At 45.4% G+C, this 71,827-nt stretch overlaps 3 protein-coding genes across 3 annotated transcripts in view; 1 reads left to right on the top strand and 2 right to left on the bottom strand.

The window, feature by feature from the left end:
* The window catches only part of tnikb (TRAF2 and NCK interacting kinase b), a 96,652-nt gene extending 88,818 nt beyond the window's left edge, over window positions 1–7,834 (bottom strand). Inside the window, exon 1 of the mRNA XM_042308563.1 lies at window positions 7,776–7,834. Coding sequence (XP_042164497.1) covers window positions 7,776–7,793 — 18 coding nt within the window. The 5' untranslated portion in view covers window positions 7,794–7,834. The remainder of the gene's footprint in view (window positions 1–7,775) is intronic.
* Window positions 7,835–27,338: 19,504 nt separating this feature from the next.
* tnfsf10 (TNF superfamily member 10) lies at window positions 27,339–38,184 on the top strand. The gene is made up of 6 exons (XM_042308552.1): window positions 27,339–27,904; window positions 29,354–29,494; window positions 31,787–31,832; window positions 32,168–32,284; window positions 34,934–35,178; window positions 36,937–38,184. The coding sequence occupies exons 1-6, from the start codon at window positions 27,788–27,790 to the stop codon at window positions 37,144–37,146; spliced, it is 876 nt and encodes a 291-aa protein (XP_042164486.1). The 5' UTR covers window positions 27,339–27,787; the 3' UTR covers window positions 37,147–38,184.
* Window positions 38,185–38,517: 333 nt separating this feature from the next.
* Window positions 38,518–44,806, bottom strand: msl2b (MSL complex subunit 2b). The gene is given in 4 exon segments (XM_024392480.2): window positions 38,518–39,579; window positions 39,674–40,291; window positions 40,293–41,014; window positions 43,332–44,806. Coding segments are annotated over 4 exon segments (1,785 nt in total). The 5' UTR covers window positions 43,474–44,806; the 3' UTR covers window positions 38,518–39,276.
* Between the last annotated feature and the right edge of the window lie 27,021 nt (window positions 44,807–71,827).

The raw sequence follows: 71,827 nt of genomic DNA, 5'->3' as shown, positions 1-71,827 counted from the left end.
ACAACAACACTACCACATCAACACTACCACAACAACACTACCACAACAACACTACCACATCAACACTACACATCAACACTACCACATCAACACTACCACAACAACACTACCACAACAACACTACCACAACAACACTACCACAACAACACTACCACATCAACACTACCACAACAACACTACCACAACAACACTACCACATCAACACTACACATCAACACTACCACAACAACACTATCACAACAACACTACCACAACAACACTATCACAACAACAATAACACATCAACACTACCACAACACCACTACCACATCAACACTACCACAACAACACTACCACATCAACACTACCACAACAACACTACCACATCAACACTACCACAACAACACTACCACATCAACAGTACCACAACAACACTACCACAACAACACTACCACATCAACACTACCACATCAACAGTACCACATCAACACTATCACAACAACACTATCACAACAACACTACCACATCAACATTACCACAACAGATCCGTTCCAGCCATTATTATGAGCCCTCCTCCCCTCAGCAGCCTCCACTGCAACACACCATTGGTAGAGCTTTCTTTGCTGGGGGAAAGTGGAAAGAACAGGAGACTCTGACCTTTAACCCTTGAATCTGGTGGTGTTTAGTAACACCAATGATGGTGGACAAAAGATGACGTCATACTCAGGCTGTTTAGTATTGAAAACAATGTGTCTTGGGGGGTGGGTTTGCTTGGGGGGTGGGTCTCCCATAGACACCCATTTGATAGCAGCTGGGTCTGGTCTGCTTAGTTCATCAACTGTATATGAACCAGAAAAAATGAGGGAGTGGGATGTCTCGCTTCCTCTTCCATCTCTGGTAATACTGTGGTCAGGAGTCACTGAGCTAGCGAGGGGGAGTGTAAAGATTTACACAAAATACCTAAGGGTTAAGGGCTTGAGGCCAGGCCGGGGCTAGGGAGGGGGTTAAGGGCTTGAGGCCAGGCCGGGGCTAGGGAGGGGGTTAAGGGCTTGAGGCCAGGCCGGGGCTAAAAGGCCACCTAAGGGTTAAGGGCTTGAGGCCAGGCCGGGGCTAGGGAGGGGGTTAAGGGCTTGAGGCCAGGCCGGGGCTAGGGAGGGGGTTAAGGGCTTGAGGCCAGGCCGGGGCTAGGGAGGGGGTTAAGGGCTTGAGGCCAGGCCGGGGCTAGGGCGGGGGTACGGGCTCAGGGTCTACTGTATGTGGTCTGAGGGAATTTGGAATTAAGAAGCAGCACCCCCTCTTATGGGGAACCAAGGCACCACCACAGAGACACTATTCAATTATTAAATATGTAATTCTGTGGACACCACAATTTCCCCACTGCTGTGAGATCACTTCCTGCTCCAGTGTTTCTGCAGGTTTATACAGGAAGCAAAACCTCAGCTTGACCGTGGAGTTTGATCTCAATTCCTCTCTCCAAGAACACTCACCTTCCAACAGTGTGTGTGTGTGTATGTGTGTGTGTGTTCTGTTATGTTTTTACAGGTATGTTTGCATGTAGATATGGCATATGTGGTATGCATGTCTATCAGTGGAGGCTCCTCAGGGGAGGAAGGGGAGCACCATCCTCGTCAGTGAAATGCCCCAAAAAATAAGTGAAACGTTAAGAAAGTTATCCTTTTTAGAAGTTATCCTTTTTTTAAAACTATACTAAATATATTCATATGTCACCAAATAATTTATTAAAATACACTGTTTTGCAATGAAGGTCTACAGTAACTTCAACAGCACTGTCTGGGCTAGCACCATGGTGTTGCCGGAGGACAGCTAGCTTCCGTCCTCCTCTGGCTACATTGACTTCAATACAAAACCTACGAAACTCGTAGGCCTCAACCCCTTTGTTACGGATACAAGTATCCTGTGTGTGTATCCTGTGTGTTTCTTTTCTCTCCTTCTCCCCTCACAGGTGAAAATCATCACTCCCCAATCAGACAACAATCAATCATCAATCAGAAGACACACCTCCTCCTGTTTCCTACCCTATCACAGTTCCTTCCCCTTGGTTTAAAAACCCCATCAGTTGTTTGCTCTAGAGCTCAATCTCTCTGTAAATGCCATGTATGTAGGTCTCTGTGTTTCACTTTCTCTTTTGTGTCTTAACCTCTCTTTTGTTTGAGCACCTCCAAATCACTTTGTCATCTCCTGTGAGTATTGTTTTTGGTTATGGTGTTTGTGTTTGATTGCTGGTGGGAAAAGGGGAAACCAAGACAAGTCGCCCATGGGCATACACTACCCGTAGGTAGACTTTGTTAAAAACACTAGTTAGAACTGGGCGGACCACCCACTGTATTTTTGGTTAGTTAGTTAGCTGTTGTTAAAATAGGCTAGTCTAGCTTAGGGGTGTTTTGAATGCTTATTGTTTCTTTCCTTGGGTCCAGCTCAGCCCCTTTTCCTGCTCCCCCCATTACCGTGTGTTTTACAATAAACCCTGAGTTTGACGGTATAATTTCAGTTGTTGTGGTTATTTCGTTCACACTTTTACTTTGTCACAATTATAATTTGCATGAGTTATGTTACGGGTCTCATTACCATCCCCCCTAGACTGTCGGGCCAAAAGGGATTCGTAACACCCTTCCACAGACATACATGGTAATTATGAACACTTACGGAGGACGTCCTCCAACCAATCAAAGCTTCTGCAGAATGAACTGACATGTTATCCATCCAATCATAGAATTAGGATCAGAGAATGAACCTAGTGAGTTGTATTGGGATTGTGACACAAAGCATTATGGGGGTTCTATGTGTTGAGAACCTTGGTGACATTGTTGGATAGAGATTAAGAGTGAAGAGTGATAGTTGAGCATTTTTTATATATTATTCAATTCAAATTATTTTTTTTTAAATTACAGGAGACGGAGGAGGTATGTTATAAATTGTTTTCTTGGTTTTATAACTTTATTTTGTGTCCAGTTAGTGTAATTTATTTAAATTTGCCTTGCTAACTTCAGTAGCTAGCTAGTTACCAGTGCAATTGTGCAGTTTTCTCTGACAAAATGGCCAACGCTGCAAAAATTGTGACATTTTTGTTGAAGAACCCCTTTCATTCTCTGGGGTACACGGAAAATGTGTGAATTAAAAGCGAGTGTTGACCTCTGCCTGAGATCAGATTCAATGAAAAAGAATGAAAAGGTGAGGGCGTTCAATACCACCTGGTATCAAAAGTATATCTGTTTAACAGGGAGCCTTTCATCAAGCCACCTGTATTGCTGGCCTTGCCTGCTTTTTGGAAAGTCTGAGCCTTGGTCAAAAGGTGGGTACTGTGACCTGAAGAACATCGATCATTCAGCTAAACAGAATAACAAAACCAGGGAGCGTATAAATGCCCACATCAGATTCAAGCTTCTGGGAAAAAGCATATCAACACCAAAGCTTATCAACGCCACCACATTTTTGGGCATGCAAGAATGAGCTTTGTAGAGGACACGACGAGAGGGAACGTTCCGCCAACAAGGGCAACTACAAGGAGCTTGCAGAGGTCACTACACGCTACAATGCGTTACTTGCTGAACATATGGAACTTTCGACTGTCTTTTCTGGGATGTCGAAAACAATTCTGAGTGATTTGATATCTTCCATCTTTCATCCATTAAAAGATAGATTAAAGAGAGAAGTTGACGAAGGCGCATATTTTAACGTGCGCTCAACTAGGCTTTCCAATTCCCCCCGGTAGTTATTTAATAAAGATGATAACACAATCACTCCGGACAGACACAAGCAAAAACTCATGACATAAATGTTGCAGGCTACACCTAAACATTAGACATCTGACATGCTGTATGGGATGAAAACAATACTATTTTTTCTGTCCGATCAACTGTAGGCTACTAATAAGAGCAGCTGTATAACGTTACATCCTATGGGCTAGTTACATCCTAAGGGCTAGTTGCATCCTAAGGGCTAGTTGCATCCTATGGGCTAGTTGCATCCTAAGGGCTAGTTACATCCTAAGGGCTAGTTACATCCTAAGGGCTAGTTACATCCTAAGGGCTAGTTACATCCTAAGGGCTAGTTACATCCTAAGGGCTAGTTACATCCTAAGGGCTAGTTACATCCTAAGGGCTAGTTACATCCTAAGGGCTAGTTACATCCTAAGGGCTAGTTACATCCTAAGGGCTAGTTACATCCTATGGGCTAGTTACATCCTATGGGCTAGTCCATCTGTCAGGGTAACTCATTGGTAACGTTCTGTATTTATGGTCCATTTATTTGTCAGGATAAAATGTGACTGATCAAATGTAGTTTATATTCAGCATTGGGCTGGCTAGGCTGCCTATATGTTTTTAATCCAAAATGATTCACTGGAATTAATAAATCAACATAACAGTGATGACAGATGTGAGTAAATGTTTTATAAGGCCTACAGTTGCATTGGCCTGCATGATGTAAACATGCATAAAGCCAGCTCAGCCCTGTGAGTTCTATTGTCTATCTGTTGTTGTAGAGGAAAAACCCCTCCTAATCTAGTCTAAATATATATATGAATAAATACATGGTAGCTGCAGTTTGACAGGATTTTCATCCCCCTGGGGCCAAGAGTTTTTTTCAGGAGTTTTTTTTAAAACCATGTGACCTGATTAGGAAAAACTGGTCCCATCAGAGCCCATATAAAACCTTTTTACAACTGATTAATCACTGTCATACCTTATTGGGTCCAGAGTTCTCCTAGTTAGGTTAACATATAAGGAAAAACTCCAGGCCCCAAGGGTTAAAAATTGCCCCACTGCTCTGGGACCTATGGTACCACCAGTCTGACTGCTCTGGGACCTATGGTGCCACCAGTCTGACTGCTCTGGGACCTATGGTGCCACCAGTCTGACTGCTCTGGGACCTATGGTGCCACCAGTCTGACCACTCTGGGACCTGCCACCAGTCTCACCACTCTGGGACCTGCCACCAGTCTGACCACTCTGGGACCTGTGGTGCCACCAGTCTGACCACTCTGGGACCTGTGGTGCCACCAGTCTGACCGCTCTGGGACCTACGGTGCCACCAGTCTGACCACTCTGGGACCTATGGTGCCACCAGCCTGACCACTCTGGGACCTATGGTGCCACCAGTCTGACCACTCTGGGACCTACGGTGCCACCAGTCTGACCGCTCTGGGACCTATGGTGCCACCAGTCTGACCGCTCTGGGACCTGCCACCAGTCTGACAACTCTGGGACCTATGGTGCCACCAGTCTGACCACTCTGGGACCCTATGGTGCCACCAGTCTGACTGCTCTGGGACCTGCCACCAGTCTGACCGCTCTGGGACCTATGGTGCCACCAGTCTGACCGCTCTGGGACCTGCCACCAGTCTGACAACTCTGGGACCTATGGTGCCACCAGTCTGACCACTCTGGGACCCATGGTGCCACCAGTCTGACTGCTCGGGGACCTGCCACCAGTCTGACCGCTCTGGGACCTATGGTGCCACCAGTCTGACCGCTCTGGGACCTATGGTGCCACCAGTCTGACCCATGGTGCCACCTCTGAGGCCCTGCCACCAGTCTGACCGCTCTGGGACCTATGGTGCCACCAGTCTGACCGCTCTGGGACCTGCCACCAGTCTGACCGCTCTGGGACCTGCCACCAGTCTGACCGCTCTGGGACCTGCCACCAGTCTGACCACTCTGGGACCTCTGGGACCACCAGTCTGACCACTCTGGGACCTATGGTGCCACCAGTCTGACCACTCTGGGACCTATGGTGCCACCAGTCTGACCACTCTGGGACCTATAGTGCCACCAGTCTGACAACTCTGGGACCTATGGTGCCACCAGTCTGACCGCTCTGGGACCTATGGTGCCACCAGTCTGACCGCTCTGGGACCTATGGTACCACCAGTCTGACCGCTCTGGGACCTATGGTGCCACCAGTCTGACTGCTCTGGGACCTATGGTGCCACCAGTCTGACTGCTCTGGGCCCTATGGTGCCACCAGTCTGACCGCTCTGGGACCTATGGTGCCACCAGTCTGACTGCTCTGGGACCTATGGTGCCACCAGTCTGACCACTCTGGGCCCTATGGTGCCACCAGTCTGACCACTCTGGGACCTGCCACCAGTCTGACCGCTCTGGGACCTGCCACCAGTCTGACCATTCTGGGACCTATGGTGCCACCAGTCTGACTGCTCTGGGACCTATGGTACCACCAGTCTGACCGCTCTGGGACCTAACACCAGTCTGACCGCTCTGGGACCTATGGTGCCACTAGTCTGACCGCTCTGGGACCTATGGTGCCACCAGTCTTACCGCTCTGGGACCTGCCACCAGTCTGACCGCTCTGGGACCTATGGTGCCACCAGTCTTACCGCTCTGGGACCTATGGTGCCACCAGTCTTACCGCTCTGGGACCTGCCACCAGTCTGACCGCTCTGGGACCTATGGTGCCACCAGTCTGACTGCTCTGGGACCTATGGTGCCACCAGTCTGACCGCCCTGGGACCTATGGTGCCACCAGTCTGACCGCTCTGGGACCTATGGTGCCACCAGTCTTACCGCTCTGGGACCTGCCACCAGTCTGACCGCTCTGGGACCTATGGTTTGACCCAACCAAATCATGAGAAAACCAAAAGAGAATTACTTGACACATTGGAAAGAATTAAGCAAACTAGAATGTTATTTGACCCTAAACAGAGAGTACACAGTGGCAGAATACCTGACCACTGTGACTGACCCAAAATTAAGGAAAGCTTTGACTATGTACAGACTCAGTGAGCATAGCCTTGCTATTGAAAAAGGCTGCCGTAGGCAGACCTGGCTCTCAAGAGAAGACAGGCTATGTGCTCACTGCCCACAAAATGAGGTGGAAACTGAGATGCACTTCCTAACCTCCTGCCCAATGTATGGACATATTAGAGACACATATTTCCCTCAGATTACACAGACCCACAAATTATTAAAAAACAAATCTAATTTTGATAAACTCCCATATCTACTGGGTGAAATTCCACAGTGTGCCATCACAGCAGCAAGATTTGTGACCTGTTGGTACAAGAAAAGGTCAACCAGTGAAGAACAAACACCATTGTAAATACAACCTGTATTTATGTATATTTATTTACCTTTTTGTGCTTCAGCTATTTGCACATCGTTACAACACTGTACATCGCCATAAAATGACATTTGTAATGTCTCTATTCCCTCGTAACATTTTGACTGTAATATTTACTGTTAATTTTGTATTGTTTATTTCACTTTTGTTTATGATTTATTTCACTTGCTTTGGAAACGTTAACACATGTTTCCCAGGCCAATAAAGCCCTTTGAATTGAGAGAGAGGACCGCTGCTGCAAGGAGTAGCCCCTGATGAGGAGAGAAGGAGGCTGGCAAATAAAAAATAGGAGTAGACTGATACAGTTCCTTATGAAATAGTGATGCCTGCTTTAGTCTAAGTGACAACACCAGATGTACATTCTGCTCTGGAGGTCAGGTCCCCAGGGGGGCTCTGTGCCAACCCAGCCCAGCCAGCACTCACCTTAATTGGGGAGGCCAGGGACAATGACCACCCACCAACCACCACTCTGGATCTCTTACTAGCCAGGTGGCAGCGTGTGGAGTTGTGTCTCACACACACACAAATACACACACACAGACAAACTCATGCAAGAAGACACACACACAGACACGCACCATCTGCAATTATAAAATAATGGCAACAGCAACAAGACACACCCTTTCCTGAGCTAAAAGACAAACAAACAGTGACAGGGAGAGAAAGAGTGAGAGACACGGTGACAGTGTTTCACTGACCTGTGAGAACCCCATCATGTCGGAGCATCTCTCTCTCTCTCTGTCAGAAGACGGCAGATCTAACTGTACTCCAGTTGTGAGTTGGAGTGAGTGTGAGAGAATGACAAAGGGAGGGAGAGACGAAGAGTGGGAAGGAGAGACTAGGGTAGGACCATTGGATAAAGACATGTCAATCACTGGCAGACAGCCAATGGGGAGCTGGGGGTGAGATTCATGGCCAGAATCTCCCGTCACTGGCACCTGCCTGTCTCAATCAAACTCATACACTCCACCCATGCTGTGTAAGTGTGTGTGCATGTGTCCTTGCCTGTGTGGTTGTGACAATAGAATCCATCTTAGCCTTAGCTTACAAGGTCATGTGACACATTGATGACATTCCAGTGACGTCTGGACCTGACATTCTGCCTCACGCACCCATGGGTCGTTCCACCTCAAAAAGCACCATCTCAGCTTGTTCTGAAATCATTTATGTTGTTAGAAACAGATAAGATGAGCATTTCTGCAACAATATTTTGTTGAAAAATGTTTTGATCTGAGACAATTAACTAATTGATTGCACCCAAATTGGCCATTTTAATTCATAGGATTTGTATAATAGTCAATAAATATAGTACCTAATATCCGATTTGGACCAATGAGGAATCCAAAGAAACTGTCAAAAGCAACCCATGAACCCTCCAGTCCCCAAGCCAATCCCACCCCGACAACATGTATATAGCATCAGTCCTGTCTGACCAGTAGTATGGAGCTGTGTCTCAGAGCATATTGTTTCTTCATCCTATATAATGTATTCCCAGTGAATTTGGGGATGTTTTTCCCCTGTTCAGACAATATAGTCATTGAAGTTGTTAGGTTTATGTCCCTTCCTGTTGTTACCAGGTTCTGACCACTAGATGGTGCTATTCCAAGTGATTTATTTGAAAATAATTTGTTATCCACCGTTTCAAACTCTTAGCATTTATGGAACAAATCCAATGCAAGTCAATGGCATCTATATTAGCATTGTCACGCTCCATCCTGAAGTACTTCTAAACATATATTGTGTATTTCAATGATGTTACTTATAGATGATTTGAATATGAAGCCAGAAAGTGTTAATATAGGTATTATTAACTTGTATTGGATTTATGCCACAAATGCTAAAAAAAAAAAATTGAAACATTGGACAGGTAAACAAAGCCCAAACATAGGTTGCTATCATAACTTGTCCATAGACTGGTGGGTGAAAGGTCATATAGTGGATGGTGCCTAATGGAAATCTGTTATCTCCTATAGAGTCCTTTCATATCAGGTCAGTTTAAGGGGAGGAGGAGGAGAGGAAGCCACTTCAAACGGTAGAGATTAGCCAACACCTTATAACGGACATCAGTGGCTTGGTAATAATCTGTACAGCAGGCTGGTTTCTTATCGGTCTCTACAGCACACATGGTCATATGTATACATACACTGCTCAAAAAAATAAAGGGAACACTTAAACAACACAATGTAACTCCAAGTCAATCACACTTCTGTGAAATCAGACTGTCCACTTAGGAAGCAACACTGATTGACAATAAATTTCACATGCTGTTGTGCAAATGGCATAGACAACAGGTGGAAATTATAGGCAATTAGCAAGACACCCCCAATAAAGGAGTGATTCTGCAGGTGGTGACCACAGACCACTTCTCAGTTCCTATGCTTCCTGGCTGACATTTTGTTCACTTTTGAATGCTGGCAGTGCTATCACTCTAGTGGTAGCATGAGACGGAGTCTACAACCCACACAAGTGGCTCAGGTAGTGCAGCTCATCCAGGATGGCACATCAATGCGAGCTGTGGCAAGAAGGTTTTCTGTGTCTGTCAGCGTAGTGTCCAGAGCAAGGAGGCGCTACCAGGAGACAGGCCAGTACATCAGGAGACGTGGAGGAGGCCGTAGGAGGGCAACAACCCAGCAGCAGGACCGCTACCTCCGCCTTTGTGCAAGGAGGAGCAGGAGGAGCACTGCCAGAGCCCTACAAAATGACCTCCAGCAGGCCACAAATGTGCATGTGTCTGCTCAAACGGTCAGAAACAGACTCCATGAGGGTGGTATGAGGGCCAAATGTCCACAGGTGGGGGTTGTGCTTACAGCCCAACACCGTGCAGGACGTTTGGCATTTGCCAGAAAACACCAAGATTGGCAAATTCGCCACTGGCGCCTTGTGCTCTTCACAGGTGAAAGCAGGTTCACACTGAGCACATGTGACAGACGTGACAGAGTCTGGAGACGCCGTGGAGAACGTTCTGCTGCCTGCAACATCCTCCAGCATGACCGGTTTAGAGGTGGGTCAGTCATGGTGTGGGGTGGCATTTCTTTGGGGGGCCGCACAGCCCTCCATGTGCTCGCCAGAGGTAGCCTGACTGCCATTAGGTACCGAGATGAGATCCTCAGACCCCTTGTGAGACCATATGCTGGTGCGGTTGGCCCTGGGTTCCTCCTAATGCAAGACAATGCTAGACCTCATGTGGCTGGAGTGTGTCAGCAGTTCCTGCAAGAGGAAGGCATTGATGCTATCGACTGGCCCGCCCGTTCCCCAGACCTGAATCCAATTGAGCACATCTGGGACATCATGTCTCGCTCCATCCACCAACAGACTGTCCAGGAGTTGGCGGATGCTTTAGTCCAGGTCTGGGAGGAGATCCCTCAGGAGACCATCCGCCACCTCATCAGGAGCATGCCCAGGCGTTGTAGGGAGGTCATACAGGCACGTGGAGGCCACACACACTACTGAGCCTCATTTTGACTTGTTTTAAGGACATTACATCAATGTTGGATCAGCCTGTAGTGTGGTTTTCCACTTTAATTTTGAGTGTGACTCCAAATCCAGACCTCCATGGGTTGATAAATTTGATTTCCATTGATCATTTTTGTGTGATTTTGTTGTCAGCACATTCAACTATGTAGAGAAAAAAGTATTTAATAAGAATATTTCATTCATTCAGATCTAGGATGTGTTATTTTAGTGTTCCCTTTATTTTTTTGAGCAGTGTATACACACACACACACACACACACACACACACACACACACACACTCTCGTTCTTCCCATCTCTTCCTCTCGTTCTTCCCATCTCTTCCTCTCTTTCTCCCCATCTCGCCCTCCCTCTTTCTCCATCTGTCCCTTCCTCTCTTAACATCTCTCCCTCCCTTTCTCCACATCTATCCCCCTCTCTTCTCTTCCCATCTCTCCCTCCATCTCTCTCTCTCTTTCTCCCCATCTCTCCCTCCCTCTCTCCCCATCTCTCCCTCTCTCCCCATCTCTCCCTCCCTCTCTCCTCTCTTTCTCCCCATCAATCCCTCCCTCTCTTTCCATCTCTCCCTCCCTTTCTCCTCATCTATCCCTCCCTCTCTCTCCTTCTCTCTCCTCCCTTTCTCCCCATCTCTCCCTCCCTCTCTCCCCATCTCTCCCTCCCTCTCTCCTCTCTTTCTCCCCATCTCTCCCTCCCTCTCTCCCCATCTATCCCTCCCTCTCTCCCCATCTATCCCTCCCTCTCTCTCCTTCTCCCCCTCCCTTTCTTCCCATCTCTCCCTCCCTTTCTCCTCATCTCTCTCTCCCTCCCTTTCTTCCCTTCTCTCCCTCCCTCTCTCCTCATCTCTCCCTCCCTTTCTCCCCTTCTCTCCCTCCCTTTCTTCTCTTCTCTCCCTCCCTCTCTCCTCATCTCTCCCTCCCTTTCCCCCTTCTCTCCCTCCCTTTCTCCCCTTCTCTCCCTCCCTTTCTCCCCATCTCTCCCTCCCTCTCTCCCCATCTCTCTCCCCCTTTCTTCCCTTCATCTCTCCCTCCCTTTCTTCGCATCTCTCCCTCCATCTCGCCCTCCCTCTCTCCCCATCTCTCCCTCCCTTTCTTCCCTTCTCTCCCTCCCTCTCTCCCCATCTCTCCCCCCTTTCTTCCCTTCTCTCCCTCCCTCTCTCCCCATCTCTCCCTCCCTTTCTTCCCTTCTCTCCCTCCCTCTCCCTCCATCTCTCCCTCCCTTTCTTCCCTTCTCTCCCTCCCTCTCTCCCCATCTCTCCCTCCCTCTCTCCCATCTTTCTCTCCTACTCTCCCCATCTCTCTCTCTGTCTCTCTAACTCTGTCTCTCTCACTCCCTCCCTCTCTCTCTCCCCCTGGTAATCAGAAAGCAGTTGTGTTGAAGCATCACTGATATATGACAATCATTAACCTCCCACACAGAGGTGGCTTTAGTCTCCCCCCGACTGCATCTCTCTCTCTCTCTCTCTCTCTCTCTGTCTGTCTGTCTCTCTCTCTCTCTGTCTTTCTCTCTGTCTCTCTCTCTCTCTCTCTCCCCCTCTCTCTCTCTCTGTCTTTCTCTCTGTCTCTCTCTCTCTCTCTCTCCCCCTCTCTCTCTCTCTGTCTCTCTCTCTGTCTCTCTCTCTAACTCTGTCTCTAACTCTGTCTCTGTTTCCCTGTCTCTCACTGTCTCTCTCTCTAACTCTGTCTCTCTCTCTCTCGCTCGCTCTCTCTCTCTGTCTCTCTCTCTGTCTCTCACTCTGTCTCTCTCTCTAACTCTGTCTCTCTCTCGCTCGCTCTCTCTGTCTCTCTCAATTCAAAGGGTTTTATTGGCATGGGTGCCGGAAAGGGTGTAGCAAGCGGGCTTGCCTCCTCCAGCGCCACAGAAGGGCACTGATTGGTAGATGTGTAAAAATAAAAAAGCAAACATTGAATATCCCTTTGAGCATGGTGAAGTTATTAATTACACTTTGGATGGTGTATCAATGCCCCCAGTCACTACAAAGATACAGGCGTCCTTCCTAACTCAGTTGCCGGAGAGGAAGGAAGCTGTTCATGGATTTCACCATGAGGCCGATGTCAAAAACAGTTACAGAGTTGTATGGCTGTGATAGGAGAAAACTGAGGATGGATCAACAGCATTGTAGTTACTCCAGACTACTAACCTAACTGACAGAGTTGTATGGCTGTGATAGGAGAAAACTGAGGATGGATCAACAGCATTGTAGTTACTCCAGACTACTAACCTAACTGACAGAGTTGTATGGCTGTGATAGGAGAAAACTGAGGATGGATCAACAGCATTGTAGTTACTCCACAATACTAACCTAAATGACAGAGTTGTATGGCTGTGATAGGAGAAAACTGAGGATGGATCAACAGCATTGTAGTTACTCCACAATACTAACCTAACTGACAGAGTTGTATGGCTGTGATAGGAGAAAACTGAGGATGGATCAACAGCATTGTAGTTACTCCACAATACTAACCTAACTGACAGAGTGAAAAGAAGGAAGCTTCTGCAGAATAAAAACATTCCAAAACATGCATCCTGTTTGCAATAAGGCACTTAAGTAATACTGCAAAAAATGTGGCAAAGAAATGAACCTGTCACACCCTGACCTGAGAGCTTTTTATGTCTCTATTTTGGTTTGGTCAGGGTGTGATTCTCAATCAGGGACAGCTGCCTATCGTTGTCTCTGATTGGGAACCATACTAAGGTAGCCTTTTCCCACCTGCGCTTGGTGGGTAGTTGTTTTCTGTTTAGTTGTTCTGCACCTGACAGGACAGTTTCGGTTTTGTTTCTCACTTTGTTATTTTGTTCTAGTGTTCAGTGTTAATAAATATCATGAACACTTACCACGCTGCGCTTTGGTCCAATCCTTCTTCATTAGACGAGCGTTACAGTACCACTCACTGAGTACTACTCTTCATATTTTCAAGCATGGTGGTGGCTGCATCATGTTATGGGTATGCTTTTCACTGGCAATGGCTAGGGAGATTTCTTTTAGAAAAAGAAACTGAATAAAAATAAACAGAATACAGCTATAAGCACAGGCAAAATCCTAGAGGAAAACCTGGTTCAGTCTGCTTTCCACCAGACACTGGGAGAAGGATTCACCTTTCAGCAGGACAATAACTTAAAACACAAGGCCAAATATACACTGACGTTGCTTGAGAAGATGTCATTGAATGTTCCTGAATGGCCGAGTTACAATTTTGTCTTGAATCTGCTTAATAATCTATGGCAAGACTTGAAAATGGCTGTCTAGCTATGATCAACAATCATCTTGACAGAACTTGAAGAACTCAAATAATTATAATGGGAAAATATTGTACAATTCAGTTGTGCAAAGCTCTTAGAGATTTACCCAGAAAGACTCACAGCTGTAATCGCTGCCAAAGGTGATTCTACAGAGTATTAACTCTGGGTGTGAATACTTATGTAAATGAGATATTTCTGTATTTAATTTTCAATAAATTTGCTAAAATGTCTAAAAACATGTTTTCATTTTGTCATTATGGGGTATTTTGAACAAACAACTAAGTCAAGGGGAATGAATACTTTCAGAAGGCACTGCATGTCGCCAATGAGATGCCATCTGAACCGGCTTCATTTGACTTTAATGCGCTATTGAGACTTCCCATAGGAATGAATGGTGTCATGTGATCAACGACTTTGTCCACTGATATATACAGTCATTGGTTTAGACCACCGGAGCCGCTGCAGCACAGTGGGAGGAAGGAGAAAAGTGATCAACAGATTTCTGATCAAACTACTGCCTTTCCCCTGTCTCCTGTTCCTGTTAAAATACAACATAGATATCATATTTTCTATGAAGATGGAGGGTGAGCGTGATCCAACCAACAGCTGACGAAACGAGGAGTGAAGTCAGAGAGGTGCCTCTGCAACAGCCAAAAGTCAGACACTGATTTGGTTTTCCAACAGCAATCTGCTCAACAAGGTATCGAAAGCGATCCACAAGGTGCTGGCACATGTTGACTCCAATGCGTCCCACAGTTGTGTCAAGTTGGCTGGATGTCCTTTGGGTGGTGGACCATTCTTGATACACAAGGGAAACTGTTGAGCGTGAAAAACCCAGCATCGTTGCAGTTCTTGACACAAACCGGTGCGCTGGCACCTACTACCCTACCCCGTTCAAAGACATTTAAATATTTTGTCTTTCCCATTCATCCTCTGAATGGCACATGAAATCAAATCAAATTTGATATGTCACATGCGCCGAATACAACAGGTGTAGTGAAAGGACAGGTGAAAGGTAATGTCTTCATGTCTCAATTGTCTCCAGGCTTGAAAATCTCCTCCCCTTCATCTACGCTGATTGTAGTGGATTTAACAAGTGACATCAATAAGGGATCATAGCTTTCACCTGGATTCACCTGGTCAGTCTGCCATGGAAAGAGCAGTATGAGTGTGAGTGTGAACAGTATGAGTGTGAACAGTATGAGTGTGAACAGTATGAGTGTAAGTGTGAACAGTATGAGTGTGAACAGTATGAGTGTGAGTGTGAACAGTATGAGTGTGATTGTGAAGAGTATGAGTGAGATTGTGAACAGTATGAGTGTGAGTGTGAACAGTATGAGGGCGAACAGTATGAGTGTGAGTGTGAACAGTATGAGTGTGAACAGTATGAGTGTGAGTGTGAACAGTGTGAGTGTGAACAGTGTGAGTGTGAACAGTGTGAGTGTCAGTGTGAACAGTATGAGTGTGAACAGTATGAGTGTGAGTGTGAACAGTGTGAGTGTGAACAGTGTGAGTGTCAACAGTATGAGTGTGAACAGTATGAGTGTGAGTGTGAACAGTATGAGTGTCAGTGTGAACAGTATGAGTGTGAACAGTATGAGTGTGAACAGTATGAGTGTGAACAGTATGAGTGTGAGTGTGAACAGTTTGAGTATGAACAATATGAGTGTGAACAGTATGAGTGTGAGTATGAACAGTATGAGTGTCAGTGTGAACAGTATGAGTGTGAGTGTGAACAGTATGAGTGTGAACAGTATGAGTGTGAACAGTATAAGTGTGAGTGTGAACAGTATGAGTGTGAACAGTATGGGTGTGAACAATGTGAGTGTGAACAGTATGAGTGTGAGTGTGAACAGTATGAGTCTGAGTGTGAACAGTATGAGTGTGAACAGTATGAGTGTGAACAGTATGAGTGTGAGTGTGAACAGTATGAGTGTGAACAGTATTAGTGTGAACAGTGTGAGTGTGAACAGTATGAGTGTGAACAGTATGAGTGTGAGTGTGAACAATATGAGTGTGAGTGCGAACAGTATGAGTGTAAACAGTATGAGTGTGAGTGTGAACAGTATGAGTGTGAACAGTATGAGTGTGAGTGTGAACAGTATGAGTGTGAGTGTGAACAGTATGAGTGTGAACAGGATGAGTGTGAGTGTGAACAGTATGAGTGTGAACAGTATGAGTCTGAGTGTGAACAGTATGAGTGTGAGCAGTATGAGTGTGAGTGTGAACAGTATGAGTTTGAGTGTGAACAGTATGTGTGTGAACAGTATGAGTACGAACAGTATGAGTGTGAACAGTCTGAGTATGAACAGTATGAGTGTGAGTGTGAACAGTCTGAGTGTGAACAGTATGAGTGTGAGCACTCACACTCATCTCCTCTCCTCCCCCTCCTCTCTATTTCATCCCTCCATTCCTCCCTCCGTCCGTTCCCATCTCACTTGGACCACTCAGCTCCTGGCCAAACACCAACTGCACTGTCGACCCTTTGGCATGTAGACTGGATCATGGGAGGTCACGGGGGAAGTGTCGGGTTGGTGGACGTCTGATCGGCGACGTTGCTCGCAGAACCCCGGGGGTTCTGGGTACAACGCTACGAGCGTTACGTAGTGACGTGTGATTTCAACATTCTGAGGGACAATGGGTTGACGTGCGACAGGAGACTACAGGATGAGGGCATCATGGTTACCAGTGATCACTATGATGTCAGTTTCCACGGCTGCATGGTGTTCTCCTTTGGGCCGTTTTGGTCCTCTGTTGGACAACTACATCTACTGACTGGACCTCAACCTGTAGAACGCCACAGAACGCTATAGAACCCTGGTTATGTTGAGAAACAACAATCTATAACTCTATAAGAGCAGATCCTGTAGCACCTCTAGGTCGAAAAAGTCTAGGCAATCAGGCAACCACACCTCCCATTCCACCCACCTTCTACCTACCTGATCCTGTGGTTGTTAAATGCAAAGACAGTGAACTGACAGCTGTGAATGGAAACGGTTTTAAAAGCTGTGATAAGTCTGATACACTGAAAGACTGACCAACAGGCACAGATGCGTGGACTCTGGCTTGTGCAGTATGTTGTATTTATTTATTGGATCATTCCAAGTTTAGGGAAGCAGGCAGCAGAAAAAAACAGACTTCACTACATGTTCCAACTACAGCCCCTGAGGAACAGGGTTTTACCAGGGTATAGGGCTATTGGAACAGGGTTTTACCAGGGTATAGGGCTATTGGAACAGGGTTTTTACCAGGGTATAGGGCTATTGGAACAGGGTTTTTACCAGGGTATAGGGCTATGGGAACAGGGTTTTTACCAGGGTATAGGGCTATTGGAACAGGGTTTTTACCAGGGTATAGGGCTATTGGAACAGGGTTTTTACCAGGGTATAGGGCTATTGGAACAGGGTTTTACCAGGGTATAGGGCTATTGGAACAGGGTTTTACCAGGGTATAGGGCTATTGGAACAGGGTTTTACCAGGGTATAGGGCTATTGGAACAGGGTTTACCAGGGTATAGGGCTATTGGAACAGGGTTTTACCAGGGTATAGGGCTATTGGAACAGGGTTTACCAGACAGGCTGAAAGGACCTCTGAGCTTTAAGCTTTTTTAGAAAAAGTATTGTATATATAAAGGATCTATGTGCAGAGAGACAGAAAACATTGACCAATGAACGAACATGTTTTTATTATAAGGAATATTTGTGTGATATAAAGTAATCAAAGGATTCATTCAAGAACAGGTGTGTAAAAAGAGTAAAGCCATATAGGGCCAGGTATTTCATGTATTCCAAATTCTCTTATTTTCTTTTTAAAATGTCTAAAATCCTCCTTTCAAATCAGGTTTTATTGGCCACATACATGTGTTTAGCAGATGTTATTGCGGGTGTAGCACTAATTATTGTGTTTCTAGTTCCCAACAGTGCAGTAATATCTAACAAGTAATATCTAACAATTACACAATACAATACTCTATACATACAAATCTAAAGAAAATGAATGGAATTAAGAATATATAAACACTTTCTCACACTGAATGTACATAGCTGTTCATGGTTTGATGTATTATGCTGTTTTTTTTCCTCTTTTTGACAGATGTTTGTTGGCTACTGGGACAGTTGAATGTGCATTAGGCTTGGCCAGAGTCATATTTAGGTTTATGGCTTTGGGCCTGGCTAATGACCCTGGGTGTAATACCACTTTTAGACAGAGGGTGGCACTGTTGCACTCTACACAGGATTATAAAACTCTTCCAAAAAAATGAACGGAGTAAACTTGTAGGGAGCAAAGGCCTCAGTTTGAGTTTCACCTCACAACGGTCAGAATATCACTGAGAATGTAAACTTATGCTGGGGTGGCAGGGTAGCCTAGTGGTTAGAGCATTGGACTAGTAACCGGAAGGTTGCAGGTTCAAATCCCCGAGCTGACATGGTAAAAATCTGTTGTTCTGCCCCTGAACAGGCAGTTAACCCACTGTTCCTAGGCTGTCATTGAAAATAAGAATTTGTTCTTAACTGACTTGCCTAGTAAAATAAAAAAATATCTGTTATTAAGCCTGACTATAAAATATACATGTATCTGTTATTGAGCCTGATTATAAAATATATACTTATCTTTTGAGTCTGGCTATAAAATATATGTATATCTGTTATTGAGTCTGACTATAAAATATATATTTATCTGTTGAGTCTGACTATAATATATATCTGTATCTGTTATTGAGTCTGACTATAATATATATCTTTATCTGTTATTGAGTCTGACTATAATATATATCTGTATCTGTTATTGAGTCTGACTATAATATATATCTGTATCTGTTATTGAGTCTGACTATAATATATATCTGTATCTGTTATTGAGTCTGACTATAATATATATATGTATCTGTTGAGTCTGACTATAAAATATATATCAAATGTGTTATTTATAAAGCCCTTCTTACATCAGCTGATATATCAAAGTGCTGTACAGAAACCCATCCTAAAACCCCAAACAGCAAGCAATGCAGGTGTAGAAGCACGGTGGCTAGGAAAACCTCCCTAGAAAGGCCAGAACCCAGGAAGAAACCTAGAGAGGAACCAGACTATGACGGGTGGCCAGTCCTCTTCTGGCTGTTCCGGGTGGAGATTATAACAGAACATGGCCAAGATGTTCAAATGTTCATAGATGACCAGCAGGGTGCAACAGGTCAGCACCTCAGGAGTAAATGTCAGTTGGCTTTTCAGAGTATCTCTACCGCTCCTGCTGTCTCTAGAGAGTTGAAAACAGCAGGTCTGGGACAGTTAGCACGTCCGGTGAAGAGGTCAGGGTTCCATAGCTGCAGGCAGAACAGTTGAAACTGGAGCAGCAGCATGGCTAGGTGAACTGGGAACAGCAAGGAGTCATCAGGCCAGGTAGTCCTGAGGCATGGTCCTAGGGCTCAGGTCCTCCGAGAGAGAGAGAGAAAGAAAGAAAGAAAGAAAGAAAGAAAGAAAGAAAGAAAGAAAGAAAGAGAGAAAGAAAGAAAGAGAGACAGAGAGACAGAAAGAAAGAGAAAGAGAGAAAATTAGAGAGAACATACTTAAATTCACACAGGACACCGGATAAGACAGTAGAAATACTCCAGGTATAACAGACTGATCCTAGCCCCCCGACACATAAACTCCTGCAGCATAAATACTGGAGGCTGAGACAGGAGGGGTCGGGAGACACTGTGGCCCCATCCGACGATACCGCCGGACAGGGCCAAACAGGCAGGATATAACCCCACCCACTTTGCCAAAGCACAGCCCCCACACCACTAGAGGGATATCTTCAACCACCAACTTTACCATCCTGAGACAAGGCCGAGTATAGCCCACAAAGATCTCCGCCACGGCACAACCCAAGGGGTGCGCCAACCCAGACAGGAAGATCACGTCAGTGACTCAACCCACTCAAGTGACGCACCCCTCCTAGGGACGGTATGAAAGAGCCCCAGTAAGCCAGTGACCCAGCCCCTGTAATAGGGTTAGAGGCAGAGAATCCCAGTGGAAAGAGGGGAACCGGCCAGGCAGAGACAGCAAGGGCAGTTCGTTGCTCCAGAGCCTTTCCGTTCACCTTCACACTCCTGGGCCAGACTACACTCAATCATAGGACCTACTGAAGAGATGAGTCTTCAGTAAAGACTTAAAGGTTGAGACCCAGTTTGCGTCTCTCACATGGATAGGCAGACCATTCCATAAAAATGGAGCTCTATAGGAGAAAGCCCTGCCTCCAGCTGTTTGCTTAGAAATTCTAGGACAATTAGGAGGCCTGCGTCTTGTGACCGTAGCGTACGTGTAGGTATGTACGGCAGGACCAAATCAGAGAGATAGGTAGGAGCAAGCCCATGTAATGCTTTGTAGGTTAGCAGTAAAACCTTGAAATCAGCCCTTGCCTTGACAGGAAGCCAGTGTAGGGAGGCTAGCACTGGAGTAATATGATCAAATTTTTTGGTTCTAGTCAGGATTCTAGCAGCCGTGTTTAGCACCAACTGAAGTTTATTTAGTGCTTTATCCGGGTAGCCGGATATATATGTATCTATTATTAAGCCTGACTATAAAATATATGTGTATCTGTTATTAAACCTGACTATAAAATCTATATTTATCTTTTGAGTCCGACTATTATATATATGTTATTAAGCCTGACTATGAAATATATATTAATCTGTTGAGTCTGACTATAAAATATGTATTTAAGTATCTGTTATTGAGCCTGAATATGTTGAGTCTGACTATAAAATATATATGTATCTGTTATTAAACCTGACTATAAAATCTATATTTATCTGTTGAGCCTGACTATAAAATGTAGATTTATCTGTTATTGAGCCTGACTATAAAAGATTGATTTATCTGTTGAGCCTGACTATAAAATGTAGATTTATCTGTTGAGCCTGACTATAAAAGATAGATTTATCTGTTGAGCCTGACTATAAAATGTAGATTTATATGTTATTTAGCCTGACTGTGTCTGTACTTGTTTCAAATTTTTCTCTTGGACTTAGATACAGTTTCAGTGGTCTGTGTTGGTTCAGATAGGACTTTGTCTTAGTAATAGTTCTGTATTTCAAGGTGAAAAGAGTTCTTCCGGTTTTAAAGGAAAAATGTGTGTGTGCACACGTACGTGCGTGTGGGCTGTTCTGTTTTAGAGAATGCAGTTTGAATCTCCAGGATGTTTGTAGCTGAACTGAGAGTGACACACCTCTCTATTGATAGAGGGTAAAATCACACACACACACACTTACACTCAGACATGTCAGCTATGTGAGTGTGCGTGTGTTGAATCGTAGCTGAAGCCTTCAGGCAGGAGATGGCCTCTCAGGTTGAAACTTGGGGAACCTGTTCTCATTTTCTGTCTCTCACGCTCTCCTTTCCTCTTTCTACCTCTCCTTTCCTCTTTCTACCTCTCCTTTCCTCTCTTCCTCTTTCTACCTCTCCTTTCCTGTCTCTTCCTCTTTCTACCTCTCCTTTCCTCTTTCTACCTCTCCTTTCCTCTCTTCCTCTTTCTACCTCTCCTTTCCTGTCTCTTCCTCTTTCTACCTCTCCTTTCCTCTTTCTACCTCTCCCCTCTCTTCCTCTTTCTACCTCTCCTTTCCTGTCTCTTCCTCTTTCTACCTCTCCTTTCCTCTCTTCCTCTTTCTACCTCTCCTTTCCTCTTTCTACCTCTCCTTTCTCTCTTCCTCTTTCTACCTCTCCTTTCCTGTCTCTTCCTCTTTCTACCTCTCCTTTCCTCTTTCTACCTCCTTTCCTCTCTTCCTCTTTCTTTCCTTTCTCTTTCTACCTCTCCTTTCCTCTCTTCCTCTTTCTTCTCCTTTCTCTCTTCCTCTTTCTACCTCTCCTTTCCTCTCTTCCTCTTTCTACCTCTCCTTTCCTGTCTCTTCCTCTTTCTACCTCTCCTTTCCTCTCTTCCTCTTTCTACCTCTCCTTTCCTCTCTTCCTCTTTCTACCTCTCCTTTCCTGTCTCTTCCTCTTTCTACCTCTCCTTTCCTGTCTCTTCGTCTTTCTACCTCTCCTTTCCTGTCTCTTCGTCTTTCTACCTCTCCTTTCCTCTCTTCCTCTTTCTACCTCTCCTTTCCTGTCTCTTCCTCTTTCTACCTCTCCTTTCCTCTCTTCCTCTTTCTACCTCTCCTTTCCTCTCTTTGTCTTTCTACCTCTCCTTTCCTCTCTTCCTCTTTCTACCTCTCCTTTCCTGTCTCTTCCTCTTTCTACCTCTCCTTTCCTCTTTCTACCTCTCCTTTCCTCTCTCTTCCTCTTTCTACCTCTCCTTTCCTCTCTTCCTCTTTCTACCTCTCCTTTCCTCTCTCTACCTTTCTACCTCTCCTTTCCTCTCTTCCTCTTTCTACCTCTCCTTTCCTCTCTCTTCCTCTTTCTACCTCTCCTTTCCTCTCTTCCTCTTTCTACCTCTCCTTTCCTCTCTCTTCCTCTTTCTACCTCTTTCTACCTCTCCTTTCCTCTCTTCCTCTTTCTACCTCTCATTTCCTCTCTTCCTCTTTCTACCTCTCCTTTCCTCTTTCTACCTCTCCGTTCCTCTTTCTACCTCTCCTTTCCTCTTTCTACCTCTCCGTTCCTCTTTCTACCTCTCCTTTCCTCTCTTCCTCTTTCTACCTCTCCTTTCCTCTCTCTTCCTCTTTCTACCTCTTTCTACCTCTCCTTTCCTCTCTTCCTCTTTCTACCTCTCCTTTCCTCTCTTCCTCTTTCTACCTCTCCTTTCCTCTCTTCCTCTTTCTACCTCTCATTTCCTCTCTTCCTCTTTCTACCTCTCCTTTCCTCTCTTCTCTTTCTACCTCTTTCTACCTCTCCTTTCCTCTCTTCCTCTTTCTACCTCTCCTTTCCTCTCTTCCTCTTTCTACCTCTCATTTCCTCTCTTCCTCTTTCTACCTCTCCTTTCCTCTCTTCCTCTTTCTACCTCTCATTTCCTCTCTTCCTCTTTCTACCTCTCCTTTCCTCTCTTCCTCTTTCTACCTCTCCTTTCCTCTTTCTACCTTCCTTTCCTCTTTCTACCTCTCCTCTTCTACCTCTCCTTTCCTCTTTCTACCTCTCCGTTTCTTTCTGTCTCTTTCCTCTTTCTACCTCTCCTTTCCTCTTTCTACCTCTCTCTTTCTACCTCTCCTTTCCTCTCTTCCTCTTTCTACCTCTCCTTTCCTCTCTTCTCTTTCTACCTCTCCTTTCCTGTCTCTTCCTCTTTCTACCTCTCATTTCCTCTCTTCCTCTTTCTACCTCTCCTTTCCTCTCTTCCTCTTTCTACCTCTCCTTTCCTCTCTTCCTCTTTCTACCTCTCCTTTCCTGTCTCTTCCTCTTTCTACCTCTCCTTTCCTCTCTTCCTCTTTCTACCTCTCCTTTCCTGTCTCTTCCTCTTTCTACCTCTCCTTTCCTCTCTTCTCTTTCTACCTCTCCTTTCCTGTCTCTTCCTCTTTCTACCTCTCCTTTCCTCTCTTCTCTTTCTACCTCTTTCTTTCCTTTCCTCTTTCCTCTTTCTACCTCTTTCTACCTTTTTCCTCTCTTCTCTTTCTTCTTTCTACCTCTCCTTTCCTCTCTTCCTCTTTCTACCTCTCCTTTCCTCTCTTCTCTTTCTACCTCTCCTTTCCTCTCTTCCTCTTTCTACCTCTCCTTTCCTGTCTCTTCCTCTTTCTACCTCTCCTTTCCTCTCTTCCTCTTTCTACCTCCTCTTTCTACCTCTCCTTTCCTCTCTTCCTCTTTCTACCTCTCCTTTCCTCTCTTCCTCTTTCTACCTCTCATTTCCTCTCTTCCTCTTTCTACCTCTCCTTTCCTCTCTTCCTCTTTCTACCTCTCCTTTCCTCTCTCTTCCTCTTTCTACCTCTCCTTTCCTCTTTCTACCTCTCCTTTCCTCTCTCTTCCTCTTTCTACCTCTCCTTTCCTCTTTCTACCTCTCCGTTCCTCTTTCTACCTCTCATTTCCTCTCTTCCTCTTTCTACCTCTCCTTTCCTCTTTCTACCTCTCCTTTCCCCTCTGTTCCTCTTTCTACCTCTCCTTTCCTCTTTCTACCTCTCCTTTCCCCTCTCTTCCTCTTTCTACCTCTCCTTTCTTTCTCAAGACCTGAGGAACAGTGGAACCAGACCATCACATGACAGTAGAGGATGAGGAGGTACATGCTCTCTCAACACATCTGAGTGTGTAGTTTGTGTGTAGTGTGTGTGTGTGTGTGTCCCTGACCTTGCGTTGGGAGTCAGTCTCCGTGCCCCGGGGAGTAACCCGTTAATCACTTGCTGCTGGACGATTTATTTCAAAAGAAAACAAAGAGAAAATGGAGAGAATGTGGAAAGAGAAGTGTGGGAGAGCATGGTGTGGGAATGTGATAGGAGAACATTATCACTGAGTAAAGGTTACATTGTTCACTGCTTTCTGACAGATGGAGGGAGGGAGGGAGGGAGGGAGGGAGGGGGAGGGAGGGAGGGAGGGAGGGAGGGAGGGAGGGAGGGAGGGAGGGAGGGAATGGGAGAGAATGGGAGGAGAAGGGGTAGAAAGAGCGAAGGCTTCGGGTGAGTAAAAGATCTGGATCAACATAAAGACAGTCTGTATCTAAGGGCTCAGACACTGAGTCAGACCCCCCTAGACACACACACACTCTGACATCCCCCACATATGGTATGTAATTGTATCTCATAGAGCTCGCCCCTCTCTACCCCTCTCTCCGTGATTCCTGAAGTGAAATGAGGCATTGAGTTAGCAGCTCCTATTACAATAGTGCTAGTTAACACACACACACACAGTAACACACACACGGTAACACAAATCTAGTTGTATTATACATTATTGTTTTGTTTACTCAACTTTTCGGTCCAAACGTTAACTGAACAAAAAAAATTGTCCCAAATCTTTAGAAGAATTCAGTCAATTTTAAATGATGTTTTTGATCATATGTTCATTCAACACTTGGAACGAAGAGTAAACAGCAACAAAAAGCTGTGGTACCAGTTACTTTATAATAATGAGATGAAACAACTACACTGGCAAAATCTAAACACAACATGTACATTTTCATGAGCTGAAATAAAAAAGATCTCAGAAATGTTCCAAACACACAAAAAGCTAATTTCTCTCAAATGTTGTGGACATATTTGTTTAGATAAGATAAGATAATCCATTCACCTGACAGGTGTGGCATATCAAGAAGTTAACTAAACAGCATGATCATTACATAGGTGCACCTTGTGCTCTGGACAATAAAAGGCAGTTTTGTCACACAACACAATGGCACAGATGTCTCAAGTTTTGAGGGAGTGTGCAATTGGCATGCTGACTGCAGGAAGATCCACCAGAGCTGTTGGCAGATAATTTTATGTTCATTTCACTAACATAAGCTGCCTCCAATGTCGTTCTAGAGAAGGGGGGGGGGTGGCTGAGGAGCGTTCCTGTCTGTAATAAAGCCATTTTGGGGAGAAAAACTAATTTTGATTGGCTGAACCTGGCTCCGAAGTGGGTGGGCCTGGCTGCCAAGTGGTTGAGCCTATGCCCTCCCAGACCCACCCATGGCTGCGCCCCTGCCCAGTCATGTGAAATCCATAAATTAGGGACTAATGAATTCATTTCAATTGACAGATTTTCTTACATGAACTGTTAACCCAGCAAAATCTTAGAAATGGTTGTATGTTGCGTTTATATTTTTGTTCAGTATAGGTTTTTACTGTGCACACACACACACACAGTCTGTAGATCATCTTTAGGAGCACATTGTGTCTCAGTTGGGGCTTTTCCTGGCGTCAGCGAAAATAAACAATGCCAAAAACAGAACTCTGGAAAACCCCAAATTTCCTCTTCGGCCATTGGTCAGTTCTCTGCTTTCCCAATCGTCCAATTGGCCCATTATATTGTCTCCCTCGTCCCACCCCCCTGGGGTGTGCATGTGCCAGATAAACTGCCATGGTCATGGTCAGTGTGTGTGTGTGTGTGTGTGTTATAGAGCCATTTGATTGGCTGAATTGTTTAGATGGGAGAGAATTCTGAGGAGGTCATGTCAACTCCAAGGTGTAGAGGGAGAGAGGGGAGGGGTGGGAGAGAGAGAGGATGGATGGATGGAGGTAGAATAGATGGAGAGAGATAGAATAGATGGAGAGAGGTAGGATGGATGGAGAGAGGTAGGATGTATGGAGAGAGGTAGGATGGATGGAGAGAGGATGGAGAGAGGTAGGATGGATGGAGAGAGGATGGAGAGAGGTAGGATGTATGGAGAGAGGTAGGAAGGATGGAGAGAGGTAGGATGGATGGAGAGAGGCAGAATGGTTGGAGAGGGGTAGGATGGATGGAGAGAGGTAGGATGGATGGAGAGAGGTAGAATGGATGGAGACAGGTAGAATGGATGGAGAGAGGACTGAGGTAAGAAAGAGATGGAGTATGAGAGGTTTGAGAGAGGGGACGGGTAGAGGGGAGGGGAAGAGAGGCAGGGGAAGAGAGGCAGGGGGAGAGAGGCAGGGGGAGAGATGGGAGAGGAAGAGAGGGGAGGTGAAGAGAGGGAGAGGAAGAGATAGGAGGGGAGAGAGGAAGGGGGAGAGAAGGAGGGGAAGAGAGGGAGGGGAAGAGATGGGAAGGAAAGAAAGGCAGAGGAACAGAGGCAGAGAGGGGGGGTGTGGGAAGGGGAGAGGAAGAGAGGGGGAGTGAGGTGGGAGAGAGGGGAAGAGAGACGGAAAGAGAGAGAGGGGAAGAGAGCAAGTAGTCAAGTTCCTTTAAAAAAGTGATTTTGGGGTGGACATTGTGTGTGTACGTAACATCATAGATAAACTGAGACTAGCCACTCTCAGCAGGGATAACAATTGTTTAAATGATTAACTAGGCAAGTCAGTTAAGAACAAATTCTTATTTATTTACGGCCTCCCCCGGGCCAAACCCTAACCTGGACGATGCTGGGCCAATTGTGCACCGCCCTATGAGACTCCACTACGCCACTCGAGGGCCCCATATAATAGTGATGATGACTCTATGACTCAGACCTCCCCAAGTCCCCCTGGATGAGACAGACCCAGACCTCCCCAAGTCCCCCTGGATGAGACAGACCCACACCTCCCCAAGCCCCCTGGATGAGACAGACTCAGACACACACACCAGTGCCTCTAGCTTTTTTGGGTCCCTAAGCGAGATTTAAAATAATTTCATGCAATCCTACTCATTTTGGGGTGAGAGAAACTGCAGCAGTTTTAAAGCTAATTTCCTGCTATTCACATTTAGCCATGACTTATTCCATGTTAATATGATATCTGAGTGAGAGTGACTAACTAAATCAATAAGGCCCCCCTGGAGGTCAGGGCCCCAGGGCACATTCCCTGCGTGCCCGGTTGGTCAATTAGTGCTGATTAGGCCTACTACAAGGTTTATAGCTAGACTAGCTTACCTAGCAATCTAAAGAAGAAATCTGACATGGGATAACTGAGTGACTGACATAACAAGAAAAAACTGCTGATGCGCTACCAAATGTCGAAATTGCACATTGTGCATTCTACTATTTTAACTCTCAACAGTAAGTTGAGACCCCAACGGAGTTCCTAAAAATGGGGGCCTCGACCAAAAAAAAACCGCCCGAGCACATATTGAGGCCAGATGTTTAAGATACAGAACTGAGAAACAAGGTTCATTTATTAACCAGACACAAAAATCCTGTTTCTCTTTTAGAATAGAACAATGGAATAATAAAAACGTAACTTATTGACACGTAGCTATACGTCTATGCCTACAAAGAAAGAAGCGCAGATGTTGGTAGGCCGAACATAGATATGCTGCCTATATCTATGTAGCAAACTGACTTCCTAGCGTAATAATAATTGCATTTCAGGTTTGGTTTATTTTTTAGCCAGAACCGAAAGTTCCTCCAATACTTTTTCTTCACCGTGGCTTTGCATGCTGTCCTGACAATGACTTTCCCTCTCCTCCCTCTGCCTCTCACTCTCTCACTCTTTGCTGGAGGGAGGGGGGACAGAAGTTAGCTACCCTCTACTCCGTTTTTGTTCTGGAACCGGAGCGGAACAGAGAAGGGCGTGAGGCGGTGTTCGGTATGGCGGGAGGCTCAAGCGGCGTCTCATTTCTCGGGGTTCTGCTGCTCGCTGCGATTCTGGTGCAGACCGTGGCCGTTACTGTCACCGTGTTATACTTCACTAATGTCCTCAACACGGTAAGAACCGGGTGAAAAATAGTGGTAGCAAAAATACACTTACCATATAAGGTCGCTTGATGGAGCTTGGATATTGCACTTTTGTGACTATTCCATTGGCTCCATTGTTTCGGGCAAACTAAATGATGTATGTTGAAATTATTTGAAATTCATTTGATCCAGGCTTGATACGGGTTGTTTACCTTGTGATTATGCGATGTTGTGCTGTGCAGTGCCAAATCGCACACAGTCGGAGAAAGTAGTTCTGTTCCAATAAAGCTTTTGCATGAAAACTTGTTGCTCTGCAAATTATTTCCCTGACTTGTTTGTTGATTCTAATAAACATTGCCTACGTGTGCAGCGAACGCTCAGTGCATTCTGTAAGATAAGGAGTGTTTGTGTTGTAGTGATGTGATGTGCCCTGGGAATAAGGAAGTTCTATGCAGAGAACTGCAGAAGGTTAGTGCTGTCTGGAAGCCTTGGGATGTCCCTAGCCTAAACCCTAACCTTAACCCCTACATTACCCCCTAACTTACTCTAACCCTAAACATTTTAAAGTTAAACTTCAATGGGGTAACATTAGTTAGGACATCCCAAGGATCCCGGAGAGCAAAAGATTGACTGCAAGAAAACTTTGTTGATATGCCAATTATCCAATTGTATTGTTTTCTTATTGTTTAACCTTGTTTTAGCAGGGAACATTAAGTGTATTCTAAGTGCATTGTCCAAGTGGTGTTGAAATTGTAAATGTTTGACTTTTGTTAGGCTCTTTGTGTTCTCTCATGCAGCTGTGTAACCTGGATTCTTTCCATAATGATTAAGCAACAATGCTGACTCCCCCTCTCTCTGCTTCCCTATACTCCCCCTCTCTCTGCTTCCCTATACTCCCCCTCTCTCTGCTTCCCTATACTCCCCCTCTCTCTGCTTCCCTGTACTCCCCCTCTCTCTGCTTCCCTGTACTCCCCCTCTCTCTGCTTCCCTGTTCTCCCCCTCTCTCTGCTTCCCTGTACTCCCCCTCTCTGCTTCCCTGTACTCCCCCTCTCTCCGCTTCCCTGTACTCCCCCTCTCTCTGCTTCCCTGTACTCCCCTCTCTCCTGTCTGTCTGTCTGTCTGTCTGTCTGTCTGTCTGTCTGTCTGTCTGTCTGTCTGTCTGTCTGTCTGTCTGTCTGTCTGTGTGAGTGAGATCAGTGGTTATGGCTGTTAATCATTACCAACCTGTATACAACAGGAAACTGAAACCTAAAGAACAGCGACAGAGAAATGTTATGAAGACGTGTACAGACAGACACTCCATTTGAACATGGCAATATTCATTTGATTACAGTGTAACTTGAGGAAGTGAAGTAAACAACTGTTTATGATGCAGTGTTCTCAACTCTGGTCCCCCAAGAATCCCTAACAACGCTAGCCTACACTCTTTGTTGTTCAGTGGAAGGAGGTGTGTAGTATTTAATTGTGTGTGTTGTTCAGATGAAGGAGATGTTTGCAAGGAGCAGTGTGTCGTGTCTGACACGGGCCGACCTCAGAGGGGGACACGTACGCTCCTCCACCGAGGGGAGAGGAGACCCCTGCTGGCAGGTCACACAGCAACTACACATCCTCATAGAGAAGGTAACACACACCCTCATAGAGAAGGTAACACACACCCTCATAGAGAAGGTAACACACACACACACCCTCATAGAGAAGGTAACACACACACACACACACACACACACATCCTCATAGAGAAGGTAACACACACACACACACACACATCCTCATAGAGAAGGTAACACACACACACACACACACATCCTCATAGAGAAGGTAACACACACCCAACACACATCCTCATAGAGAAGGTAACACACATCCTCATAGAGAAGGTAACACACATCCTCATAGAGAAGGTAACACACATCCTCATAGAGAAGGTAACACACACACACACCTCAGAGAAGGTAACACACACCCTCATAGAGAAGGTAACACACACCTCATAGAGAAGGTAACACACACACACACCCTCATAGAGAAGGTAACACACACACACACACACACACACACACATCCTCATAGAGAAGGTAACACACACACACACACACACATCCTCATCCTCATAGAGAAGGTAACACACACACACACATCCTCATAGAGAAGGTAACACACATCCTCATAGAGAAGGTAACACACATCCTCATAGAGAAGGTAACACACACCCTCATAGAGAAGGTAACACACACACACATCCTCATAGAGAAGGTAACACACACCCTCATAGAGAAGGTAACACACATCGTCATAGAGAAGGTAACACACACACACACACATCCTCATAGAGAAGGTAACAGACATCCTCATCGAGTAGATATCCGCCTCGCAGGGGTCCCAGGTCTTCTGATTGGACGGAGGGGCTCCATATATCATTTACCATTATCCACAGATCTAGGATAAGATTACTCAGCCTTAATCCTAACCTTAACCATTAGGGGGGAAACGCAAAACTGACCAAAGATCAGCAACTTCACTCGCCTCAGAAGAGTTTCAGACATACAATGGGGTCTTTGTAGTGCAGTCTGGGATGGGATCCACTGTGGTTTAATCAGCACTGGAATGTACTCACCTGGCCAGAGACACACTCACACACACTTTTTTCAAGAAGGTTTTGGCTTTTATTTGAAATATGTTAAATAAATGGTCTTTCTCTTCCATCTCTCTCTGTCTTTCTGTCTGTCTGTCACCCCTCTCTCTCTGTCTTTCTGTCTGTCTGTCACCCCTCTCTCTCTGTCTTTCTGTCTGCCTCTGTCTGTCTGTCTGTGTCTGTCTGTCACCCCTCTCTGTCTGTCTGTCTGTCTGTCTGTCTGTCTGTCTGTCTGTCTGTCTGTCTGTCTGTCTGTCTGTCTGTCTGTCTGTCTGTCTGTCTGTCTGTCTGTCTGTCTCTGTCTGTCACCCCTCTCTCTCTGTCTGTCACCCCTCTCTCTCTGTCTGTCTGTCTGTCTGTCTGTCTGTCTGTCTGTCTGTCTGTGTCTGTCTGTCACCCGTCTCTCTGTCTGTCACCTGTCTGTCTGTCTGTCTGTCTGTCTGTCTGTCTGTCTGTCTGTCTGTCTGTCTGTCTGTCTGTCTGTCTGTCTGTCTGTCTGTCTGTCTGTCTGTCTCTGTCTGTCTGTCTGTCTGTCTGTCACCCCTCTCTCTCTGTCTGTCTGTCTCTGTCTGTGTCTGTCTGTCACCCCTCTCTCTCTGTCTGTCTGTCTCTGTCTGTGTCTGTCTGTCACCCCTCTCTGTCTGTCTGTCTGTCTGCCTCTGTCTGTCACCCCTCTCTCTCTCTGTCTGTCTGTCTGTCTGTCTGTCTGTCTGTCTGTCTGTCTGTCTGTCTGTCTGTCTGTCCTCTGTCTGTCTGTCTGTCTGTCTGTCTGTCTGTCTGTCTGTCTGTCTGTCTGTCACCCCTCTCTCTGTCTGTCTGTCTGTCTGTCTGCCTCTGTCTGTCACCCCTCTCTCTGTCTGTCTGTCTGTCTGTCTGCCTCTGTCTGTCACCCCTCTCTCTGTCTGTCTGTCTGTCTGTCTGTCTGTCTGTCTGTCTGTCTGTCTGTCTGTCTGTCTGTCTGTCTGTCTGTCACCCCTCTCTCTGTCTGTCTGTCTGTCTGTCTGTCTGTCTGTCTGTCTGTCTGTCTGTCTGTCTGTCTGTCTGTCTGTCTGTCTGTCTGTCTGTCACCCCTCTCTCTCTGTCTGTCTGTCTGTCTGTGTCTGTCTGTCACCCCTCTCTCTCTGTCTGTCTGTCTGTCTGTCTGTCACCCGTCTCTCTCTGTCACCTGTCTGTCTGTCTGTCTGTCTGTCTGTCTGTCTGTCTGTCTGTCTGTCTGTCTGTCTGTCTGTCTGTCTGTCTGTCTCTCCCCATTCTCTCTATCTGTCTCTCTCTCTCTTCAGTCTTTGTCTCAGCGATATCAGAGGGAGATCTCCTCAGCAGTTAGAGGTGAGATAATGACCTGTCTGACCTATAGAACTAGGGCAAAGAACTAGGGCAAAACGGCACCCTGTTCCCTGTCGGACTGGGATTTGCATTAGTAAAGCTAACATAGTAATAAGTAAGCAAGCCTTGTTCAGAGGGCAGGAGTGAGGAGCCTATCTCCAGTTTCTGTAGCATGAAGAGGCTTGATGTACAACTTCCAGCTATGGACAGGACGCTAGTAAACCACTACATACAAGTAACCTTTAATGGGAATGTCCATTTTACAAGTTCTATGTTGTTATCCCTGACTGATGTTTGACTAGGACAACTAGTTGATGTTCTAGCTCTCTCTCTGTCAGATGAGGTGTCCAGGGTGTTACCCTCACTGGTGATGGAGGACCAGGCTCCTTCTCGCCCCAAAGTCGCTGCCCACGTCACTGGCAGCTTGGCTCCCAAAGCAGAGAGGGAGGGAGGAGGTGAGACCTATTTCAATGTTCACCCTTCACACTCTGCAACTACGTCAGAGGCACTGTGTGTGTGTGTGTGTGTGTGTGTGTGTGTGTGTGTGTGTGTGTGTATAACCCTGTGAAGCCTGGTGTTAAGAGTTTGATGAATGCAGGTTAGACTCTGGGGCCATGTGTCTCACACCTGTGTGTGCTGTGTTCTTCAGGTGTGGGTGTGTATATATGTGTTTGTGTGTGTGTGTGTGTGTGCTGTGTTCCTCAGGTGTGTGTGTGTGCTGTGTTCCTCAGGTGTGTGTGTGTGCTGTGTTCCTCAGGTGTGTGTGTGTGCTGTGTTCTTCAGGTGTGCGTGTATATATATGTGTTTGTGTGTGTGTGTGTGTGCTGTGTTCTTCAGGTGTGGGTGTGTATATATGTGTTTGTGTGTGCTGTGTTCCTCAGGTGTGTGTGTGTGCTGTGTTCTTCAGGTGTGTGTGTGTATATATGTGTTTGTGTGTGCTGTGTTCCTCAGGTGTGTGTGTGTGTGTGCTGTGTTCTTCAGGTGTGCGTGTATATATATGTGTTTGTGTGTGTGTGTTCCTCAGGTGTGTGTGTGTGTGTGCTGTGTTCTTCAGGTGTGGGTGTGTATATATGTGTTTGTGTGTGCTGTGTTCCTCAGGTGTGTGTGTGTGTGTGCTGTGTTCTTCAGGTGTGGGTGTGTATATATGTGTTTGTGTGTGCTGTGTTCCTCAGGTGTGTGTGTGTGCTGTGTTCTTCAGGTGTGTGTGTGTGCTGTGTTCTTCAGGTGTGCGTGTGTATATATGTGTGTGTGTGTGCTGTGTTCTTCAGGTGTGTGTGTGTGTGTGCTGTGTTCTTCAGGTGTGCGTGTGTATATATGTGTTTGTGTGTGTGTGTGTGTGCTGTGTTCTTCAGGTGTGCGTGTATATATATGTGTTTGTGTGTGTGTGTGTGTGTGTGTGTGTGCTGTGTTCTTCAGGTGTGCGTGTGTATATATGTGTTTGTGTGTGTGTGTGTGTGCTGTGTTCTTCAGGTGTGCGTGTATATATATGTGTTTGTGTGTGTGTGTGTGTGTGTGTGTGTGCTGTGTTCTTCAGGTGTGCGTGTGTATATATGTGTTTGTGTGTGTGTGCTGTGTTCTTCAGGTGTGCGTGTGTATATATGTGTTTGTGTGTGTGTGTGTGTGCTGTGTTCTTCAGGTGTGCGTGTATATATATGTGTTTGTGTGTGTGTGTGTGTGTGTGTGCTGTGTTCTTCAGGTGTGCGTGTGTATATATGTGTTTGTGTGTGTGTGTGTGTGCTGTGTTCTTCAGGTGTGCGTGTATATATATGTGTTTGTGTGTGTGTGTGTGTGTGTGTGTGTGCTGTGTTCTTCAGGTGTGCGTGTGTATATATGTGTTTGTGTGTGTGTGCTGTGTTCTTCAGGTGTGCGTGTGTATATATGTGTTTGTGTGTGTGTGTGTGTGCTGTGTTCTTCAGGTGTGCGTGTATATATATGTGTTTGTGTGTGTGTGTGTGTGTGTGTGTGTGCTGTGTTCTTCAGGTGTGCGTGTATATATATGTGTTTGTGTGTGTGTGTGTGTGTGTGTGCTGTGTTCTTCAGGTGTGCGTGTGTATATATGTGTTTGTGTGTGTGTGTGTGTGCTGTGTTCTTCAGGTGTGCGTGTGTATATATGTGTTTGTGTGTGTGTGTGTGTGTGTGTGTGTGCTGTGTTCTTCAGGTGTGCGTGTGTACACTTCAGAGAGAGGAGAGCTTCAAAGTGATTACATATCACTACAGTAATTAGTAATACAGACAGCAAGCAGTATGTGTCCCATGTGAGCTTTTAACCCAGTGGTAGATCTGGTAGAATGCACCAGCCCTGAACAGACTGACAGCTCGTGTGAAGTGTTCCATTTATAGCCCAGGCCTAGTCTGTAGACATACAGTATTTTATTGTTTTGCCATTTATGGCATCTTATAACACACTTTCAATAATATCTATTGAGGGGATTGAGGCCATTTACACTTAGTGGACAAAACATTAAGAACATCTACTCTTTCCATGACCAGGTGAATCCAGGTGAAAGCTATGATCCCTTATTGATGTCACTTGTTAAATCTACCTCAATCAGTGTAGATGAAGGGGAGGAGACAGGTTAAAGAAGGATTTTTTAAGCCATGAGACATGGATTGTGTGTGTGCCAATCAGAGGATGAATGGGCAAGACAAAAGATTTAAATGTCTTTGAATAGGGTATGTTAGTAGGTGCCAGGCGCACCAGTTTGTGTCAAGACTTGCAACGATGCTGGGTTTTTCACCATCAACAGTTTCCCTTGTGTATCAAGAATGGTCCACCACCCAAAGGACATCCAGCCAACTTGATATTGGAGCATTGGAGTCAACATGGGCCAGCATCCCTGTAGAACACTTTGGACACCTTGTAGAGTCCATGTCCCGATGAATTGAGACTGTTCTGAGGGCAAAAGGGTGTTGCACAATATCTTCCTAATATTGCACAACACACAATATTAGGGAGACGTTCCTAATGTTCCGTATACTCACTGTCCGTAGACTGTTCTATTCTCAACCAATTCTATTTTATTCTGTCTTAAGACCTAGCTCTGTCCAACTCCTGACCCTTGACCCTGCCTACTATCGCCTTTCTCCTTCCTGTCTGGCCACAGGTTCCCCGGGGCGGCGTGTGCAGGGGCAGAAGATCTCATGGTGGGAGGGGCATAATGGGCTGGCATTCCTTCAGGAAGTCCGATTGGTTGACGGGGAGCTGGTGGTGCCTCGCCCAGGACTCTATTATATCTATGCCCAGACCTACTTCAGACACACCCACCCCGAGGGAGAGGAGGGGGAGGAAGAGGAGGAAGAGGACAGGGAGCAGAGGGGGAGACCCATGCTGCAGTATGTCTATAAGAAAGTGAGTTCATGGTGCCATGGTCGTGTTCAACATTTGTCCTATAAGAACGTTTGTTTTTAACATTTTGGATAGCTACAGTTGAAGTCGGAAGTTTACATACACCTTAGCCAAATACATTTAAACTCAGTTTTTCACAATTCCTGACATTTAATCCAAGTAAAAATTCCCTGTCTTAGGTCAGTTAGGATCACCACTTAAATTTAAGAATGTGAAATGTCAGAATAATTGTAGACAGAATGATTTATTTCAGCTTTTATTTCTTTCATCACATTCCCAGTGGGTCAGAAGTTTACATGCACTCAATTAGTATTTGGTAACATTGCCTTTAAATTGTTTAACTTGGGTCAAACATTTTGGGTAGCCTTCCACAAGCTTCCCACAATAAGTTGGGTGAATTTTGTCCCATTCCTCCTGACAGAACTGATGTAACTGAGTCAGGTTTGTAGGCCTCCTTGCTCGCACACGCTTTTTCAGTTCTGCCCACAAATGCTCTATAGGATGGAGTTCAGGGCTTTGTGATGGCCACTCCAATACCTTGACTTTGTTTTCCTTAAGCCATTTTGCCACAACTTTGGAAGTATGCTTGGGGTCATTGTCCATTTGGAAGACCTATTTGCGACCAAGCTTTAACTTCCTGACTGATGTCTTGAGATGTTGCTTCAATGTATCCACATAATTTTCCTCCCTCATGATGCCACCTATTTTGTGAAGTGCACCAGTCCCTCCTGCAGAAAAGCACCCCCACAACATGATGCTGCCACCCCCATGCTTCACGGTTGGGATGGTGTTCTTCGGCTTGCAACCATCCCCCTTTTTCCTCCAAACATAACGATGCTCATTATGGCCAAAAAGTTATATTTTTGTTTCATCAGACCAGAGGAAATTTCTCAAAAATGTACGATCTTTGTCCCCATGTGCAGTTCCAAACCGTAGTTTGGCTTTTTTGTGGCGGTTTTGGAGCAGTGGTTTCTTCCTTGCTGAGCGGCCTTTCAGGTTATGTCGATATAGGACTTGTTTTACTGTGGATATAGATACTTTTGTACCTGTTTCCTCCAGCATCTTCACAAGGTCCTTTGCTGTTGCTCTGGGATTGATTTGCACTTTTTGCACCAAAGTATGTTCATCTCTAGGAGGAACGCGTCTCCTTCCTGAGCGGTATGACGCTGCGTGGTCCCATGGTGTTTATACTTACGTACTATTGTTTGTACAGATGAATGTAGTACCTTCAGGCGTTTGGAAATTGCTCCCAAGGATGAACCAGACTTGTGAAGGTCTACCATTTTTTTCTGAGGTCTTGGCTGATTTCTTTTGATTTTCTGATGATGTCAAGCAGAGGCACTGAGTTTGAAGGTAGGCCTTGAAATACATCCACAGGTACACTTCCAAATGATGTCAATTAGCCTAACAGAAGCCTCTAAAGCCATTTCATAATTTTCTGGAATTTTCCAAGCCGTTTAAAGGCACAATCAACTTAGTGTATGTAAACTTCTGACCCACTGGAATTGTGATACAGTGAATTATAAGTGAAATAATCTGTCTGTAAACAATTGTTGGAAAAATGACTTGTCATGCACAAAGTAGATGTCCTAACCGACTTGCCAAAGCTATAGTTTGTTAACAAGAAATTTGTGGAGTTGTTGAATAATGAGTTTTAATGACTCCAACCTCTGTGTATGTAAACTTCAGACTTCAACTGTATATGATATCGTGAGAGTTTATGGAAGGTAGTTGTAGTGATGGTGCTGTCTCCTCCACCAGGTGTCCTCCTACCCGGTACCCATCCTGCTGATGAAGACAAGCAGGACCTCCTGCTGGTCCCGGGACTCCCAGTTTTCTCTGCACTCCGCCCACCAGGGGGGGCTGTTCCCATTGGCTGCCGGAGATCACCTCCTCGTCACCGTTAGCAATGCCTCCGCCATCGACATGGATGAGAGGAGCAGCTTCTTCGGGGCTTTCCTGGTCAGCTAGAGGTCAGGGGTTCGTCTGTATGGTAACTCAGAGGGCTGGAACCTGGGATACACACTGTTTGGGAGCCATGTGTGTGTGCTGACAGACAAATCATTAGAGAGCTGTGTGTGTGTGTTGTACAAAGCTTTAAGCTCTGCGACCCTGCTGGACATGTGTGCGGAGCTTGTGTGGTTATCCAACCACACCCAGGTGCCTAGGATCCAGCCTTCGCTCATGGCTCATCCAATGAGCTGTGTCCAAGGCCAGCAGGCCTGTGTTGATTGGATGAAAAGCAGCTGAGTGGTGTGAGGTAGGGGTTCAACATCTGCTTTAGAACTTCATTGGACAAATGACCAATAATCAACCAATGAAAAGTGAGGGGATGATTGTGAATAAGTCTTAGTACTCTTTTCATCTGTCCTAAAAGGATGAGTCTCCTTCTCCTGCTTGTCTGAACTCAGATGATTTTAATGTAAATATGAACGTGGGGTGTTTTGGTGTTGTGGTTCTGTGTTATAACTGTATGGACATTGAATGTTGTTTGATATTAGCCTGTCATATTTTTAACACAACCCCAAGCTCTCACCTGAGTAACACCGCCTACGACCACACATTCAATACAGCACTTTTCCACTTTGTTTCACAGTATAGATGTTGAAGGCCATGACCCAGGAGGCCTACTGTACTGTAGCCCAGACCGACTGTCACTATGGGAACCAGTGTTAGGACATGGGTAATATTCACTTTACTAAAAGATTTACCGATTCTCCCGACAGATGGACTGATGTATATATCCATAGTTACAGACAAGCAGAGAGGTCTGGACAGGGTTACCAGGTAACCCGCCTCACTGGAGGGGGGGGGGTGGGGGGGTTGAATCATTTTACCTTTCGTTCATGACTCCTGTAGATCCAGATATGTGTGTGGCTGTGGAAGTGACCATGGAGACACACACTAAATAGGTTGATGTTAATCACTTGTGCTGGAGTCCAACTGCTCTCATGTTCATGTAGAAAACATGTCTGTAAATGTGCACAATAAAGACACCAAAGAAACTAATATAGGCTACCATCGCTTGTGGTCATGTATAGCAGTAAGCATTCAGTACCAATCTATCACAACAAAACAGATGTGGGTCAAGGTGTCATGTGTGGATATTATATCAAGCATGTCACGCCACCTGCTGGTTGGTAGATGTTACTGACTACTAGTGGTCATACTAAAGACTGCAGGTGACCTGACTCCACAGGACAAAGGAGGGTGAAGGTATGCATTGTGCATGGTAAGTCATGTGAAGCAATTTGTGTAATGTGAATTGTGATTATTTTATTGGACTTTAAATACTCTATTTAATTTTGCTTTGGTGTAAGTGTCAAAAAGAAACAACACAACTTAGGTTTTGATTTTCTTTTTTGTGGAAATATGTTCCATGTATATTACAGGTTTTTAATGCCCGAGGGAAACAAAACGACAGCTGGAGACAGCAGAAACTAGCACTAATAGGACAGGGACATCATTTAGACAGAACCGCCCACACCGGATTTGATAGGCTGACAGTTGGAGTGGGTGTGGCCCACTAGGTTAGGTGACATCCAATAAATACTGCAAATGTTTGTTAATGTAACTTATAAAATATATCATAAAACATCCTCTTAAATGGAATTTAATAAGTTCTGTGTACAAAAACAAAAGTTCATAAATTACAGTCAGTCTACTGATGTCGGTCTGTGGCTGAGTCCTATCAACAGGCCTAGGGCCTGTCAAATGGCACCCTACCCCCATCTAGTGTACTGAGGCCCTGGCCAAAATAAGTGCACTATCTACGGTACCACTCCCCTCTGACACACAGCACAACGAGCCCATCACAGGCCAACACGTCATGCCCTACACATCACCGATAGTACAAAACAAAACTTCTAACCCTCACAAAATAAAAATCTCTGAACATACAGTAACGATATCCCTCTTCCATCCATCTCATCAGTACGTAAGACCAAAAGCACGTTCCAGGCGCTGTATGGAGAGTGTATATGTGTCTCTGAGTAACACTCCCTCTACCGCCTGTCACAGTAGCTGCCTTATTCTCAACCCCACCCCTCCAGGTCCATCTGCACAGCCCATTGGTCAATAATGTCCAGGGAGGGCGGGTCTTCAACAGTCAAACCTCATGTCCAGCGAATCATCATACCCCCTGTCCTCATGTCCTGCCCCCACCCCGGACAGGAAGGACACCCCCGTCGCTCCTGTTGCCGTGGTGATGAGCTGGTTGCCGTGTGGGGTGTTGCTGGTTGCCGGGCTACGCAGGGCTGCAGCTGTGATGGAGGTGAGGTTGATGCCGAGCGTGAGCCGCGTCTGTTCTAGAGCCTTCTCTGGAACTGCAAACGCCTCCAGCTTCTTCTCCCCGTTCGCCATGTAGGAGTTCTGGCAGCCGCGGCAGATACAGTCCAGACATGCCTTGGAGGAATATGAATATTATTTACAATCATTGAACTACAGATAGGGGAACACGGATTTCAGACCAAGCCATAGTATATCTATAGTAACTCACCTTGCGGTTGGAGTAGCAGGGGCAGCGCTGCCCCCTGCAGGTGAGAACAGAGGGGTTCTGAGTGGCTCTCCCACACTTACAGCCCTTCTTCTCCACCGGCTTCTTGTACAGGGGCTTGGAGGCGCTGGGTGGGTGAGAGAGAGGGTGAGCATGGCCATGGGGGGGCAGGCGGTCACGGGGCTGGGCACGGGGCTTGGGGACTCCCTGCCTGGCCTTGGTGTAGGCCTTCTTAGGGCCCCCGTGGTGCTCCAGACTCTTCTTCAGGCCCTTGGATGACACCAGCATTGTCTTACCCACCTTGGGAGGCCCTCCATTCGGCACGGGCGCCAGGTGAGGCGGGGTGATGGCGGAAGGAAGTTTGGGTTCCCGTTTGACAGTGGCGGTTGGGAGGTGAAGGGGGTTGGTGGCACCCAGGGGTGGGCCTCTGAGGATGGTGGCGATGGGGAGGGGCTGCACCTTCTCACTGTCGCTCTCAGAGCGTGAACGCTTGCGGTGGCAGTGAGGGGGTAGGCGGGGAAGGGCAGGGGTGGGCTGGGGGGAGGCAGGGGAAGTCTAGGGATGTTCTCTGGGGGAGGGAGGGGGTGAGGCGAGGGGAGTCAGGGGTAGGAGGGCAGTAAGATCCGTTGTGGGGGGGTACAGAGGGATTGTCTGGCTGGTCAGGCAGTTCAGGGTTGGGTTCTGGCTCCAAGGTCCTAAGAACCTCCTCCACGCTCAACAGCAGACCTCCGCCATGTTTATTAAGCTCCTCCCCAAATGTGCTAATGTTACAAAGTCCCACCTCCCCACTACCTACCACGTCAACACACACAGGTAGCTCCTCCCCCAAGCTCTCCTGCTTCAGGACACCTCCACCTGTAGCTAAGGTAATAGGTGGTGGCAAGTCCTGATTGGCCAGGCCGTTACAGTCGTGAAGCCCGTTAACTCCACCCACAGGGATAAGCCCCTCCTCCTGGCTCTCCTCTGCAGGCAGAGCCTCAGTAGGTCTGAGGTCAGAAATTGAGGGGGCCGTCGGCGGAGACTGGCTCGCCAAATCCATAGTGTCCTCCCCTTCCTGCTCGCTTTCGGCCAATGACAGGCCCTCGTTAAGAATGGCGAGGAGGTCGGGCGAATCACTGGCTGCGCTAGCAATGTGCGGGGCGAGAGGTGATTGGGCGATGTAGAGGCAGAGCTTCCTGTAGCAGTGGACCAATAAGGAGAGCTGCCTGTTCTCCTGGAAGCGGGAGTAGTCTTTACACCAGGAACAGGACGGCTTGAGCAGCATCCTCTGGCCCTTACAGCCCCGACACACATAGTGCTGACACTGGGAGTTAGTGGGCGCTATGGGATCCTGCAGCAGGTTACCTGGAGAAGAGAATCATCTTCAGTCATTTATGCTAAGACAAACATTTATTTATCCTTTATTCAACTGGGTGAGAACAGTTGAGATATAAATCACTCCAACGGCAGCAATACAATTGTCCATACAACATAACACAACAAACCATAAACAGGAGCCATAATCATCCTTAATAATGAGTTGATATGTAGCTTAGCAGTGGACTGATGATAATGAGTACTGAGGTGGTGGGCTATATATGAAAGTGATTCATTCAATTGCTCTTCCGCTCTGAATATTCAACTGTAATGAAGTGAGCACAACACCAAAGCAACAGCATGTCAATTAAGTCAACAACATTGGTTTTGAATAAACCCCTTTGTCATATAAAGTATAACATGGTCCAGGTAGAAAGTGAAGAGGGTTCATATTCTGTTAAATGCATATTTCAACCGTTTATAAAGCGGTAATATTCAAAGAGGCGGCTCAACACTGATTGCCTCTGCAAGGCTCGATGACCGCTGTGCTTTGAGAGCAGCTTCCTTAGCAACAGTGGTCGTTAGGGATGGCAGCTGAGAGAGGGGACTCATGCTGCAGAGTTCCATTTAGAAAAACAAAAAGGCCTTAGATATAGACCATGTTGGATGCGTCCTCTACCCAGCGGCTGCAGCTCCGACTTCAGTCATGTTTAGTGGGCCAGTAACTGAAAGGTTGCTGGATCGAATCCCAGAGCTGGCAAGGTAGAAATCTGTCCTTCTACCCCTGAACAAGGGAGTTAACACACTGTTCCCCGGTAGGCAGTCATTGCAAATAAGAATTTGTTCTTAACCGACTTGCCTAGTTAAATAAAGGTTACATAAAAATAAGATGAAACAAGTGCTTACAAGTCCTTAACCAACAATGCAGTTAAGAAAACACTTACTAAATAAACAAACAACAAAGTAACAAAATAACAATGAGGCTATATACAGGGGGTACCGGGGTACCGAGTCAATGTGGAGACTATATACAGGGGGTACCGGTACAGAGTCAATGTGGAGGCTATATACAGGGGGTACCGGTACAGAGTCAATGTGGAGGCTATATACAGGGGGTACCGGTACAGAGTCAATGTGGAGACTATATACAGGGGGTACCGGGGTACCGAGTCAATGTGGAGACTATATACAGGGGGTACCGGTACAGAGTCAATGTGGAGACTATATACAGGGGGTACCGGTACCGAGTCAATGTGGAGACTATATACAGGGGGTACCGGTACCTAGTCAATGTGGAGACTATATACAGGGGGTACCGGTACCGAGTCAATGTGGAGACTATATACAGGGGGTACCGGTACCGAGTCAATGTGGAGGCTATATACAGGGGGTACCGGTACAGAGTCAATGTGGAGGCTATATACAGGGGGTACCGGTACCGAGTCAATGTGGAGGCTATATACAGGGGGTACCGGTACAGAGTCAATGTGGAGGCTATATACAGGGGGTACCGGTACAGAGTCAATGTGGAGACTATATACAGGGGGTACCGGTACAGAGTCAATGTGGAGGCTATATACAGGGGGTACCGGTACAGAGTCAATGTGCGGGGTAGAGGTTGGTCGAGGTAATTTGTACATGTAGGTAACGTTAGGTGACTATGCATAGATAATAAACTGCGAGTAAAAACGTCACCCCATTGAATGAACCTCGTGTATAATCATCACTCCCACCCCACACAAAAAAAGGACAAAAACACCAGTAGTATTCTTGACTGAGCTAGTGCGGCTGCCTTCCTGTTCAGGAAGGGGCTCGGCTCGAAATGCATTTTTAAAGACTGCGCACGCACCGTCTCAACACAAACATGCCCCCCCCCCACTGACGGAGTCACGAGGGCACCGGACAGAACAAAGGACGTTGAATGAATAAATAAACATCTGACAAACACTCGCTTCTGTTCTGGCTGTGCAAATACATGTACCTGTCCGACAGTGATTTAGTTACACATGGGGTGGAGCAGCTGGATGAGGTTAGCTACCTAGCTATGAAGAATGGGGAAATGTAGCTAACCCGTGCAGTAGCTAGCTACTAGTTTGATTTTATTCAAGCAATTCGGTCAAATCAGCCAGTTTAAGACTGGATCACTGTGAAGCTATGGAATACATTGAAATGGATCGCAGGGAGACGTGCAGTAGCTAGTCTAGTTAGTTAAAGTAGACATCCCCGACATCCAATGGGAACGGGGGTGTGTCACAATGCCTGGTGTTCCATGGCGGGGATACAGCTAGGCTAGTTAGGGATAGTAGCTATATGGATATATACAGGGGAACCGAGCCCCTTAAAATAATACTACCGATGCACTTACCACATACGAGGCAGGACAGCGACTGGCGAAAGAAGGGCAGCTGCTTGTAGAGCTCCGCCAGGGCCCGGGGGTCGCGAGGGTCGCACTGCAGCACCGAACGACACGCGGACACGTACAGAGTGGTGGCATTCACCGGGTTCATCTCAACAGCCAAGGGACGGAAACATCCAGTCCGAGAAAAAAACTAACGCGCAAACACACACACGTCCTCCGGCGAAAGTCCTGTGGCTCACGTTTAAATGGAGAAGAGGCCCACAACTCCCTTCTCGTCCGTCCTATTATTGCCTAAAGGAGGATGGGAGGGCATAGATGGCTGATGTAGCTAGCTAAATACTAATGGTGCTAACCTAGCGTAGCTTTATCGCCAAAATAGTGCTGGTAAGATCGTTTATGCACCAAATAGGTAAATGTGTGATACAGCTAGAATGTAAGTTAGCTGCAAATCAGTTAAACACACAGGTATGAAGTCTGTTCGTGGTAGCATGGGTAGAACATTACTGTATTCATAATCACAACCAATTCATCTTTAGCGTTTTCCTCTTTTCCACGGCACGAAATATGCCCAAATGATCATCATGGCATAAAAATAAAACGGTTAATCCCATTAAGTGCATACATACAAAAATAAATCTCGAGCAAATGAATTAATCAAAGCCCGTGCACTTGTCTTTCACACAATCCGTGGAGCGAGCAGCACTCGCTGGTCGAGTTATAATTCAACAACAATACAGTCACTGGTGTGGTGGCGCTCTTTCTCCAACTCCGGCCTCCAATTATACACTGTTAGGCACCTTCGTACCAAATTCAAACAGAGCTGCTTTGCTAACGTTAATAGTGAAATCTTATTCGTTTGTTCTCCCGCATTCCTTCCTTATTCGCATCTTCCTCAGATTTTTATCTAAAGTTGGCTCCTCGACTTCTGGCCTGCATATTCGTGGCACGTAGGCAGTGATAGTCAGCAAGCAGCACGCTCAGATTCTGTTGTTGTCCGCGGTTCATGGCGGATACGCTGCGAAAACAAAACAGGCCGCCTTGGCTCCCGCTAGCGCACGGAGTTAAGGCCAGTTACCGCAGGATAACTAACAAGAGGGGGTAAACTGGAAGAGGTAGTGGAGAATGGAAAGAGAGTATGGAAATCTTTGTTGAAGAAGTAAAATAAGCGCCCGTCAGAGCACCGGAGTATATTTACGCCGGCCGTGCGAGCTTGCACCGGCGGCACCAGGATATCAAGAACAAAAATAGGCCGCTTTTCCTCTTTTTGGAACTAAGTCCTTTGTTTTTTCCCTCCTCTCCGATTGAGTATGAGCAAAAAAGCAATCGGTGCGACGACGTTATGTTAGCGTTCGAAGAAGAATAACACTCATGTGTATTATTGGAGTAAGATTGTAACAGTTGTGTGTTTGTATAGCCTGCTGCTATCGCCAGGCGAGGAGGTTATTCTCCCCTCCCGTTTCCTCCCCGCAGTCAATCAAACAGAGGGGCGCTGTTTCTCACATCTCGCGAGAATAAAATTCTTCTTCGTGTGGTTTTCCGGCAGCCTAGACACTTTCTTCACAGAGTTTCTAAACCCAGAAGCGCAGCATCGCGAGACTTCCGGGAACGCTTGCGAAACAGACCAAACAGGACCAGGTTGGGGTTTGGGGTTCGAGAAATCAATGAGAGAAGTAAAACATTCTTCCTTAGTTGTTAATTTTCTCAAAATCTAAAGGCGCAACATAGATTCGAGCCAATGTTTTAAGTAGTTGAACTTCGTATTACTCCAACCTCGTTAAAGTGACAAACTGACACGTTTTCATTCTCGTCAAAAACAACTTTATATTGAAGGAGTGCCTTTGACTTGACGGCCTGCACATGCGCAGTTTGGCGCGAGAGACTGTTTCTATGCATGAGTTTAGCTAGCCAACATCACCATGACATCGCCTACAAGCAGTGTTGGCCTATCTTCATACTATACTGTCTTTGCTTTCTTCTTCTCCTCTGGTATTATGTCGGTCCGCATACAAGCGTTGAAGGTGCATGCCACCTACTGTACGTGTAGTGAATGAGAATAAACCCACCACATACTATGCAAAAATAAAATGAATTAAAAAAAAACATCCCACTCCTTCAGCCATACTCCAAATCACACCCCTACACAGGCTCAGGGGCCTGTGATGATGGAACATTAGTGGATGCTACTTAATACAATGTTTACATACTCTACATTACTCGTCTCATATGTATATGTATATACTGTACTCTATATCATCTACTGCATCTTTATGTAATACATGTATCACTAGCCACTTTAAACTATGCTACTTTGTTTACATACCCTACATTAATCATCTCAAATGTATATACTGTACTCGATACCATCTACTCCATCTTGCCTATGCCGTTCTGTACCATCACTCATTCATATATCTTTATGTACATATTCTTTATCCCTTTACACTTGTGTGTATAAGGTAGTAGTTTTGGAATTGTTAGGTTAGATTACTCATTGGTTATTACTGCATTGTCGGAACTAGAAGCACAAGCATTTCGCTACACTCACATTAACATCTGCTAACCATGTGAATGTGACCATTAACATCTGCTAACCATGTGTATGTGACCAATAACATCTGCTAACCATGTGTATGTGACCATTAACATCTGCTAATCATGTGAATGTGACCATTAACATCTGCTAACCATGTGAATGTGACCATTAACATCTGCTAACCATGTGTATGTGACCATTAACATCTGCTAACCATGTGTATGTGACCATTAACATCTGATAACCATGTGTATGTGACCATTAACATCTGCTAACCATGTGTATGTGACCATTAACATCTGCTAACCATGTGTATGTGACCATTAACATCTGCTAACCATGTGTATGTGACAAATACATTTGATTTGATTTGTAATGCCTCTCCTTGAGTCCCCAAAAACTTTCAGCCGCAATCACAATTTGATTTATTAATTTCACCTTTATTTAACCAGGTAGGCCAGTTGAAAACAAATCTAATTTACAACTGCGACCTGGCCAAGATAAAGCAAAGCAGTGCGACAAAAACAACACAGAGTTACACATGGAGTAAACAATCTTACAGAAAATAACACACTAGAAACATATGTGTACAAATGAAGGATGGAGGTAAGGCAATAAATAGGCCAATAGTGGCGAAGTAATTACAATTTAGCAAATTACACTGGAGTGATATATGTGCAGATGAGGATGTGTAAGTAGAAATACTGGTGTGCAAAAGAGGAGAAAAACAAAAACAAATATGGGGATGAGGTAGGTAGATGGTTGGTTGGATGGGCTATTTACAGATGGGCTGTGTACAGCTGCAGCGATCGGTAAGCTGCTCTGACAGCTGACGCTTAAAGTTAGTGAGGGAGATATAAGTCTCCAACTCCAGTGATTTTTGCAATTCGTTCCAGTCATTGGCAGAAGAAAACTGGAAGGAAAGGCGGCCAAAGGAGGTGTTGGCTTTGGGGATGACCAGTGAAACATACCTGCTGGAGCGCGTGCTACGGGTGGGTGTTGCTATGGTGATCAGTGAGCTGAGATAAGGCGGGGCTTTACCAAGCAAAGACTTTTTGATGACCTGGTGCCAGTGGGTTTGGTGATGAATATGAAGCGGACCAGCCAACAAGATCATACAGGTCCTAGTGGTGGGTAGTATATGGGGCTTTGGTGACAAAACGGATGGCACTGTGATATATTGCATCAAATTTGCTGAGTAGAGTGTTGGAGGCTATTTTATAAATTACATCGCCAAAGTCAAGGATCGGTAGCATAGTCAGTTTTACGAGGGTATGTTTGGCAGCATGAGTGAAGGAGGCTTTGTTGCGAAATAGGAAGCTTATTCTATATTTAACTTTGGACTGGAGACGATGTCTATTTTCTCAGATGTCCTCTTTGTTTGTGCTGTGCAGTTTATAACCAATGCAATAAACAATACAAAGTCCACCTCTTTAACATGCAACATGTCAAGATCCTGTTGGCGAGTAACATTTACTAGTTTCTCTAATCCAACTACCATGGTTTCTTCAACATTACTCCCTTCTTCCACTCTTCTCAATGCCTCCTAATAGGAGACACGCTGGACAGCCCTTACTCTTGTCACCTTGGTGTCCTTCATCCTAACAGGGTACTTCATGGTTTCGGGCACATGCTCGCCACCACAATTGCAGAATTTCACCTCAACTGGCATACGATACTCCTCAGGTCTACATACAATTGACTCATACAGTGGGGATTTTTTATCAAGTAAATCTTGGTGGGGCAAACTCCCCAAAATTATTTTGGATAAATGTGTCACACCAGCCTTCGCTTTGGCTCCCCCTCCTGTCCAGCTCAGATGTTTGGTGTAGCCGGCCTTCTAGCTGCTGCCGAACCTGCTGCTGGCAAACCCCCTTCACTCATCAACCCTGGAATTGTCTCGTCATCATTACACTCACCTGGTTCCAACCCCTACTCTATCACTGTAAATATACTCCGTCTGTCATTTGTCTTTGTCGGTCATTGTAAATGCTGCTTGTTGTCCTGAGAGGAATCTCTCCTACTATTGCTTGAGTACTTTATTATTCTGCACTTTGGGTTTCGTCCTTTTAATATTATAGTGCTTTAATAAACTCAGTAGTTCTAAACCTTCAACTACTGCCTACACCTTTCTACACTTGTGACAGCCTGCAAAACAACTACACAACAATAAACAATACATCAATTTCACTATAACACAGTGACAAATGGTGCCCACAAGCTGTTAGGGCCTACATAAAGCTGTCCCAACAGCAGTCCCAATACCTTACCACTGCTACACCTGGCTATCAACTGAGCTTTGTCTGGCAGCGGAACAGTTCATTCAGCCTCATTTACTGCCTTAAAAAAAACACACTACTGTTCAAAGTTTGGGGTCACTTAGAAATGTCCTTGTTTTTGAAAGGAAACACATTTTTTGTCCATTAAAATAACATAAAATTGATCATAAATACAGCGTAGACTTTGTTAATGTTGTAAATCACATTTGTTGCTGGAAACGGCAGATTTGTAATGGAATATCTACATAGATGTACAGAGGCCCTGTCACGAATACCACCAAAGGTGGCTCCCGTTCCTGTTCGGGTGGCGCTCGGCGGTCGTCGTCGCCGGTCTATTAGCTGCCACCGATCCCTTTTAGTTTGTTTTTGTCTAATTGTTTTCACCTGTTCCTTGTTGGGGTTTTGGGATGGGTGTTATTTAAGTTTGTTTTGCCCACTGGTGTTTGAGCGGGCTTGTTGTGTTTGTTACGTTTGTGGTGTATCGTCGGTTTTGGGTTTTCGCTGTCCGGGTTTGTGTAACTAGGTTTTGGGTTTGTTTTTGCACCTGTGTTTTAGGGCTTCACTTTACTTGGTTAAGGACATTAAAGCGTTTTTTTCCCGTTTACTTTGCTCTCTGCATTTGACTCCTCACCCATCACTCACCCATCACTTACCCATCACTCACCCATCGTTACAGGCCCATTATCAGCAACCACCACTCCTGTGTTCCAATGGCACGTTGTGTTAGCTAATCCAAGTTTATCATTTTAAAAGGCTAATTGATCATTAGAAAACCATTTTGCAATTAAGTTAGCACAGCTGAAAACTGTAGTTCTGATTAAATAAGCAATAAAGCTGGCCTTCTTTAAGTTGAGTATCCGGAACATCAGCATTTGTGGGTTCAATTACAGTCTAAAAATGGCCAGAAACAAAGACTTTCTTCTAAAACTCATCAGTCTATTCTTGTTCTGAAAAATGAAGGTTATTCCATGCGAGAAATTGCCAAGAAACTGTAGATCTCGTACAACGCTGTGTACTACTCCCTTCACAGCGCAAACTGGCTCTAGCCAGAATAGAAAGAGGAGTGGGTGGCCCCAATGCATAACTGAGCAAGAGGCTATTCTCGCTCTCTCTGTCTCTCTCTCTATCTCTCACACTCTCTCTGTCTCTCTGTCTCTCTCTCTCTCTCTCTCTCACACACTCTCTCTGTCTCTCTCTCACACTCTCTCTCTCTCTCTCTCTAACACTTTTACACAGGGATTGAAAGCTTCTCCACCCTTGCCTGGATGCTGCATGTGAACTGTGAACCTCATCCATTCTACTGGCACTTTCCTGAATCCTCTCCTTATGTCATTGCCTTCTCTCCTACGGATCAGAGGCTGTTAACAAATGGATATTGTAGGCAAATTCAGTAGGAAAAAAATAGCCTTTAGGTTCCTCATAGTGGAAATAGTGGAATCAGATTGACTAACACACACAGGAAGGAACTGTTTCTGCACAGATGTTGGAAATTTGCTTAATAACATCTCAAATTAAGTGAGAATGTTGGATGCTAAAAAATAATGTGTGTGTCTGTGCGTGTTTGATTGTAAAGGGGCTTCCCTCTCACTGTCTGTGTGTGTTTGATTGTAAAGGGGCTTCCCTCTCACTGTCTGTGTGTGTTTGATTGTAAAGGGGCTTTCCTCTCACTGTCTGTGTGTGTTTGATTGTAAAGGGGCTTCCCTCTCACTGTCTGTGTGTGTTTGATTGTAAAGGGGCTTCCCTCTCACTGTCTGTGTGTGTTTGATTGTAAAGGGGCTTCCCTCTCACTGTCTGTGTGTGTTTGATTGTAAAGGGGCTTTCCTCTCACTGTCTGTGTGTGTTTGATTGTAAAGGGGCTTCCCTCTCACTGTCTGTGTGTGTTTGATTGTAAAGGGGCTTCCCTCTCACTGTCTGTGTGTGTTTCTGTGCCTTTTCTTTTGTAACGTGTGTGTGTTTAGCAGAATGAGAATATGGAGCTATTATTATAATGTTAAGTCCTACGAATAACCCAGGGGTCAGCCTAATATGGACCTCTGTGTGATTATTCATTGGAGTGGAAGGCATGAGTAACTGAGATTCCCCTCTCTATACCTCCACCCTTATCTCTCTCCAAAATGATTCTCAGCCCTGCCTAACAACCTAATAAGAACTCCCTAAACATATTTGACGCAAATATGATAGGCATATCCGACTATGAAATCAAATATTTTGGTTTACTGTCTGTAAATAGATACTGACTGTCTATCTTTAATTGTGTGGATTTTTTTGCGAGCTGGACAGTCAAGAAACTGTATAAATATATTGCCAATTGTCATTTAAACAGTTTCAATTTGGTTTTAGTCAGAATAAAGAATATTGAGTTTGTCATCCCCCCGCCCACAAAACATTAAAAAAAATCTATACAGTACCAGTCAAAAGTTTGGACACATCTACTCATTCAAGGGTTTTTCTTTATTTTATACCTTGTAGAAAAATAGTGAAGACATCAAAACGATGAACTAACACATGGAATCATGTAGTAACCAAAAAAGTTTTACATTTGAGATTCTTCAATGTAGCCACCCTTTGCCTTGATGACAACTTTGCACACTCGTGGCATTTTCTCAACCAACTTCATGAGGTAGTCACCTGGAATGCCTTTCAATTAACAGCCTTGTAATTTCTTTCCTTCTTAATGCGTATGAGCCAATCAGTTGTGTTGTGACAAGGTAGGGGTGGTATACAGAAGACAGCCCTATGTGGTAAAAGACCAACTCCATATTACGGCAAGAACAGCTCAAATAAGGAAAAAGAAACGACAGTCCATCATTACTTTAAGACATGAAGGTCAGTCAATCTGAAAAGTTCAAAAACTTTGAAAGTTTCTCCAGGTACAGTTCCAAAAACCATCAAGTGCTATGATGAAACTGTCTCTCATGAGGACCACCACAGGAGAGGAAGCCCCAGAGTTACCTCTGCTGCAGAGAATACGTTCATTAGAGTGTACTGCACCTCAGATTGCAGCCCAAATAAATGCTTCACAGAGTTGAAGTAACAGACACATCTCAACATCAGCTGTTCAGAAGAGACTGTGTGAATCAGGCCTTCGTGGTCGAATTACTGCAAAGAAACCACTACTAAAGGACACCAATAATAAGAAGAGACTTGCTTGGGCCAAGAAACATGAGCAATGGACATTAGACAGGTGGAAATCTGTCCTTTGGTCTGATGAGTCCAAATTTGAGATTTTTGGTTCCAACCGCTGTGTCTTTGTGAGAAGCAGAGTAGGTGAACGGATGATCTCTGCATGTGTGGTTCCCACCATGAAGCATGGAGGAGGAGGTGTGTTGGTGTGGGGTTGCTTTGCTGGTGACACTGTCAGTGATTTATTTAGAATTCAAGGCACATTTAACCAGCATGGCTACCACAGAATTCTGCAGCGATGCGCCATCCCATCTGGTTTGCGCTTAGTGGGACAATCATTTGTTTTTCAACAGGACAATGACCCAAAACACACTTCCAGGCTGTGTAAGAGCTATTTGACCAAGGAGAATGATGGAGTGCTGCATCAGATGACCTGGCCTCCACAATCACCCAACCTCTACCCAATTGAGATGGCTTGGGATGATTTGGACTGCAGAGTGAAGGAAAAGCAGCCAAGAAGTGCTCAGCATATTTGGGAACTCCTCATGAAGCTGGTTGAGAGAATGCCAAGAATGTGCAAAGCTGTCATCAAGGCAAAGGGTGGCTACTTTGAAGAATCTAAAATGTAAAATATATTTTGATTTGTTTAACATGATTCCATATGTATTATTTCATAGTTTTGATGTCTTCATTATTATTCTACAATGTAAAAACAATGTAAAAATTAAGATAGAAAAATAATTAGATGTGTCCAAAGTTTTGATTTGTACTGTATATAGATACACTGAGTGTACAAAACATTATGAACACCTTCTCTTTCCATGACATAGACTGACCAGATGAATCCAGGTGAAAGCTATGATCCTTTACTGTGACAGGTTGAAGAATGATTTTTAAGCCTTGAGACAATTGAGACATGGATTGTGTATGTGTGCCATTCGGAGGGTGAATAAACAAGACAAAATATTGAAGTGCTTTTGAACGGGGTACGGTAGTAGGTGCCCGGCGCACCAGTTTGAGTGTGTCAAGAACTACACGCTCAACAGTTTCCTGTGTGTATCAAGAATGGTCCACCACCCAAAGGACATCCAACTTGACACAACTGTGGGAAGCATTGGAGTCAACATGGGCCAGCATCTCTGTAGAACACTTTCGACACCTTGTAGAGTCCATGCCCCGACCGATTGAGACTGTTCTGAGTGCAAAATAAACATTTGATCTACTCACTTAAAAAGAAAATGACTCGTCATCATTCACTATTCAGCGTCTATTGGGAAAAACATAACACAAAACAAACGTATAATTCATCCAACAAGTGTGTGGAGTCACAAGCTTGGCATAGTCATTGCGGTGTAGGAATATGGAACCAAATACTCAACTTATTACTACTTAAATACATTATCAGTGAATTTGTCCAAATACTTCTGACTTCTTCAAATGGGGGAACTAGGTCCAAAAAGTGCTTTCATTTCTAAACGGTGAAACAGGTTTGTATGAACACCTTGAAATAAAATGTGACATTCTGTACCATCACCTCATATGAAACATTTGATCTTGAATATAAAAAGCTGGAGTATAGACCCAAATGTCAAATGTTAGCTTCACTGTCAAAACACAGTAGATACGGAGAGGAGTGTGGCTGAGCCGAAGCATTAGCACAGGGACACAACACAAGTCTTCAGGTCTCAGGCCCCGAGGGGTCCTCCACCGAACCACCTCTGATAGACATTATAGATTGGGATGGGATCTGCATCTTTGAGCTGCATGGTTCAGAGAAGCCAACACTGATTTAGTAGGAAAGACAACTTCAACGTGTCATTGAAGAACAGAGTCATAGTCCTCCTGAAGAACGTACACACTGGGCTCGTACTGGTGGAATCAATGTTGTTTCCACGTCATTTCAATTCCGTTGAACAAACGTGGAAAAGACATTGAATTGATGTCTGTGCCCAGTGGGGAGTCCCTCCTTACATCCCCTCCCCAACAAACAGACATGAAGCAACAAACAACATCCATAGATTAACCAGCTCCACCATCCCATAACACTGTGCACTCTCGTGTGCGTGTGCACGTGTATGTGTGTGTGTGTAAGTGCGTGTGACGGCATGCACTTGTGTGTGTGTTTGGATGTGTCTGTGTCATCGACTCAGAGTGACAGAGTGTTTCCAAATTCGTAAGAAACCTAGTGAATTAGTGAACATTATAGTTCCTGTTTTCTGATAAATGGGCCCTGTCTCTACATCAGAACAAGAAGACAGCAAGAAAAAAACATGTGTGCAAATTATTAGCATCTAGGAGTAAATATTAGCAACATTTTCCAACTATATAAGCAGACTTTGCAGCGAAGCAGTTTGTAGTAGCTAGTGTTAGTAATATAGCAGCCATTTGAAGGTGTGTTTTTCTCTGTTAGTCGTGTGCTGTGTCTATGTGCGCTGACCACGGGCATCCTCTTCTCTACATTGGAAGGTGAGTGTGGACAGGGTTGTTGTGTGGACAGGGTTGTTGTGTGGACAGGGTTGTTGTGTGGACAGGGTTGTTGTGTGGACAGGGTTGTTGTGTAGACAGAGTTGTTGTGTGGACAGGGTTGTTGTGTGGACAGGGTTGTTGTGTGGACAGGGTTGTTGTGTGGACAGGGTTGTTGTGTGGGCAGGGTTGTTGTGTGGACAGGGTTGTTGTGTGGACAGGGTTGTTGTGTGGACAGAGTTGTTGTGTGGACAGGGTTGTTGTGTGGACAGAGTTGTTGTGTGGACAGGGTTGTTGTGTGGACAGAGTTGTTGTGTGGACAGGGTTGTTGTGTGGACAGGGTTGTTGTGTGGACAGGGTTGTTGTGTGGACAGGGTTGTTGTGTGGACAGGGTTGTTGTGTGGACAGGGTTGTTGTGTGGACAGGGTTGTTGTGTGGACAGGGTTGTTGTGTGGACAGGGTTGTTGTGTGGACAGGGTTGTGTGGACAGGGTTGTTGTGTGGACAGGGTTGTTGTGTGGACAGGGTTGTTGTGTGGACAGGGTTGTTGTGTGGACAGGGTTGTTGTGTGGACAGGGTTGTTGTGTGGACAGGGTTGTTGTGTGGACAGGGTTGTGTGGACAGGGTTGTTGTGTGGACAGGGTTGTTGTGTGGACAGGGTTGTTGTGTGGACAGGGTTGTGTGGACAGGGTTGTTGTGTGGACAGGGTTGTTGTGTGGACAGGGTTGTTGTGTGGACAGGGTTGTTGTGTGGACAGGGTTGTTGTGTGGACAGGGTTGTTGTGTAGACAGAGTTGTTGTGTGGACAGAGTTGTTGTGTGGACAGAGTTGTTGTGTGGACAGAGTTGTTGTGTGGACAGAGTTGTTGTGTGGACAGGGTTGTTGTGTGGACAGGGTTGTGTGGACAGGGTTGTTGTGTGGACAGGGTTGTTGTGTGGACAGGGTTGTTGTGTGGACAGGGTTGTTGTGTGGACAGGGTTGTTGTGTGGACAGAGTTGTTATGTGGAAAGGGTTGTGTGGACAGAGTTGTTGTGTGGACAGAGTTGTTGTGTGGACAGAGTTGTTGTGTGGAAAGGGTTGTGTGGACAGAGTTGTTGTGTGGACAGAGTTGTTGTGTGGACAGAATTGTTGTGTGGACAGAGTTGTTGTGTGGACAGAGTTGTTGTGTGGACAGAGTTGTTGTGTGGACAGAGTTGTTGTGTGGACAGAGTTGTTGTGTGGACAGGGTTGTTGTGTGGACAGGGTTGTGTGGACAGGGTTGTTGTGTGGACAGGGTTGTTGTGTGGACAGGGTTGTTGTGTGGACAGGGTTGTTGTGTGGACAGGGTTGTTGTGTGGACAGAGTTGTTATGTGGAAAGGGTTGTGTGGACAGAGTTGTTGTGTGGACAGAGTTGTTGTGTGGACAGAGTTGTTGTGTGGAAAGGGTTGTGTGGACAGAGTTGTTGTGTGGACAGAGTTGTTGTGTGGACAGAATTGTTGTGTGGACAGAGTTGTTGTGTGGACAGGGTTGTTGTGTGGGCAGAGTTGTTGTGTGGGCAGGGTTGTTGTGTGGACAGGGTTGTTGTGTGGGCAGGGTTGTTGTGTGGAAAGGGTTGTGTGGACTTGGTTGTGTGTGTGTGTGGGTGTGTGTGTGTGAGAGAGAGAGAGAGTGGGCTTATGGTATATAAACGTCAAGTTGCTTCAAACGTCAAATTTAGAAGGTTAAGGTTTGGATAGGGTGAAAACATTACATTTAGGGTGAAAACGTTACGTTTAGGCATTTACTCATTCTGAATGGTTACGGGTTAAGGGACATGGATAAAGGTCCATTAGGATTGGGTGGGCGTGTTACATTTAGGTTGCAGTGTATGTTGTTAGTGTGTACTGCATGTTTCTGTGTTTGTTGATAGTGTTAAGCGCTGCATGTTTAAAGTGTGTGTGTGTGTTGCAGTGCGTTCCCAGGAAATGAGACCTGTGAGTTGCTGTCTGAAAACAGTCTGTAAACGTCTATAAACGTCCAGCTGAACCAATCACACAGTGTCTTATTCAGAAACCCAGAAGGGGGTGCAATGTCGACATGTACATGTAAGAACACACACACACAAAATCACACAGACACACAGTCATAGTCCCAGTCATAGTCCCAGTCATAGTCCCAGTCATAGTCCCAGTCATAGTCACAGTCATAGTCCCAGTCCCAGTCATAGTCCCAGTCATAGTCCCAGTCATTGTCCCAGTCATAGTCCCAGTCATAGTCCCAGTCACAGTCCCAGTCATAGTCCCAGTCACAGGCAAATATTCACATTTACAACATTTATACCTTAGACTAAACAGACAAAACATTTGTTTTAGCATCTCTCTCTCTCCCTCTCTCCTGTCCACCCCTCTCTCTCATTCTCTTTCTTTCTTTCTCTCTCTCCCCCCTCTCCCTCTCCCATTTCCTCTCTCTCTAGTTCCCATTTTCTCTCTCTCTCTCTCTCTCTCTCTCTCTCTCCCCGTCTCTGTCTCTCTCTCTCTCTCTCTCTCTCTCTCTCTCTCTCCCCTCTCCCCCATCTCTGTATCTCTCTCTCTCTCTCTCTGTCTCTCCCTCTCTCCCTGTCTCTGTCTCTCTCTCTCTCTCTCTCTCTCTCTCTCTCCCATCTCTGTCTCTCTCTCTCTCCTCTCTCTCTCTCTCTCTCTCTCTCTCTCTCTCTCACTCCCCGTCTCTGTATCTCTCTCTCTCTCTCTCTCCCCTCTCTCCCATCTCTGTCTCTCTCTCTCTCTCTCTCTCTCTCTCTCTCTCTCTCTCTCTCTCTCTCTCACTCCCCCCGTCTCTGTATCTCTCTCTCTCTCTCTCTCCCCATCTCTAGTTCCTATTCTCTCTCTCTCTCTCTGTATCTCCCCCTCTCTCCCCATCTCTAGTTCCTATTCTCTCTCTCTCTCTCTGTATCTCCCCCTCTCTCCCCATCTCTAGTTCCTATTCTCTCTCTCTCTCTCTCTGTATCTCCCCTCTCTCTCCCCATCTCTAGTTCCTATTCTCTCTCTCTCTCTGTATCTCCCCCTCTCTCCCCCATCTCTCTCTCTCTCTCTCTCTCTCTCTCTCTCTCCCTCTCTCCCCATCTCTGTATCTCTCTCTCACATCAATTACAGTTTTTCTCAATTGCAAAAACACCATTTCTGAAACCTTGCTCCATATCCTGAAAACATTCAACACAAAACCTCATCGTCAAGCACTATTTACATAACCTCTGACTCCTCTTGCAAAATGAAACATTCGCCTCAGAACAGTTTTACTTGTGTTCAAAAGCAAACACTGCTCTCAAATCATAAACAAAGTGATCAAAATGATATGCACTCTCAAGCAGTCAGTAAACAATACACCAAAAAATAGAAAACACATTGTTCAAAACATACAATTCTCAGGGAGAAGTACATTTTTAATCTAAAGAAATATTCATATTTTTCCGTCATTGTCTTTTGATGAAGGAAAACATGTTCTGTCATAGCAGCTCAAAATGGATCTGAAATTACTGCTCTGCTTCGCTCTTTGCAATTAGTTTTCTGTTCTTCCTCCTCCTTGTCCCCCTATTTCTACAGTACTGTACCCTGCATCTCACAAACCTGTCCTTTGTCTCTGTGATACTGTAATCCTTGTTCTTCCTCCTCCTTGTCCCCCTATTTCTACAGTACTGTACCCTGCATCTCACAAACCTGTCCTTTGTCTCTGTGATACTGTAATCCTTGTTCTTCCTCCTCCTTGTCCCCCTATTTCTACAGTACTGTACCCTGCATCTCACAAACCTGTCCTTTGTCTCTGTGATACTGTAATCCTTGTTCTTCCTCCTCCTTGTCCCCCTATTTCTACAGTACTGTACCCTGCATCTCACAAACCTGTCCTTTGTCTCTGTGATACTGTAATCCTTGTTCTTCCTCCTCCTTGTCCCCCTATTTCTACAGTACTGGACCCTGCATCTCACAAACCTGTCCTTTGTCTCTGTGATACTGTAATCCTTGTTCTTCCTCCTCCTTGTCCCCCTATTTCTACAGTACTGGACCCTGCATCTCACAAACCTGTCCTTTGTCTCTGTGATACTGTAATCCTTGTTCTTCCTCCTCCTTGTCCCCTATTTCTACAGTACTGTACCCTGCATCTCACAAACCTGTCCTTTGTCTCTGTGATACTGTAATCCTTGTTCTTCCTCCTCCTTGTCCCCCTATTTCTACAGTACTGTACCCTGCATCTCACAAACCTGTCCTTTGTCTCTGTGATACTGTAATCCTTGTTCTTCCTCCTCCTTGTCCCCCTATTTCTACAGTACTGGACCCTGCATCTCACAAACCTGTCCTTTGTCTCTGTGATACTGTAATCCTTGTTCTTCCTCCTCCTTGTCCCCCTATTTCTACAGTACTGTACCCTGCATCTCACAAACCTGTCCTTTGTCTCTGTGATACTGTAATCCTTGTTCTTCCTCCTCCTTGTCCCCCTATTTCTACAGTACTGTACCCTGCATCTCACAAACCTGTCCTTTGTCTCTGTGATACTGTAATCCTTGTTCTTCCTCCTCCTTGTCCCCCTATTTCTACAGTACTGTACCCTGCATCTCACAAACCTGTCCTTTGTCTCTGTGATACTGTAATCCTTGTTCTTCCTCCTCCTTGTCCCCCTATTTCTACAGTACTGTACCCTGCATCTCACAAACCTGTCCTTTGTCTCTGTGATACTGTAATCTGTGATACTGTAATCCTTGTTCTTCCTCCTCCTTGTCCCCCTATTTCTACAGTACTGTACCCTGCATCTCACAAACCTGTCCTTTGTCTCTGTGATACTGTAATCCTTGTTCTTCCTCCTCCTTGTCCCCCTATTTCTACAGTACTGTACCCTGCATCTCACAAACCTGTCCTTTGTCTCTGTGATACTGTAATCCTTGTTCTTCCTCCTCCTTGTCCCCCTATTTCTACAGTACTGTACCCTGCATCTCACAAACCTGTCCTTTGTCTCTGTGATACTGTAATCCTTGTTCTTCCTCCTCCTTGTCCCCCTATTTCTACAGTACTGTACCCTGCATCTCACAAACCTGTCCTTTGTCTCTGTGATACTGTAATCCTTGTTCTTCCTCCTCCTTGTCCCCCTATTTCTACAGTACTGTACCCTGCATCTCACAAACCTGTCCTTTGTCTCTGTGATACTGTAATCCTTGTTCTTCCTCCTCCTTGTCCCCCTATTTCTACAGTACTGTACCCTGCATCTCACAAACCTGTCCTTTGTCTCTGTGATACTGTAATCCTTGTTCTTCCTCCTCCTTGTCCCCCTATTTCTACAGTACTGTACCCTGCATCTCACAAACCTGTCCTTTGTCTCTGTGATACTGTAATCCTTGTTCTTCCTCCTCCTTGTCCCCCTATTTCTACAGTACTGGACCCTGCATCTCACAAACCTGTCCTTTGTCTCTGTGATACTGTAATCCTTGTTCTTCCTCCTCCTTGTCCCCCTATTTCTACAGTACTGTACCCTGCATCTCACAAACCTGTCCTTTGTCTCTGTGATACTGTAATCCTTGTTCTTCCTCCTCCTTGTCCCCCTATTTCTACAGTACTGGACCCTGCATCTCACAAACCTGTCCTTTGTCTCTGTGATACTGTAATCCTTGTTCTTCCTCCTCCTTGTACCCCTATTTCTACAGTACTGTACCCTGCATCTCACAAACCTGTCCTTTGTCTCTGTGATACTGTTCTTCCTCCTCCTTGTCCCCTATTTCTACAGTACTGTATCCTTGTTCTTCCTCCTCCTTGTCCCCCTATTTCTACAGTACTGTACCCTGCATCTCACAAACCTGTCCTTTGTCTCTGTGATACTGTAATCCTTGTTCTTCCTCCTCCTTGTCCCCCTATTTCTACAGTACTGTACCCTGCATCTCACAAACCTGTCCTTTGTCTCTGTGATACTGTAATCCTTGTTCTTCCTCCTCCTTGTCCCCCTATTTCTACAGTACTGTACCCTGCATCTCACAAACCTGTCCTTTGTCTCTGTGATACTGTAATCCTTGTTCTTCCTCCTCCTTGTCCCCCTATTTCTACAGTACTGTACCCTGCATCTCACAAACCTGTCCTTTGTCTCTGTGATACTGTAATCCTTGTTCTTCCTCCTCCTTGTCCCCCTATTTCTACAGTACTGTACCCTGCATCTCACAAACCTGTCCTTTGTCTCTGTGATACTGTAATCCTTGTTCTTCCTCCTCCTTGTCCCCCTATTTCTACAGTACTGTACCCTGCATCTCACAAACCTGTCCTTTGTCTCTGTGATACTGTAATCCTTGTTCTTCCTCCTCCTTGTCCCCCTATTTCTACAGTACTGTACCCTGCATCTCACAAACCTGTCCTTTGTCTCTGTGATACTGTAATCCTTGTTCTTCCTCCTCCTTGTCCCCCTATTTCTACAGTACTGTACCCTGCATCTCACAAACCTGTCCTTTGTCTCTGTGATACTGTAATCCTTGTTCTTCCTCCTCCTTGTCCCCCTATTTCTACAGTACTGGACCCTGCATCTCACAAACCTGTCCTTTGTCTCTGTGATACTGTAATCCTTGTTCTTCCTCCTCCTTGTCCCCCTATTTCTACAGTACTGTACCCTGCATCTCACAAACCTGTCCTTTGTCTCTGTGATACTGTAATCCTTGTTCTTCCTCCTCCTTGTCCCCTATTTCTACAGTACTGTACCCTGCATCTCACAAACCTGTCCTTTGTCTCTGTGATACTGTAATCCTTGTTCTTCCTCCTCCTTGTCCCCCTATTTCTACAGTACTGTACCCTGCATCTCACAAACCTGTCCTTTGTCTCTGTGATACTGTAATCCTTGTTCTTCCTCCTCCTTGTCCCCCTATTTCTACAGTACTGTACCCTGCATCTCACAAACCTGTCCTTTGTCTCTGTGATACTGTAATCCTTGTTCTTCCTCCTCCTTGTCCCCCTATTTCTACAGTACTGTACCCTGCATCTCACAAACCTGTCCTTTGTCTCTGTGATACTGTAATCCTTGTTCTTCCTCCTCCTTGTCCCCCTATTTCTACAGTACTGTACCCTGCATCTCACAAACCTGTCCTTTGTCTCTGTGATACTGTAATCCTTGTTCTTCCTCCTCCTTGTCCCCCTATTTCTACAGTACTGTACCCTGCATCTCACAAACCTGTCCTTTGTCTCTGTGATACTGTAATCCTTGTTCTTCCTCCTCCTTGTCCCCCTTGTCCCCCTATTTCTACAGTACTGTACCCTGCATCTCACAAACCTGTCCTTTGTCTCTGTGATACTGTAATCCTTGTTCTTCCTCCTCCTTGTCCCCCTATTTCTACAGTACTGTACCCTGCATCTCACAAACCTGTCCTTTGTCTCTGTGATACTGTAATCCTTGTTCTTCCTCCTCCTTGTCCCCCTATTTCTACAGTACTGTACCCTGCATCTCACAAACCTGTCCTTTGTCTCTGTGATACTGTAATCCTTGTTCTTCCTCCTCCTTGTCCCCCTATTTCTACAGTACTGTACCCTGCATCTCACAAACCTGTCCTTTGTCTCTGTGATACTGTAATCCTTGTTCTTCCTCCTCCTTGTCCCCCTATTTCTACAGTACTGTACCCTGCATCTCACAAACCTGTCCTTTGTCTCTGTGATACTGTAATCCTTGTTCTTCCTCCTCCTTGTCCCCCTATTTCTACAGTACTGGACCCTGCATCTCACAAACCTGTCCTTTGTCTCTGTGATACTGTAATCCTTGTTCTTCCTCCTCCTTGTCCCCTATTTCTACAGTACTGGACCCTGCATCTCACAAACCTGTCCTTTGTCTCTGTGATACTGTAATCCTTGTTCTTCCTCCTCCTTGTCCCCCTATTTCTACAGTACTGGACCCTGCATCTCACAAACCTGTCCTTTGTCTCTGTGATACTGTAATCCTTGTTCTTCCTCCTCCTTGTCCCCCTATTTCTACAGTACTGTACCCTGCATCTCACAAACCTGTCCTTTGTCTCTGTGATACTGTAATCCTTGTTCTTCCTCCTCCTTGTACCCCTATTTCTACAGTACTGTACCCTGCATCTCACAAACCTGTCCTTTGTCTCTGTGATACTGTAATCCTTGTTCTTCCTCCTCCTTGTCCCCCTATTTCTACAGTACTGTACCCTGCATCTCACAAACCTGTCCTTTGTCTCTGTGATACTGTAATCCTTGTTCTTCCTCCTCCTTGTCCCCCTATTTCTACAGTACTGTACCCTGCATCTCACAAACCTGTCCTTTGTCTCTGTGATACTGTAATCCTTGTTCTTCCTCCTCCTTGTCCCCCTATTTCTACAGTACTGGACCCTGCATCTCACAAACCTGTCCTTTGTCTCTGTGATACTGTAATCCTTGTTCTTCCTCCTCCTTGTCCCCCTATTTCTACAGTACTGTACCCTGCATCTCACAAACCTGTCCTTTGTCTCTGTGATACTGTAATCCTTGTTCTTCCTCCTCCTTGTCCCCTATTTCTACAGTACTGTACCCTGCATCTCACAAACCTGTCCTTTGTCTCTGTGATACTGTAATCCTTGTTCTTCCTCCTCCTTGTCCCCCTATTTCTACAGTACTGTACCCTGCATCTCACAAACCTGTCCTTTGTCTCTGTGATACTGTAATCCTTGTTCTTCCTCCTCCTTGTCCCCCTATTTCTACAGTACTGTACCCTGCATCTCACAAACCTGTCCTTTGTCTCTGTGATACTGTAATCCTTGTTCTTCCTCCTCCTTGTCCCCCTATTTCTACAGTACTGTACCCTGCATCTCACAAACCTGTCCTTTGTCTCTGTGATACTGTAATCCTTGTTCTTCCTCCTCCTTGTCCCCCTATTTCTACAGTACTGTACCCTGCATCTCACAAACCTGTCCTTTGTCTCTGTGATACTGTAATCCTTGTTCTTCCTCCTCCTTGTCCCCCTATTTCTACAGTACTGTACCCTGCATCTCACAAACCTGTCCTTTGTCTCTGTGATACTGTAATCCTTGTTCTTCCTCCTCCTTGTCCCCCTATTTCTACAGTACTGTACCCTGCATCTCACAAACCTGTCCTTTGTCTCTGTGATACTGTAATCCTTGTTCTTCCTCCTCCTTGTCCCCCTATTTCTACAGTACTGGACCCTGCATCTCACAAACCTGTCCTTTGTCTCTGTGATACTGTAATCCTTGTTCTTCCTCCTCCTTGTCCCCCTATTTCTACAGTACTGTACCCTGCATCTCACAAACCTGTCCTTTGTCTCTGTGATACTGTAATCCTTGTTCTTCCTCCTCCTTGTCCCCCTATTTCTACAGTACTGTACCCTGCATCTCACAAACCTGTCCTTTGTCTCTGTGATACTGTAATCCTTGTTCTTCCTCCTCCTTGTCCCCCTATTTCTACAGTACTGTACCCTGCATCTCACAAACCTGTCCTTTGTCTCTGTGATACTGTAATCCTTGTTCTTCCTCCTCCTTGTCCCCCTATTTCTACAGTACTGTACCCTGCATCTCACAAACCTGTCCTTTGTCTCTGTGATACTGTAATCCTTGTTCTTCCTCCTCCTTGTCCCCCTATTTCTACAGTACTGTACCCTGCATCTCACAAACCTGTCCTTTGTCTCTGTGATACTGTAATCCTTGTTCTTCCTCCTCCTTGTCCCCCTATTTCTACAGTACTGTACCCTGCATCTCACAAACCTGTCCTTTGTCTCTGTGATACTGTAATCCTTGTTCTTCCTCCTCCTTGTCCCCCTATTTCTACAGTACTGTACCCTGCATCTCACAAACCTGTCCTTTGTCTCTGTGATACTGTAATCCTTGTTCTTCCTCCTCCTTGTCCCCCTATTTCTACAGTACTGTACCCTGCATCTCACAAACCTGTCCTTTGTCTCTGTGATACTGTAATCCTTGTTCTTCCTCCTCCTTGTCCCCCTATTTCTACAGTACTGTACCCTGCATCTCACAAACCTGTCCTTTGTCTCTGTGATACTGTAATCCTTGTTCTTCCTCCTCCTTGTCCCCCTATTTCTACAGTACTGTACCCTGCATCTCACAAACCTGTCCTTTGTCTCTGTGATACTGTAATCCTTGTTCTTCCTCCTCCTTGTCCCCCTATTTCTACAGTACTGTACCCTGCATCTCACAAACCTGTCCTTTGTCTCTGTGATACTGTAATCCTTGTTCTTCCTCCTCCTTGTCCCCTATTTCTACAGTACTGGACCCTGCATCTCACAAACCTGTCCTTTGTCTCTGTGATACTGTAATCCTTGTTCTTCCTCCTCCTTGTCCCCCTATTTCTACAGTACTGTACCCTGCATCTCACAAACCTGTCCTTTGTCTCTGTGATACTGTAATCCTTGTTCTTCCTCCTCCTTGTCCCCCTATTTCTACAGTACTGTACCCTGCATCTCACAAACCTGTCCTTTGTCTCTGTGATACTGTAATCCTTGTTCTTCCTCCTCCTTGTCCCCCTATTTCTACAGTACTGTACCCTGCATCTCACAAACCTGTCCTTTGTCTCTGTGATACTGTAATCCTTGTTCTTCCTCCTCCTTGTCCCCCTATTTCTACAGTACTGTACCCTGCATCTCACAAACCTGTCCTTTGTCTCTGTGATACTGTAATCCTTGTTCTTCCTCCTCCTTGTCCCCCTATTTCTACAGTACTGTACCCTGCATCTCACAAACCTGTCCTTTGTCTCTGTGATACTGTAATCCTTGTTCTTCCTCCTCCTTGTCCCCCTATTTCTACAGTACTGTACCCTGCATCTCACAAACCTGTCCTTTGTCTCTGTGATACTGTAATCCTTGTTCTTCCTCCTCCTTGTCCCCCTATTTCTACAGTACTGTACCCTGCATCTCACAAACCTGTCCTTTGTCTCTGTGATACTGTAATCCTTGTTCTTCCTCCTCCTTGTCCCCCTATTTCTACAGTACTGTACCCTGCATCTCACAAACCTGTCCTTTGTCTCTGTGATACTGTAATCCTTGTTCTTCCTCCTCCTTGTCCCCCTATTTCTACAGTACTGGACCCTGCATCTCACAAACCTGTCCTTTGTCTCTGTGATACTGTAATCCTTGTTCTTCCTCCTCCTTGTCCCCCTATTTCTACAGTACTGGACCCTGCATCTCACAAACCTGTCCTTTGTCTCTGTGATACTGTAATCCTTGTTCTTCCTCCTCCTTGTCCCCCTATTTCTACAGTACTGTACCCTGCATCTCACAAACCTGTCCTTTGTCTCTGTGATACTGTAATCCTTGTTCTTCCTCCTCCTTGTCCCCCTATTTCTACAGTACTGTACCCTGCATCTCACAAACCTGTCCTTTGTCTCTGTGATACTGTAATCCTTGTTCTTCCTCCTCCTTGTCCCCCTATTTCTACAGTACTGTACCCTGCATCTCACAAACCTGTCCTTTGTCTCTGTGATACTGTAATCCTTGTTCTTCCTCCTCCTTGTCCCCCTATTTCTACAGTACTGTACCCTGCATCTCACAAACCTGTCCTTTGTCTCTGTGATACTGTAATCCTTGTTCTTCCTCCTCCTTGTCCCCCTATTTCTACAGTACTGTACCCTGCATCTCACAAACCTGTCCTTTGTCTCTGTGATACTGTAATCCTTGTTCTTCCTCCTCCTTGTCCCCCTATTTCTACAGTACTGTACCCTGCATCTCACAAACCTGTCCTTTGTCTCTGTGATACTGTAATCCTTGTTCTTCCTCCTCCTTGTCCCCCTATTTCTACAGTACTGTACCCTGCATCTCACAAACCTGTCCTTTGTCTCTGTGATACTGTAATCCTTGTTCTTCCTCCTCCTTGTCCCCCTATTTCTACAGTACTGTACCCTGCATCTCACAAACCTGTCCTTTGTCTCTGTGATACTGTAATCCTTGTTCTTCCTCCTCCTTGTCCCCTATTTCTACAGTACTGTACCCTGCATCTCACAAACCTGTCCTTTGTCTCTGTGATACTGTAATCCTTGTTCTTCCTCCTCCTTGTCCCCCTATTTCTACAGTACTGTACCCTGCATCTCACAAACCTGTCCTTTGTCTCTGTGATACTGTAATCCTTGTTCTTCCTCCTCCTTGTCCCCCTATTTCTACAGTACTGTACCCTGCATCTCACAAACCTGTCCTTTGTCTCTGTGATACTGTAATCCTTGTTCTTCCTCCTCCTTGTCCCCCCCTATTTCTACAGTACTGTACCCTGCATCTCACAAACCTGTCCTTTGTCTCTGTGATACTGTAATCCTTGTTCTTCCTCCTCCTTGTCCCCCTATTTCTACAGTACTGTACCCTGCATCTCACAAACCTGTCCTTTGTCTCTGTGATACTGTAATCCTTGTTCTTCCTCCTCCTTGTCCCCCTATTTCTACAGTACTGTACCCTGCATCTCACAAACCTGTCCTTTGTCTCTGTGATACTGTAATCCTTGTTCTTCCTCCTCCTTGTCCCCCTATTTCTACAGTACTGTACCCTGCATCTCACAAACCTGTCCTTTGTCTCTGTGATACTGTAATCCTTGTTCTTCCTCCTCCTTGTCCCCCTATTTCTACAGTACTGTACCCTGCATCTCACAAACCTGTCCTTTGTCTCTGTGATACTGTAATCCTTGTTCTTCCTCCTCCTTGTCCCCCTATTTCTACAGTACTGTACCCTGCATCTCACAAACCTGTCCTTTGTCTCTGTGTGATACTGTAATCCTTGTTCTTCCTCCTCCTTGTCCCCCTATTTCTACAGTACTGTACCCTGCATCTCACAAACCTGTCCTTTGTCTCTGTGATACTGTAATCCTTGTTCTTCCTCCTCCTTGTCCCCCTATTTCTACAGTACTGTACCCTGCATCTCACAAACCTGTCCTTTGTCTCTGTGATACTGTAATCCTTGTTCTTCCTCCTCCTTGTCCCCCTATTTCTACAGTACTGTACCCTGCATCTCACAAACCTGTCCTTTGTCTCTGTGATACTGTAATCCTTGTTCTTCCTCCTCCTTGTCCCCCTATTTCTACAGTACTGTACCCTGCATCTCACAAACCTGTCCTTTGTCTCTGTGATACTGTAATCCTTGTTCTTCCTCCTCCTTGTCCCCCCTATTTCTACAGTACTGTACCCTGCATCTCACAAACCTGTCCTTTGTCTCTGTGATGCTGTAATCCTTGTTCTTCCTCCTCCTTGTCCCCCTATTTCTACAGTACTGTACCCTGCATCTCACAAACCTGTCCTTTGTCTCTGTGATACTGTAATCCTTGTTCTTCCTCCTCCTTGTCCCCCTATTTCTACAGTACTGTACCCTGCATCTCACAAACCTGTCCTTTGTCTCTGTGATACTGTAATCCTTGTTCTTCCTCCTCCTTGTCCCCCTATTTCTACAGTACTGTACCCTGCATCTCACAAACCTGTCCTTTGTCTCTGTGATACTGTAATCCTTGTTCTTCCTCCTCCTTGTCCCCCTATTTCTACAGTACTGTACCCTGCATCTCACAAACCTGTCCTTTGTCTCTGTGATACTGTAATCCTTGTTCTTCCTCCTCCTTGTCCCCCCTATTTCTACAGTACTGTACCCTGCATCTCACAAACCTGTCCTTTGTCTCTGTGATACTGTAATCCTTGTTCTTCCTCCTCCTTGTCCCCCTATTTCTACAGTACTGGACCCTGCATCTCACAAACCTGTCCTTTGTCTCTGTGATACTGTAATCCTTGTTCTTCCTCCTCCTTGTACCCCTATTTCTACAGTACTGTACCCTGCATCTCACAAACCTGTCCTTTGTCTCTGTGATACTGTAATCCTTGTTCTTCCTCCTCCTTGTCCCCCTATTTCTACAGTACTGTACCCTGCATCTCACAAACCTGTCCTTTGTCTCTGTGATACTGTAATCCTTGTTCTTCCTCCTCCTTGTCCCCCTATTTCTACAGTACTGTACCCTGCATCTCACAAACCTGTCCTTTGTCTCTGTGATACTGTAATCCTTGTTCTTCCTCCTCCTTGTCCCCCTATTTCTACAGTACTGGACCCTGCATCTCACAAACCTGTCCTTTGTCTCTGTGATACTGTAATCCTTGTTCTTCCTCCTCCTTGTCCCCCTATTTCTACAGTACTGGACCCTGCATCTCACAAACCTGTCCTTTGTCTCTGTGATACTGTAATCCTTGTTCTTCCTCCTCCTTGTCCCCCTATTTCTACAGTACTGTACCCTGCATCTCACAAACCTGTCCTTTGTCTCTGTGATGCTGTAATCCTTGTTCTTCCTCCTCCTTGTCCCCCTATTTCTACAGTACTGGACCCTGCATCTCACAAACCTGTCCTTTGTCTCTGTGATACTGTAATCCTTGTTCTTCCTCCTCCTTGTCCCCCTATTTCTACAGTACTGTACCCTGCATCTCACAAACCTGTCCTTTGTCTCTGTGATACTGTAATCCTTGTTCTTCCTCCTCCTTGTCCCCCTATTTCTACAGTACTGTACCCTGCATCTCACAAACCTGTCCTTTGTCTCTGTGATACTGTAATCCTTGTTCTTCCTCCTCCTTGTCCCCCTATTTCTACAGTACTGTACCCTGCATCTCACAAACCTGTCCTTTGTCTCTGTGATACTGTAATCCTTGTTCTTCCTCCTCCTTGTCCCCCTATTTCTACAGTACTGGACCCTGCATCTCACAAACCTGTCCTTTGTCTCTGTGATACTGTAATCCTTGTTCTTCCTCCTCCTTGTCCCCCTATTTTTACAGTACTGTACCCTGCATCTCACAAACCTGTCCTTTGTCTCTGTGATACTGTAATCCTTGTTCTTCCTCCTCCTTGTCCCCCTATTTCTACAGTACTGTACCCTGCATCTCACAAACCTGTCCTTTGTCTCTGTGATACTGTAATCCTTGTTCTTCCTCCTCCTTGTCCCCCTATTTCTACAGTACTGTACCCTGCATCTCACAAACCTGTCCTTTGTCTCTGTGATGCTGTAATCCTTGTTCTTCCTCCTCCTTGTCCCCCTATTTCTACAGTACTGGACCCTGCATCTCACAAACTTGTCCTTTGTCTCTGTGATACTGTAATCCTTGTTCTTCCTCCTCCTTGTCCCCCTATTTTTACAGTTCTGTACCCTGCATCTCACAAACCTGTCCTTTGTCTCTGTGATACTGTAATCCTTGTTCTTCCTCCTCCTTGTACCCCTATTTTTACAGTACTGGACCCTGCATCTCACAAACTTGTCCTTTGTCTCTGTGATACTGTAATCCTTGTTCTTCCTCCTCCTTGTCCCCCTATTTCTACAGTACTGTACCCTGCATCTCACAAACCTGTCCTTTGTCTCTGTGATGCTGTAATCCTTGTTCTTCCTCCTCCTTGTCCCCCTATTTCTACAGTACTGGACCCTGCATCTCACAAACCTGTCCTTTGTCTCTGTGATACTGTAATCCTTGTTCTTCCTCCTCCTTGTCCCCCTATTTTTACAGTACTGGACCCTGCATCTCACAAACCTGTCCTTTGTCTCTGTGATGCTGTAATCCTTGTTCTTCCTCCTCCTTGTCCCCCTATTTCTACAGTACTGGACCCTGCATCTCACAAACCTGTCCTTTGTCTCTGTGATACTGTAATCCTTGTTCTTCCTCCTCCTTGTCCCCCTATTTCTACAGTACTGGACCCTGCATCTCACAAACCTGTCCTTTGTCTCTGTGATACTGTAATCCTTGTTCTTCCTCCTCCTTGTCCCCCTATTTCTACAGTACTGGACCCTGCATCTCACAAACCTGTCCTTTGTCTCTGTGATACTGTAATCCTTGTTCTTCCTCCTCCTTGTCCCCCTATTTCTACAGTACTGTACCCTGCATCTCACAAACCTGTCCTTTGTCTCTGTGATACTGTAATCCTTGTTCTTCCTCCTCCTTGTCCCCCTATTTCTACAGTACTGTACCCTGCATCTCACAAACCTGTCCTTTGTCTCTGTGATGCTGTAATCCTTGTTCTTCCTCCTCCTTGTCCCCCTATTTCTACAGTACTGTACCCTGCATCTCACAAACCTGTCCTTTGTCTCTGTGATACTGTAATCCTTGTTCTTCCTCCTCCTTGTCCCCCTATTTCTACAGTACTGGACCCTGCATCTCACAAACCTGTCCTTTGTCTCTGTGATACTGTAATCCTTGTTCTTCCTCCTCCTTGTCCCCCTATTTCTACAGTACTGGACCCTGCATCTCACAAACCTGTCCTTTGTCTCTGTGATACTGTAATCCTTGTTCTTCCTCCTCCTTGTCCCCTATTTCTACAGTACTGGACCCTGCATCTCACAAACCTGTCCTTTGTCTCTGTGATACTGTAATCCTTGTTCTTCCTCCTCCTTGTACCCCTATTTTTACAGTACTGTACCCTGCATCTCACAAACCTGTCCTTTGTCTCTGTGATACTGTAATCCTTGTTCTTCCTCCTCCTTGTCCCCCTATTTCTACAGTACTGTACCCTGCATCTCACAAACCTGTCCTTTGTCTCTGTGATACTGTAATCCTTGTTCTTCCTCCTCCTTGTCCCCCTATTTCTACAGTACTGTACCCTGCATCTCACAAACCTGTCCTTTGTCTCTGTGATACTGTAATCCTTGTTCTTTGTTGATATGAACCTGCAACCAGTCAAAATCTATTGAGCAGTTAGTACTGTTAATAAATGGAAAGCACAATGATCAGGGCCATACAATTTGTCCATTGTACAGTATACAGCCTACAATGCACTGTACTACAGTATCCATTCTCAGACCTTCTCCTTCCCACCTTCAACAACCTGTTTGCTCTCTGAACTGGCTTATCTTGGTTGTGTCACATCATTTGAAACAGGTTAAATCAATGTTGAGTGGTTGTGTTCAATCAATGACATGTCTTCTCTATTTGTATTTGATTGTTGCCACTTGTGTTTACCAGTATGGATGACATGTGCATTAGAGTGCAGAATGTGTTTTGAGAATGAGAATGTGTTTAGAGTTTTGCTGAAAAGTCTAAGTGAGATCTGCAAATTGTGTTTTACCATGTGAAATGGTTTAAGGTATTGACAACAGACAGCATAATTAGCTCAATGAGTCCAGGCAACTGAGAACTTTGTTCAGCCAATGGGTTTTAGTGTTTTAGCAATTGAGAAAAACTGTAAATTCAGTAGACTTTATAGACATGGCAAGTTAAATGACTTACATTGTGACAATATACACATAACAAAAAATGGTAATAGCAATAATAATAATAGCAATAATAATAGTTGTAGTGGAAATGTGATTACCAGCAACTACAACAACAATATTAATGAGAATAATAATACATTAAAGCAATAGTAGTAGACCAGTGTCAACCTGACTGAGAAGACACATGACCTGGTAGTAGACCAGTCTCAACCTGACTGAGACACATGACCTGGTAGTAGACCAGTCTCAACCTGACTGAGAAGACACATGACATGGTAGTAGACCAGTGTCAACGTGACTGAGAAGACACATGACCTGGTAGTAGACCAGTGTCAACCTGACTGAGAAGACACATGACCTGGTAGTAGACCAGTGTCAACGTGACTGAGAAGACACATGACCTGGTATGAAAGCCAAAACAAATCAAAATGGGGAACATTATTGATATTACATTGCACTTTTCACTTTTCATAAATATTAGATTTTGTTCTTCATCTTTTATAGCTCCAAATTCTTTGTACTGAATGATAATTTTGGGAAAGAAAGATTCTCTTAGGTCTGAGTATTTATATTTCTGTACTTCTTCAGTTTCACCAGTAGGGGGAAGATTAAGCACATCAACACCCAGGCCAAATGGCTCACTGCTGAGTTAGTGTCACTGGAACCGGTCAACCCCTACTCACCATACCCTAAACCCTCTCTCTCTCTCCCTCTCTCTCTCTCTCTCTATCTCTCTCTCTCTCTCTCTCTCTCTCTGTCTCTCTCTCTCTCTCTCTGTCTCTCTCTCTCTCTCTCTCTGTCTCTCTCTCTCTCTCTGTCTCTATCTGTCTCTCTCTCTTTCTCTCTGTCTCTCTCTCTCTCTCTCTCTCTCTCTCTCTCTCTCTGTCTCTCCACACAGAGAGGAATAAAGTGTTTCCAACTGATCAAAATATCATCAAACCATGACTCTAGACCATCATCATCATCATCATCATCAACAACATCATCATCATCACCACCAG

The sequence above is a fragment of the Oncorhynchus tshawytscha genome, linkage group LG29, assembly GCF_018296145.1.
Source record: "Oncorhynchus tshawytscha isolate Ot180627B linkage group LG29, Otsh_v2.0, whole genome shotgun sequence".
Lineage (NCBI taxonomy): Eukaryota > Metazoa > Chordata > Actinopteri > Salmoniformes > Salmonidae > Oncorhynchus > Oncorhynchus tshawytscha.
The sequence above is the reverse complement of the archived record's forward strand: the minus strand, read 5'-3'. Positions and strand labels throughout refer to the sequence as shown.

Bases quoted from the DNA above. Each gene is read 5' to 3' on its own strand.
- tnfsf10 (XM_042308552.1), top strand. From the start codon at position 27,788: ATGGCGGGAGGCTCAAGCGGCGTCTCATTTCTCGGGGTTCTGCTGCTC. The intron at 27,905-29,353 runs GTAAGAACCGGG...TGTGTTGTTCAG, and splicing joins TCACTAATGTCCTCAACACG to ATGAAGGAGATGTTTGCAAG. The intron at 29,495-31,786 runs GTAACACACACC...CTCTCTCTTCAG, and splicing joins TACACATCCTCATAGAGAAG to TCTTTGTCTCAGCGATATCA.